General features: G+C 44.1%; 11 protein-coding genes, 1 non-coding gene and 1 pseudogene across 17 annotated transcripts; 8 read left to right on the plus strand and 5 right to left on the minus strand.

The window, feature by feature from the left end:
- Positions 1-11,387: 11,387 nt before the first annotated feature.
- Positions 11,388-16,574, minus strand: LOC100833347 (protein ALP1-like). 3 transcript variants are annotated; one of them, XR_002962455.1, is made up of 6 exons: positions 16,206-16,571; positions 15,932-16,081; positions 15,489-15,519; positions 14,842-15,366; positions 14,513-14,752; positions 14,153-14,390 (listed from the first exon to the last, which is right to left on the minus strand). XR_002962455.1 is itself a non-coding variant. In XM_024457831.1 (5 exons), the coding sequence occupies exons 4-5, from the start codon at positions 12,332-12,334 to the stop codon at positions 11,451-11,453; spliced, it is 804 nt and encodes a 267-aa protein (XP_024313599.1). In that variant the 5' UTR covers positions 12,335-12,775; positions 15,177-15,557; positions 15,932-16,081; positions 16,206-16,574; the 3' UTR covers positions 11,388-11,450. The 3 variants fall into 3 exon arrangements, 2 of the variants coding, with proteins under 2 accessions (XP_024313599.1, XP_003561351.1); XM_024457831.1 differs by lacking the exons at positions 14,153-14,390; positions 14,513-14,752 and adding exons at positions 11,388-11,929; positions 12,010-12,775 and having other exon boundaries at positions 15,177-15,557; positions 16,206-16,574; XM_003561303.2 differs by lacking the exons at positions 14,153-14,390; positions 14,513-14,752 and adding exons at positions 11,388-11,929; positions 12,010-12,775 and having other exon boundaries at positions 15,177-15,519; positions 16,206-16,573.
- Positions 12,967-13,892, minus strand: LOC100833651 (zinc finger CCCH domain-containing protein 43; the record flags this gene model as incomplete). Its single annotated transcript, XM_014896294.2, has 2 exons — positions 12,967-13,662; positions 13,749-13,892. Coding segments are annotated over 2 exons (693 nt in total), but the record flags the coding sequence as incomplete, so codon positions are not given.
- An 878-nt stretch (positions 16,575-17,452) lies between the features above and the next one.
- On the plus strand, positions 17,453-19,764 carry LOC100835756 (phosphopantetheine adenylyltransferase 1). Its single transcript, XM_003557439.4, has 6 exons — positions 17,453-17,663; positions 17,780-17,851; positions 17,957-18,016; positions 18,804-18,898; positions 19,182-19,251; positions 19,334-19,764. Exons 1-6 carry the CDS (start codon positions 17,517-17,519, stop codon positions 19,460-19,462), a joined length of 573 nt encoding a protein of 190 aa, XP_003557487.1. The 5' UTR covers positions 17,453-17,516; the 3' UTR covers positions 19,463-19,764.
- Positions 19,765-21,276: 1,512 nt separating this feature from the next.
- LOC100836372 (peptidyl-prolyl cis-trans isomerase CYP63) lies at positions 21,277-26,710 on the minus strand. 2 transcript variants are annotated; one of them, XM_003557441.4, is made up of 14 exons: positions 26,491-26,710; positions 26,211-26,322; positions 26,061-26,115; positions 24,829-24,917; positions 24,674-24,698; positions 24,547-24,585; positions 24,325-24,442; positions 23,827-23,987; positions 23,407-23,743; positions 23,216-23,319; positions 22,927-23,065; positions 22,482-22,793; positions 22,335-22,415; positions 21,277-21,935 (listed from the first exon to the last, which is right to left on the minus strand). In XM_003557441.4, the coding sequence occupies exons 2-14, from the start codon at positions 26,298-26,300 to the stop codon at positions 21,572-21,574; spliced, it is 1,914 nt and encodes a 637-aa protein (XP_003557489.1). In that variant the 5' UTR covers positions 26,301-26,322; positions 26,491-26,710; the 3' UTR covers positions 21,277-21,571. The 2 variants fall into 2 exon arrangements, with proteins under 2 accessions (XP_003557489.1, XP_010228289.1); XM_010229987.3 differs by having other exon boundaries at positions 21,336-21,935; positions 22,885-23,065.
- Positions 26,711-31,203: 4,493 nt separating this feature from the next.
- On the plus strand, positions 31,204-31,362 carry MIR167C (microRNA MIR167c). Its single transcript, NR_126871.1, has one exon. It is a non-coding gene; the product is annotated as a microRNA MIR167c (primary transcript).
- A 1,875-nt stretch (positions 31,363-33,237) lies between these two features.
- Positions 33,238-40,614, minus strand: LOC100833963 (pentatricopeptide repeat-containing protein At4g20740). 3 transcript variants are annotated; one of them, XM_010229988.3, is made up of 3 exons: positions 38,307-40,613; positions 35,489-35,710; positions 33,238-33,659 (listed from the first exon to the last, which is right to left on the minus strand). In XM_010229988.3, the coding sequence occupies exon 1, from the start codon at positions 40,525-40,527 to the stop codon at positions 38,329-38,331; it is 2,199 nt and encodes a 732-aa protein (XP_010228290.1). In that variant the 5' UTR covers positions 40,528-40,613; the 3' UTR covers positions 33,238-33,659; positions 35,489-35,710; positions 38,307-38,328. The 3 variants fall into 3 exon arrangements, with proteins under 3 accessions (XP_010228290.1, XP_003561352.1, XP_024313353.1); XM_003561304.4 differs by having other exon boundaries at positions 33,238-33,747; XM_024457585.1 differs by having other exon boundaries at positions 33,240-33,747; positions 37,830-40,614.
- A 1,244-nt stretch (positions 40,615-41,858) lies between these two features.
- LOC100836061 (AT-rich interactive domain-containing protein 6) lies at positions 41,859-47,649 on the plus strand. The gene is made up of 13 exons (XM_003557440.4): positions 41,859-42,842; positions 42,939-42,978; positions 44,639-44,691; positions 44,857-44,902; positions 45,200-45,292; positions 45,544-45,663; positions 45,736-45,790; positions 45,862-45,934; positions 46,158-46,224; positions 46,504-46,554; positions 46,732-46,824; positions 46,907-47,041; positions 47,269-47,649. The coding sequence occupies exons 1-12, from the start codon at positions 42,007-42,009 to the stop codon at positions 47,009-47,011; spliced, it is 1,632 nt and encodes a 543-aa protein (XP_003557488.2). The 5' UTR covers positions 41,859-42,006; the 3' UTR covers positions 47,012-47,041; positions 47,269-47,649.
- A 652-nt stretch (positions 47,650-48,301) lies between these two features.
- LOC100838118 (high molecular mass early light-inducible protein HV58, chloroplastic) lies at positions 48,302-49,367 on the plus strand. The gene is made up of 2 exons (XM_003557447.4): positions 48,302-48,591; positions 48,678-49,367. The coding sequence occupies exons 1-2, from the start codon at positions 48,475-48,477 to the stop codon at positions 49,125-49,127; spliced, it is 567 nt and encodes a 188-aa protein (XP_003557495.1). The 5' UTR covers positions 48,302-48,474; the 3' UTR covers positions 49,128-49,367.
- Positions 49,368-54,176: 4,809 nt separating this feature from the next.
- On the plus strand, positions 54,177-54,972 carry LOC100839329 (low molecular mass early light-inducible protein HV90, chloroplastic). The gene has a single exon (XM_003557451.2). It carries the CDS (start codon positions 54,323-54,325, stop codon positions 54,836-54,838), a length of 516 nt encoding a protein of 171 aa, XP_003557499.1. The 5' UTR covers positions 54,177-54,322; the 3' UTR covers positions 54,839-54,972.
- Positions 54,973-55,564: 592 nt separating this feature from the next.
- On the plus strand, positions 55,565-58,401 carry LOC100834275 (annotated as a pseudogene).
- Positions 58,402-58,962: 561 nt separating this feature from the next.
- On the plus strand, positions 58,963-59,788 carry LOC100838722 (low molecular mass early light-inducible protein HV90, chloroplastic). The gene has a single exon (XM_003557449.4). The coding sequence runs from the start codon at positions 59,072-59,074 to the stop codon at positions 59,588-59,590; it is 519 nt and encodes a 172-aa protein (XP_003557497.1). The 5' UTR covers positions 58,963-59,071; the 3' UTR covers positions 59,591-59,788.
- Positions 59,789-61,543: 1,755 nt separating this feature from the next.
- Positions 61,544-63,198, plus strand: LOC100834572 (DNA translocase FtsK). Its single transcript, XM_003561305.4, has 3 exons — positions 61,544-62,277; positions 62,367-62,453; positions 62,814-63,198. The coding sequence occupies exons 1-3, from the start codon at positions 61,618-61,620 to the stop codon at positions 62,958-62,960; spliced, it is 894 nt and encodes a 297-aa protein (XP_003561353.1). The 5' UTR covers positions 61,544-61,617; the 3' UTR covers positions 62,961-63,198.
- A 2,525-nt stretch (positions 63,199-65,723) lies between these two features.
- On the minus strand, positions 65,724-66,467 carry LOC100839629 (low molecular mass early light-inducible protein HV90, chloroplastic). The gene has a single exon (XM_003557452.4). The coding sequence runs from the start codon at positions 66,355-66,357 to the stop codon at positions 65,854-65,856; it is 504 nt and encodes a 167-aa protein (XP_003557500.1). The 5' UTR covers positions 66,358-66,467; the 3' UTR covers positions 65,724-65,853.
- Between the last annotated feature and the right edge of the window lie 1,245 nt (positions 66,468-67,712).

Genomic DNA, 67,712 nt, shown 5'->3' on the forward strand with positions numbered 1-67,712 from the left:
TATACATGGTTTTGTGTGGACAGAAGACAGAAGCGAGACATCGTGTAGATGAACTTTTTGAACCATGAAATACAGGGAAAATCCAGACCATGGTTGTATGCAACCACAATTATCACTTTGAATGTGTTCAAGAAATTTGAGTGGTTTTGCTAGTATTTTGAGATATGAAGGTCCCAAAGTTAGCTTTCATGTAGCACAAATAGTGCACTTGGAATCTGAATATTGAGGAAGTTTAGCAGTATTTAAACCATGACCATTGGATTGGAATTGCTAGTAATTTTCCACATCATCCCTAATCCAGGGTGACAATGGCGACTATGCCACATTTGGAATGTAGTGACATTCTGAAAAATTACCTTATACGCAACATTTGCTACGGGTGTGGTGTATGTGTAGTACAATCCGGACGATAAAGAAAAGATTTTTTTTCAAGAATTTGTTTGCCATATCAGTTATTTTTGTTAGAATGAGAAATTCCAATTGTTGTCATCGTGGGTTTCTATATGAATCCCATTTGGACAGATATCTCTATAACTTATTAAAGTATAGAGTTCATGGAGCCGCTGTCCACTAGGCAAAATTCTTCATCCATTTTGGATTGACTCCGGTAGAAAACTATATATTGAAATGAAGAACTTTAATAGAAATTCTTAATAGATATATAGAATACATACAAACTTTATGTAAGTATCAATGTGATGATACAATATCATAATTTACAATACATATGTCAAATATGTAGGTACCAATATGTTGATACAATAATGTAATATTACAATCTTAACTCCTATAAAAGAGCCTTGTGGTGGTGGTCGTATGCACCTGCCCATATCTTACATGTGGGGCCGGCTTTTCCATCTCTTCCGCCTCCCACAACGCATCTAGCTTCTCACGTCTCTCCTGCAAAGGAAAACACCGTCGGCTAGGACTCAAGCGTTGGCGGCGAACCAGCGAGGCGAGGCAGAGGAGGGTAGCTGCGGCACTCCGATAAGCGGGTAGCGGTGTGGCTCGGGACAGCAGGCTTTGGCGGCACGATAGGGGAAGGTCGTGGGACGACGGCGCTCGCGGTGGCACGACAGGGGATGGTCGCGCGACGGCTGTGGCAGGCATTGGCGGCGCGGCAGCCGAAGGTCATGGCTCCGGAGCCGCCATCCATGGGGGATGTGGGCTCCATGGGATCTGGTTTGGGGACTGCAGGGAGGAGAGAAGGATGGAGTATAGCCGTACAGGAGAGGGAGAGGGAGGGGTGCGGTGAAGGGACGCGCCACCAACGCCGGCGGGCGGCGGCACATGGGAGAAACCGAGAAATGGATTGGTGGGGGTAAGGGGCGCCTGGCCCTGGCGGCATGCACGGGAGGAAACAGAGGGGGAGGAAGACTTTGAGAGGGAGGAGCTGACGGGAGAGAACGGGAGATAGAGAGATTGGATTGCGGATTGGGCACATCGGTAGCCAAAGCTCAAAAAAAAATCAGTAGCCAATATGGGCTCTTGCCAACGGGAGACGGGATTGCTTCATTGCTTGTCACTTGCTGATCTGTGAAAGAGTTGCCTATGTATATGCTAATCAATGATGATTGGTAAATTTTTGTGAGGACTATTTGTATGGCTCCAAGAGAATTCTTCTTACTGTCTTTTTTAGAGTATATGGCAGTGAAAGAATTGTTTGCGAATTGGCTTTTTTAGGAAAGTTTGCCAAAAAAAAATTAAGGCAGTTTGCAAATTGTTTGTATCAAAGACTTTGTTGCTTGTTACAGTTTACTTGTGAGTGGTAAACTCACCGTCCCGTACCAAAACGTGACCAGGACCAGTCATCCGCTCCAACAAAAAAGAAAGAAAGGGATATCCAAATTGTGTTTGTGCATGGAAACAAACATAAAATAATTAGAATATTCAATTAACAGAAACAAACACTAGGATGAAAGTGTCCATGGATGGTCATCTCTCCTCCTCCTTGATCCTAGGAAACAAACACCCCCGAATCAGAAAATTAGATCTCGTTCTTCCTGCCTTCGGAGTCGCCGCAATGTACATAGTGCCTCCTTCCCATCACCACTCCGCCCCCTCTCTCACCTTTAGAGAGCGACGTCATTAGAAATCACACCCTAGCCTTGGCACTTCTCTACGCTCACCCATGAGGAAGTTGGAGCGTTGTGGTTGAGGTGGATATGGTTGTCGTGGATCGTGCATCACTCCAGTAGTCAGGGTCGCCAGGAAGGTGTAGTGGGCAAGGGGAGAAAGAGAAGTCCGGCGAGTCGTTGGGCAACGGGCGCGATGGATCAGGCTCAGACGACATCGATGAGCTGCCAGGTACTGGGCACGATCAGATCTGTCTCGGCCCCTGCCCTTCACCCCCTCTATATTGGTAAAGTAAAAAAAATGGCATTATATTCAATACTTTCCGTTTTCTGTTTTATTTGAGAGTTACTTTCTATAAAGTAAAAAAGGCAATAAAAAAGTGATGTAGTCGAAGGTAACAGACCGCTGCCACCAATCCTTCACTAAAGCAAAAATGGTTGTGGTAAAAATCAAACAAGAGAGACTGCTATAATTCTGTAGCGACGTAAGATGGTTCCGTAGCATCGCACGGGCATCATACTAGTATAGATGACAACATTTACTATAATTATTTACAACAACATTTGGACATAAATATAGATAATATCTATTTTGCAGGTAGGTAAACTAGCTTAGGTCTCCATACATGTCATTTGAAGTAAATTCAACGATCATGTTCTCCGTGCTCATTAGGTCCTTGGACGTTTGGAGTGGCAGGTTGTTACTTGGTTCCTCCATAATGTCATGCGAACAACCAGCTTCCTTGGAATTGTCAGATTGGAGATTGAAGTGTGATTCAAATCTTAATCCTTGTTGAGCATGTCGCTTGCGTCCCACGGATTGGAGGTACAGATCTAACAAACATTAGATTTATGATATGCTTGTAGCACCCACATTTCTGACAAACATTAGATTTATCATATTGTGGCTTGAAAGTACCTTTTCCCTTTTCTGATACACGTGGTTGAAAGTTCTTGTTGCTCTTTTGCTTGCCTTTGAAGTTTGTGGGTCGTCGAGATGACTCATCAAACTTGTTACTTTTCTGAAAATTGGCATGCACTTCAGGCAAAGGTGCAGTGCCGACAGGGCGCTGATGATGATTCCTCATGAGGAGTTCATCATGCTTTTCAGCTTGAAGTAGAACATGGATAAGATCAGAATATGTTGTAAATTGGCGTGCACGATATTGTTGTTGGAGGATCCTATCGGCCAGAAGCATGGTGGATAAGTTTTTTCAATCTTGTCCGCTTCAGAGGGTTCCTTCTCGCAAAATTGCAACTTCGAACAATTTTATGAACGGCATGATTGAACTCTCCAATGGATTTTCAAATCTTTTAGACGGAGTTGAGTCCATTCATGTGTGGCTTCTGGAAAAATCACAGCCTTGTGCCGTTCATATCTAGTTTGAAGGGCGAGCCATAATGTGTACGGGTCTTCTTCCATAAGATACTCTAATTTGAGATCAGAATGGATGTGGTTCCTTATAATGTATAAGGCATTATATTTGTATAGATCTGCAATGGGCGCTTGTCCCTCTGGAGGGGGTTGGATGGCTGCTGAAAGATTGCGGGTCGCAAGGCTTACTATTACGTCCATTGCCTAGGTTGGATAGTTTTGGCCGTCGAGGGCGAGTTCATCGAACTCTTTTCCGGTCATTTTGTTCTACATGGGGTTGAAAAACCATGGATTTTGTCAATTACTAGTGGGTAAAGCAAAACCGTTGTGGTAATTGTTGTAAATAAAATTGCAAAAATATACGAAATTTAATCGACGTTAAATTCCTATGGTGTAGACCTCAAATAACACTTTGAAGATAATCACCAATTAGTGGTGTAGATCTTTCAGCTTTACGCGAAAAATTTGCCGCTTTCAATAAGGTGTATTTTCCCACGGAACATCCAACGCCATTTAGCATTTTACCGTTATTGAAAGGTTGTAGCACCTTGTGTTATTTTTAATTAAATATTGGAAGAGCACGTTGAAGGTAGTTATTGTGTACATCCGACACAATGTAGACCTCTCAGCACTACGCGAAAAATTTGCTACTTTCAATAATGTGTATGTTCCTACGGAACATTCAACGCCATTTAGCATTTTACCGTTATTGAAAGACTATAGTACCTTGTGTTTCACTTATATTAAATTGAGGTAGTCACATAGTGATAATTTTTTTTGCTTATCACGAATGGAGATTTTTCTTGAATCAAGTCTAAATTGGGCACTTTGATGCCATTTGGGACTTAATCGATGAAACAAAACTCTCAGATATGCAAGAAATAAGGATCTCAATTGCAAAGGCATAAATATCACATGTAATAGGGATGCATATTATACAAACTCATTGAACATGGCAATATTTATGTAGACATATGTCGTTGAATAGGAATCCAACAGAAAACTACTGGAAACTAAATAAATATAAGTCCAGGGATCTATACATATAAATTATGCTAATATTAAACAGAAGTATGGACCGAATCGCGAATAGCCGTAAGATTCGGGCTTTTTTCCTGCAAAAATGGCTTTGTGCCAGTGAAGGGGGCGCGTTGAGGCTGGAGGCGGCGTCTTGGGCCGGGGCCTCGGGGGCCTTTCGGCCGGCCCAGGTCGGGGGGAGGAGGCAGGATGGGGTTAAAGGGGTGGGGCGGTTAGGGTTTCCCCTGTCGATCCCCATGCCCGACGACGTAGCCTACTCTCGAAGTCCCGACTTTTTTTCCGTTCGTTCTTCCTCTCCCCGATCCCTTCTGCTGCTATTGCTCGCCATCACGCGCCGTCGCCCACCACCATGCGCCACCGCTCGTAGAGAGAGGATGGGAGGCCGAGGGCGGAGGTCTCCCGTGCGCAGGGGCGGCTCCCGTTGGGGCCGAAGGCAGCGGCGTGGTCCAAGACTGCGCGCTGACTAGAGTTGGAGGAGGTGCCGCGCCCTCGGGCGCGTTTGCCGGCTCCCCCATGCGGATCCAGTGGCGACGAGGCTACTATGGCCGTGTGGTCCAGCGGCGACGAGGTTCCATCGGCGTCACGGGATCCAACGGAGTCAAGGGTTCCAGCAGCGTCTCGGGATCCAACGGCGTCGGCCAAGGTGAGTGCGCCGGCGGCGAAGTGCTTCGTGGCGTAGGAACTCGAAGAGATCAGTGAAGATCCGAGGCAGATCGTAGATCGCCATTCTTACCTTTGTTTCTTCTTTGTTTTTGTTCTTGCTCTGTGATTCTTCTCGCTCTATTCTTGCTCTGTAATGGCAGAGTCTAGGGTGCGTGATAACGTGTTGTGAATGAAATGAATGTGTATGTTTTCCATTGATTGAGTTCATATATATACAAGGAGAAGAGACACCAATACATGCATTGGTGTCCGAAGATTTGGCATTCGCGTCCCAGTTTTGGGAAAATTGGGACGCGAGCAGTTACAAGCTTAACTGCCCTATTAACTATTAATTAACTAATAATTAATCCTAATTGATCATAACTAATTATTCTTAACAATTTTCTAAAGGTTACTCTCTTATATGTACAGAGTGGACTAAAAATAAAAATAATAATGAAATAGACAAATTGAGAGAAGAAATTAGCACTCACATTGGATACCATGAAACTGTCCCTATTTGTGCGATGAGCCGTGGATAGCGTATCCACATAAAGTAATTTCATCCATATCCTACATAATTTCTACGAGGACGAAACCTGATCCAACCACAAAACTGATCCAACCTGCTTTCCACGAGGAACACCACGCTGCTGCCCTACCACACAAGCCGCACACCACGCCGACTCCTACGAGAACAAGCCGCACGCCACGCCGTGTATAGGCTCCATCGAAGAATCTGCATCGGACTGCCATCAAAATAATGTGTTCGATTTGAAGACCTGCGGCACAAACCTCGATGATCCGTATAGGACAATCTAATCAGAAGACGTGGCCAACGTTGTGTTAGCGTGCGGCGCGCTGTAAGATTCGCGCCTGGGCGATCGTGCGGCACCACAGCGCGCGGGGACGTTTTTGCTTATCGGGTTTGGATCTGAGCGAGAGATTGGGGAGCGGAGAAGATGCCGACGATGAGCACAGGAGGAAGCAGAGGCGGGGAGCAAGGTCCCGAGCGAGACGCGGCCGTCGGCGAGCGTGGTGGCGGTGAAGAAATTTCATGGCGAGGAGACCCCGTGCATGAGCGGGCGCGACTACGTGCGCCGGCGGCACGCGAGATGGCGATGGAGAAAACCTGTGCGCCGGCGGCACAATTGATGCGCGCGTGGTACTGGACTGCGTCGGCGGAGAGAGACGCACATGCACATCAGCGCCGCCGTGGTGTTTGGGTGAGAACTGAGAAGGATCAGGCTGGACCTTTCTGCTCCACTGTCCTATTACCTTTCTGCTCCTCCCCGTCACTTCGTATCAGGCTGAGCAAAGCCTCGAGCTAGGGGCCCATTCCACTCAGTTGGCTGCCATGGTAAAGAAGCATGGTGGTCATCGTAGCGGTGCAGGTGACTGCAATGGTAAACGAGAAGCGTGATGCTCATTGTAGCAGCGGCGCTGCCATCCAACGAGGCATGATTGGACATTGGAGTGAATGTGTTGCTTGCGCTTTTTGTGGTGGACATGCAAGAGCAAGGCCAACGTGGGTTGTGCTAAGAACTTCCAAGCAAAGAGGTGCTAAGAAAAAAAAACTCCTCCAACGTGCTAGACTCACTTATGGGACCCACAGACCAAATAAAAAACAAAATCCTGGGATCTTTCCAACCTTCTCAGTCTCACTGGTTCCTGGGCCCCACCAAAGTCAATAGAAGTTAGAACCAGATCAAGTTCAGGAATCGATTCCTAAAAAAATTTCTTAGCTAGCACCCGTGCAATGGTTAGAAGCGATACTAGTACTACTTTTTCATCTCTTAGCTATACTTGTTGACCAACACTGCACTTGCTCTAATGGGCCTTCACCTGATGGAATGCACATATTTTCTCTCAATTATTGCTCTTGCCGACCAGATTAAAATAGAGATTTAGTGGGCTCGACTTGATTGGTTGATCATTGTCGGTGTGATCTATCATAATTATTGTGGTAAATAGGTGCGGATAATCGGGTAAGTAGGCATAAATAATCTGATAGTAGATGCAAATAACTTGATAAGTGCGAACAATTAACCCGATAAATACGAACAATTAACCTGGTAAGAGGGAACAATTAACTCGGTAAATACGAACAATTAATCTGGTAAGCGGGAGCAATTAATCTGGTAAGTGAACACATTTTAACCGGGTAACCTGATTACTGGGAACATTTAACCTGGTAAGTAGGAACAATTAACATGGGAGCCAACAGGTCTCGAGTTCAAGACCTGGTTGCCGCAATAAAATTGTGATGCACTTTCAATCCACGTTTAGGCCTACGGGAGTCACACGTGAGGGAGAGTGTTGAATTATAAGTGAATTGCCTAGCCCTTTCGATTAGATCGGTTTTTTGGTTGCATTGGCTAGCGCATGGAGCTCTTCAGGAACAATTAACATGGTAAGTACAAACAATTAACCTGGTAATTAAGTATACTGAACCTGGTAAGTACTAACAATTAACCAGATAAGTAGGAACATTTAACCTGATAAATAGTAATAATTAATCCGATAAATAGGAATAATTAATTTGGTTTTTCTACAATCATAGGTGTACTAAGAAGGTGATCCCATGTGAGGACATGATGCGTAACGAGGGTTGTAAAAAATTGTTCTCAAATATCTGTATCTTGTTGCCCAACAATTTTCATGATGGAGATAGATCTTTAGTTTTTTTTGCTCCTGTCGATATGTGTGAGGAAGGTCCGCAGCTACGTGTTTTCTGGGGATTTTCTCGGTCTGCTGGCCCATTTTCGTAGCCTGGCCCAGCTCGCTCACGCTCGGCCGCTCCCGACTCCGAGCCTGGTCGCTCGCGCGCCTGCTTCCGTGCGCTCGCGCCCGCGGGCCTTAACGGGTGGCGCGTCCCTTATCGGGCGCCGCATGGAAGTTCTCTGGGGCACGGTCGCCGCGTAGTCCATTCCATTATTATTTTGATACAGATCAGGCAGTTCTTTTGCTTACACAACATTATTTTGTTCGTGTTAGGCTACATCATCAAAGATAGAGGCAAAACATCTTAAGAATGTGCCGAAGACAATTTACGAGTCCCCGGTAAAACAAGCATCTGCCCAGGTTACTTTCAGTGCTAATTCATTGATTACATCCCCTCGTATGGATTTATTGGATGGGGGGAATGTTATCGATGAACTGGTTAAAAAACTAACCTGGGTTGATGCCTTTTTTACCGGTGGCTCGTAAATTGTTCTCTACACATTCTTGTAAAATGTCTTGTGTCTATGTTTGGTGATGTAGCCTAACAGAACAAAATAATAATAATGTTGTGCAAGCAAATATATGTATCTGATCTGCATCAAAACAATAATATACTGATCGTCGAGGATTTTGCTGCAGATTTCGAAGCTGAGCTCATTATTTTGATGGAGCAACCCGATACAGATTCTGCGATTGAATCCATAGACGGCGTGGTGTGCGGCTTGTGCTCGTAGGGCGCCGGCGTGCTGCGAATCCTTCCTCATCATGTCTGAACATCTTACTAACCGAGACGTCATAATCTCCAAGTTCCTCCCAGCTGACAGCCTGACTCCTTCATCAATCATCATCAATGTAAACATCATATTACTACTGAAAATAAATACAGTAATAAATTAGGAACTGTATGTGTAAACTAGAAACATAATTGGTTACATGTTGATCCCCTTGTAAAGCCCACAAATCAATTCATCAGGGAAACAACACACGTGACATTATTCATTTACTCTTTTGATGGATGATCACGAGCTTTCACCAGGGCATACGCATAATTTCGCAAGAAAGAAAATCAATCAAACACTACACAGCTACACTACGGCCAAGGGGCACTTACATGAATAGACGGAGGTGGCGGCGACGGTGACAGCGTCCATAGAGGATGGAGTTGGACGAGCAAAGCGAGCTGCGACGAACCAGCGGGTGAAGGCGTGGGCGGCGGCTGAAGGTGGCAGAAGGACATGGATTTGGAGAAGCAGGGCGCGGGAGGCGCCGGTGGCATCTGCTGAAGGGGGCGGCGACGGCGACGGCACGGGACGGAGCGCCGCCCGTGGCACTGGCTGAAGAGGGCAATAACGGCGAAAGGGCGGCGCCGGTGGCACCGACTGCAGGGGGCAGCGACGGCGACGGGATCACGGGAGAGGGCGGCGCTGCGTTTTATCTCACGATGGGGTTAGATGCGATCCATCTATCTTTTCCTGCCGATCGGCAATTTTGGGCCTGATGGGCCTCCTAAGGTCAGGGCCACGGTGTTTTGCAGGAAAAAAAGTTGCACCAAAAAAGTCTAAATTGCCCCTGGTAATTAACTTCTACTACTCCTTTCTAACTCTAGTATAATATCAACTAGCCAAGTGCCCGTGCGTTGCAACGGAGAGAAAAAAACAACAATAATGTATACATGATTAGAAATTTGCGGCTGATGAATACAAAGAGAATCGTTTTCAACAAAAAAAATTATGCATCAATAGCGAGAAATAAAACATTCGTTAATTTGTGCACTTTTCTATGTACATTTTGCATTTGTTCCGGGCATCTTTCAATTTCCTACAATGGAAGGTTGAAAAGATGAACTCATCAAGTCTTGATAGCATAAAACTAATTTTCCTACCTCTAAAACATGTGGCTCAACTCTACATCCCCTTCAGTCAAGAGCTTCCTATCATGACCAATATAATGAACCACTAACTTGATAGCATGCAGAAAAAGATCGCTGCTGTGTACAAGAATATTGTACAGATAAAGAGATAAATTACCTTGGAGTATTTGATTTTAATCAGAATATGAAGATTGTTCTATTGAGTAACAAAGAAGTGAATGAATTCTTCAGTGACAATAACTCATATACTTTTCTGCAGCCATCAAGTAGATATTGTGGCTCCAATTTGTTCACTAAAAATGACCTGGCATTCGTGCAAAACAAAATCGGCGTTACAGAATGCAAGTTAACCGAAGAACATGAACAAACTAACCTCGAGAATTTACCTGAGACCTGTGCCCACTTCAGAAGAAAAAAAACTTCTACTACTGACAAGGCAAGGTAGTACTTATGTTGTTCTATTTGGTAAATTAGTGGCAAAAGTATTCCTTTGACTACACGAATAAATAACTGAAAGTACCACTTTCTCATAACTTTCTTTTGAACAACTCATTTGTTAAAGGTTGTAATGGACTGGTAATCTGGTACCTACAGGGATTAGTAATATAACCACTCTTGTGTATTTTAAATGACAATATCTAGATACATATAGAAACTTTAATAAGACTTTAGAAACCACAACATTGGCGAAGATTGAAGAAGGACCAGCATAACTTTAAACATAAGCTCATCATTTGAGCATGTAGAGATATGTAAACAGTATAGAAAAATGCCAAACAGTTTCAGTATATGCTTTATTCTTTTATTCCCGACGATAAATATTCAAACCAGCAAAAATATTTGCATGAACAACATTATAATAGGACACAATTTTTAGACAAGTTATCATTTGGAACAAAATTTAGTCAGGTAAAATATAAAGATGTGCCCCTGCTGTAGCAAGCAAAAGAAACTTCCCACCATACCTACGAAAACCGGACGAACATAAGGCAATCAAACTGACAATAAAATGTATGCCCACAAATGAAACGACCACTTATTACTTCAGATGATCACTGTCATATTTTACTATTTTGCATTACATACACAAGAATACAAGCGACTAATACTACACAATTATCAAAGTACTTGTGTTCTCATGTACTTCGTAATTGCATGGCTAAATGTATGAACCTGTTTGGGAGGGCTCCACTCCACCTAAACTTCACTCCAACTCTAAACTCCACTTCACCCTAGCTCCACTTCACCTGAAAAAATCGTTTGGCACACGTACCAGCTCCACACTGTCATTTCCCTTGTTTGCTGTCTTTTTTTTTGTTTCTTTCCATTATGGATCATCGATGGACTAGATTACTTCACCTGTGAACTGTGGTACAATCGATCACCGCAAGTGTGTAAGAATTGATGAACGTGGCAGAACACAGCTGCCGATCGGTTGATTGTTTGCATATATTTTTTTTTTCGTGTTTCACGTGTTGTATACATACATCAAACACACATCTTGTTTGCTTTAGAAAATGAACCCGCATGAATTAATCATTTTGATAACCCAGCTTTGAATAGAATAGCAGATTAAACACAATTTAAAAACCAATACAATCAGCCGGCAAAATCAATAAAACAGTCACATCAAAACAAGTGTTCATACACCAGGTTCATCACGACATAGTCCAATAACCACACTACAGAAATATTCATCTTTTATCACGTCAAATTTCATGATGTATTACCAACCTAGAGAAATATCGGTCGCGAGCTTGTTGAAGTTGCGGAAAGAATCCATAGATGTATCATTCAACTCCGGTGTTGACCCATCGGATGCACTTTGAGAAATTGCATACTTTTGATACCTTTCTGGAATTGTTGGCTCATAATTTGGGTCTCGATCACACCTACTGAAATGCCGATCCCCACTTTGGTGCTCGCGCACATAGTTGTGAAGCACCATGGAAGCCGCCACAATCAACTTTTGCTTATCCATGGAATAATTAGGCATCTTTAACAATATGCGCCACTTCATTTTCAGCACGCCGAAAGACCTCTCGATGACATTACGAACAGCTGAATGCACCCTATTGAACTTTTCCTTTGGAGTAGATGGCTCCGCACCTCTATGAAAATCAGGGACATGATATCTCTCACCCTTGTATGGAGCAAGGTACCCTGGCCGATTAGGGTAACCGGCGTCAACTAGATAGTACTTACCTAAAAGAGAAGATAATTTTTTAGGGTGAACACATTCAAGATGAGACGAATGAAATCAGCCATATGTTGAACAAGCTTACCTTTCGGAGGATGCGGGAAGATGTCGTGGTCCACTCTTTTGGCATGGTATAGCACACTTGTATCATGCATAGCACCCGGCTGTCCAATAGATGCGTAAATGAAGCGCATATCAAAATCACAAATAGCCAACACGTTCTGAGATGCGGTGCCCGACCTTCCAATGTATCTCACTTGTTGATCAGCAGGAAGTGATGCACGAATATGAGTACCATCTAGTGCATCGATACAATCCTTAAGGTGCGGATAAGCCCTTTTGTCACCTCTAATCCTCTTATGGCCAACACGGAAATTTGGGTCCTTTGGTCTCAAATAGTGAGTCGCCATCTTTACGACACAATGAAGAACCTCATCAAACTTCCTGCTAATGGTCTCACCTGAGTGCTTGAACCTATTTTGTGTTTTCCGGTTTGATTCACATCCACCAAGAACCAAAGGAAAATCGCGAGCGACTCGTGACTACTCACATGTATGGATGCGGTTAGACCATATTTTCTCACCAGCAAGTCATGCAGGCCAAAGAAGGCGTGATTGTTCAAACGCAACATCCTATAGGTCTCTCCAGGTGTTGATAGTGTCTCCTTCAACCAACCCATCCCGCTGAAATATAGAGGTCTTTGGATCCGCCTTATCGAGATAGGTTCTAGAATAATTCACAGCAATGTTTGCCGCAACATGGTAAATAGCAGTCAGAGCTTGAACATGATTATAAAAAATCATCTCTTCCTCATCGTCATTGCTTCCATCGCTCTCGCTATCCGATGACATCTGTACGTAACAAGAAATATATAGATGAACAACATAGACAAAAAAAATATGAAATGAAAAAAAAAATATGTACAACAATCTGGACAATGAGATGAAAGAAATGAACAACCTGGACATGGAAAACAGATAGTCAAATAGATAGATGCCAGAAGTTTGCTTACCTGGTTCAACACACACACAGTCTAACAATATGGAAAACAGATAGTCAAACAGATAGTCAAATAAAACATTCGGTTCATAGAGGACAAAGTGCTAGTCACACACAGTCTGGGAGGAGAACATAAATAGGTTCATAGGCTGTCAAAATAACTTCATAATTATTACATTCAAATAGCTATCTAACGAGCATATTTTGCCTCGTACTTCCTCTTAAGCCATTCAAAACAAATATCTGGAGTTGGCATGTGGAGGAACATTTCTCTTTGCTCTCTTTTCACAAACAGCTCGGTGGCAATAAAATGCTCATTATTACCATAAGCTCCACCACATTCGATCACCAAGTCCATCACAGTAGCAACAGAACATGCATCATTTTTTGTTGTAAAAGATTCCAACAATGATTGTGTCTTTTCAGCCAAGGCACCAATCTTTTTCATCTCATCTTGCATGACTTGAGATGTCTTCGACTTCTTGGACTTGTCACCCACAACCTTTGCACCTCTCTTTTTCCCTTTCACATTGCTCGGAGACTCATCTAGCTCATCAATGTCAATACCGTCCTCGCCATCAAGATTAATGACATCTTCCACAATATTTGGTTGGGGCAAGTCTCCCGAAGTAGGACACCAATGATCATGTCCATCATTAGTGATATCTTCAAAGATAGGTTCCAGATTGTCCTCATTACGAATACCTTGGTTTTGAAACCTTCCACAACCAGAAATGTCCTATTGAAACAAGTCCATCTATAATTATCACAAATGAAATAGATTAAATGCAGCAAGTACATGTAAATGATAAAGAAAACACTTACCACTTTGGCCTTCCTCCACCATTCGGCGTCCTGATTGATGGTTCCTCTTTCCCAGCCAGCACCTGTTTGTTTCAACAACAACTTTTTCCATATACCATACTCATTCTTCAATTTATCCCATTTGTTCTTGATTTGCTTCTTCTTTTAACTCGATGCCTGTCTTATCTTTAAACCTCTGGGCAATCTCCTCATATGCAACATTATTCAGGTGGCTATTTGGACGATTTCCACGGTGAACTTGGTCGGCAAACAACTCAGTAATAATTCTAGTATTATCATCATTCCAATTGACGGCGGCCATTCTTCAAATAAATTATCCAATAGAGTTATTCAGTGCACCATCTTATGGGTAGAAGAAATGAACATATATATATGTGTGTGTATTACCAATCTGGGCATACAACAATTTGATAACATATTTCTATTTCTGATATATGAACATAAATCTGGGCATACAACAATTTGGTAACATATTTCAATTTGTGATATATGAACAATTTGGTACGGAGTAAGATAAATGAGAGGATGAGAGAAACAAATAAGAGGAAACAAAAGAAGAAGACCTGCTACCTTCTAGTTCCAGGCTCAATCGATGGAGAAGAGGAATCAGAGAGAAGAACTTGGTTTAGAGGCGGCAATGTCCTGCAGAATTAGCACATTCGGTTTCTGTTAATTGAAATCGGAGAGGACGCAGCCTCTCTTTGTCACAAAAAAAGGGAGTAGCTCCGGTCAGAGGGAATAGAGGGGGACGGCGAAGTTGGTACCTTCTTAGCGGCGGCGAATCCCCTTGGCGGCAGGCTTGAGGGCGCGGGAGAACGAGGCGAACGAGATCGAGGGCGCGGGAGAACGGGCAGGCTCGCCGGAGAAGGATCCCGGCGGGAGCACCGGAGATGGATGGCGGCCAGCTCTACTAGGGCTGAAGATGAGCCGCCATGGCCTCCGCCCGTCTCGATCTGTTTCCCTGTCAATGGCGATTGGAGGGAGACGAGGAGTCGGGCCTGGGGCTTGGGATAGAAAGATAACGGTTTGGTTCAGTAATGGCATTGGTGGGTAAATTATTTCAAGTTTAGGTGAAATGGAGCAGGTGAAACACCTCTTTCTTGGCTCCAGTAAAATGAACTAGAGAGGTATATGACTTCATTTCAGCTATGTGGTGAAGTTTAGAGCGTTTGGGACGACTTCACCTGATCCACTGCTGAAGCTGTGAAGTGGAGCCCTCCCAAACAGGCTCTATATATGGTCTAAGCATGTCACATATAACTGAACAATCATTTCACATGTTTACAATGAGAGAAATGATGATCTCCATGATTAAACCAGACGTATATGACAACAATGACACACCTACAGCAATTCATATGAAAAAGAACTCTTGAAACTGATTATAACCTATACGGCTACTCACTATGATAAGCTCCCATGTCCAACCTGAAGGATATGAAGGATACTGATCCATGTAGGCCATGCTTGTTTTTTTTTTTGCGAGGAATGTAGGCCATGCTTGTTGCCAACCTCCTCACAATAGCCAATAATCCTGCGCAGCTCTTACCACTAAATATATTGTAGCCCTTCTCTATGTATAGAGGTTATCCAGCGGCACAAACAGGATCACGCTCAACTGCAGGAATATGAACATGGAAATAATCATATAACATCTGAAAAAACTGACTACTGAAAACCGATAGGCTAGCATGTACCCTCTTCATATATCCTAGGGAACATCTGAAAATTCTGAAGTACCTTCTGTAGCTTCTCCCTATGCCTTCCTGCACTGAAAACGGAAATAGTGTGCTTTGAACAAACAGTCATCTGAAGAATCAGTTGGATCCGAGGCAAGTTTTCAAAGTAAACATGAAATCAAGAAATCCAGATCAGGTCAGCCACAATTAAGTTCATTCTCCCTCAATTCAATGGCTCAAAATAAAAGCCACAATCTTTGTGTGCATACATACATTGATTAGAATAGTTTGTTATCAGGTTAGCACGGCCATTACAGAAGATATAAATCTTCGTCAAGGTGCAAAGCATTGGCATAGCATCTTAAGCACATTAGTACATAACTACCTACCTCCAAGTTCATAGATTCAGTTTAAGGACCCCATAATTAATTAATATACACATGGCAATAACCTTGATACCACCACAACAGCACAATTGCGAGGAGGTCAGAATCAGCAGCTTACCTGACGAGATGCTAATCCTGATCCTCGACAAGCTAGACGCACGCACAACAACAACCACCACCATCCTTCCCAAGCGATGGCTGGATCTTCCTCGGCGATCGCACACGCGACCTCTCCGTCCATGAACTCCTTCCTCCACGCTACCACATGCTGAAACAGACCGGAGCTCAAGGCATGGTACGAAGCAGAGAAGAACTCACAGCACCTAACTGATTTCTCGGTCGTTTGTACAAACTACAAAGAGAGAGTTAAGAGGGAGATAGCGGGCAAGCACCTTCGCTTCATGGGAAGAGTGGTGGAGATGGAGGCCAAGGTTCGGCGGGGTAGGAGCAGCGGCGCCGGCGGGGCAGGCGAAGGGCTTCAGCGGCGCCAGGAGAATAGCGAGGAGAAGATGGGGCGGCGCCGATCTGGAGGGCTGCGGTTCGCCGGGAGGAGGCGGCGACGGGGAAAGGAGGCGGCACTGGGGGCGGAGTGGTAGGAGAGGGACAGGCGACGGCGGCAAATCGGGACAACGTCGGAGAGAGGAAGCCAGCAAGTGGTGGCGGCGCAAGAGAAGGAGGGTCGAGGGAGAGGGAGGCGTTTCTTTTCCTGTCTACGGGTGTTTTTTTCGTTCGTGGCGAGGAAATCACGAGGGATCTCGGTGTCGCCGGTGGCATCAGCCTAATATCGGTGAAAACGACCGACGGTCGGACGGACCAACATAAGCACACGTACGAAACTGCAAATTAAGTAACAGTAAAGAAAGATATAATGAAAATCTTCGAGAAAGATTTCCTTTGAAGTTATGGATCACCAAATAGCTATGGTTAAATAAATAGTAATTAGAAATTGTGAAATCATTCTTTGGTCAAATCAATTCTCGACAAGTGACCGGTGTGGGCTTCTTTCTCTCCCGACAAGCGGAGAGGGCGGGACGATGAACAAAACGAACAGGAAGCGATGCGGTGAGCGACAACGCCGGATATTGAGTCAAAGCGACAAAGGCGATGACAGAGAGCGAGAAGGTAATGAGCGTCGATGAGGTAAATCTACTGACCGAACTTAGGGTTAAGGGGTTGATTGGACGTTAGGAAGATGGGCTGACCCTGGACTTTAGAAGGATGGACAAGAGCAGCGGCAGACCGACAGTGGTAGCGGTTGGGGCACGACAGGGCGATGAGGCGTTGCGGTAGTGCGCAAACTGTGGCCGGCGAGTAGCGCGGCGGTGGCCCCATCTCCTTGTTACGCCCCATTCTGGTTGAAATCCAATGAGGCGAAACTCTTCCCCTTTAACTTGTTTTCTGAAAAAGAAAAATGTGCTTTCTTTATTGCTGGTACTTCAATTGGTTTATGTGTAGCTATTTCAACCTTTCTCATTTTCCATAATTATTAGAAGATACTACCGCTTCATAATAGGTGGCATGTCGCATAACGCCATAGGAAAGGTCAAAGTAAAGGGATAAAGAGACAGCAGAGATCTAAAAAGCAGCTGTGTGTCAGTTAATCTGGGCCCTCAATCTACAAGCAAAGACGAGGAGGAGCCGTACGTCTTCCCAAGAGGAAAATAGGCCAAAGAGTAGAAAGGGGGAGAAAAACAAGAAAAGAAATGATCGCTGCCCCCGTGACCGGCGACATCCCGACCGGAGCGCCGCCGCCTGCTCCGGAGGAGGAGGCTGGGCCTCCGCCGTATGGATCGGTAGTCCTCGGCGGCACCTTCGACCGCCTACACGACGGCCACCGCCGCCTCCTCAAGGTATCTGCTGCAGCACAGAACGCGCAACTGTCAAACTTTAGCCTTCCCTCTCGATTACCTAGAACCGCCGCTAATTAGACCTTTCTTCTTTGGGGGTTGTGGTTCGTGGATGGCAGGCCTCGGCGGATTTGGCCAGGGATCGGATTGTGGTGGGCGTATGCACGGGCCCCATGCTCGCTAAGAAGGAGGTGAAATATCTCACCTTTATATACCCAAAAAAGAGTTTCTTCTTGCCTACGATTGGCCATCCATTCTTTCAGTTATGAAGCTTGTGCTTTCGATGCCATATGTAGTACTCTGAGCTGATCGAGCCGGTCGAGAAGCGCATCAAAGCCGTGGGGGATTACATCAAGGTTTGTGATTATCGTGTCCCCTTTAGTTCCTGTGATTTTTTTTTCCGAGAAAATGCAAGAGCATGCGTCTCGCTGCATTGACAAAGTCCCCTTAGTTCTAGTGAATCCTGGTAGCAGAGACTTGAAAAATGTTGAGTAATGAAAAGTAATAAGGTCGATTTGCTTGGATAACTAGATGGTCATTGTTTGCTGTTTGTGCGGTCTGGTTATGTATGTATCCAAGCTGTGAATATGGTTTGGTTGCATATTGGTTGTTTTAGTCTTTAGAGTGGAGATTCTGCAGTCATGGAGAGAATTTATTTTATGGACAGGATTGTTTGTTATTAAGCGGCTTGATGCTTTTGATGCACATTTAGAAGTTCCATACTGAGTGCTTTGAAATGAAGTTTGTGATATTTGAGGACTGAGCTGGGATCTCTGAATGTTGTTCTACTCGTGAATTCTCTTTTGTTTTATGATTGATAGAGTATCTCATTGTACTGAAGAGCTCTTCCTACTTATCTAAACTTTTTCTTTGCTTCTGTACGGTTAATTTGTTGCAGAATTTCTGAAAACAAATTATTTTGCATTCCATTTTGGAGACAAGTGTTTATGGACTCTGAACTTGTAGGGTTATCACTTATCAGTTTCACATCGAATGTGCAATTTGACATAATGATATAGCTCTGTGTGGGGTACCAGGTGGAGCAACCAAAAAGTGAAAATGTTCATGTGTTCATGTTTTGTCATCCAGTGATTGTTTATGATGCTCCACCAAAGCTCATGATTGGTCTGTCGTAAAATGCAGTCTATTAAACCAGAACTGATAGTACAAGTGGAGCCTATTGGGGATCCCTATGGCCCATCCATTATTGATGAAAAGTTGGATGCCATTATTGTCAGGTATACATACATTTGCATTATCGCTTTTCTGGCTTTTAGCTATCGCTAATTGTCATTTTTGTTCTGTCATGCATGTGACCTGATTGAAAGGCTAAAATCATCCTTCCACTAACTTCAAAACTGCATTGAAAACATCTAAAATATCTCAATACTGAATACATATTTGCAGTTCAATATTGGACCTGGAAATATGATGTGTCCTAATCAAGTAAAAGTCCTTGTTTACTTTAAACTTGTTTTCTTATTGTGCCTCATTTGATGTGGCAATGTCTCTTATGTTCAGCAAGGAGACACTAAATGGTGGACTTGCTGTAAATCAGAAAAGAGAAGACAAAGGACTGCCATTGTTAAAGGTGTAATCATGGGTTATATATTTCCTTAGTTTGATATGATAGAGAATGGAGCATATAACTGAACTGATGACCTTGATTGCAGGTTGAGGTTGTTGATCTTTTATCTGGAGGTGCAGAGGGGGAAAAGTTGAGTTCATCTGCTTTACGGAAGCTCGAGGCAGAGCAAACTCAACAACAAAAGGAAACAATAGCTAATCAAGAAGGTGTTTAGAGATGAAAATTACTTGAACCTTGTTAGCTGCATATGCAAATCTTAAGTGATCCGCCCAGAGCTTGTTAGAAAAAAAACAGAAATAGCATTTTGGTTACCTTTCTGAAGAAATGGTCTTGAAACATCAGCCCGTGCCCCTGTAATAGTATATTACTCTACTGCGAAGGGTATAAACTTATAAACTCGATGTTGGCAAGCTTGACTAACCAAAATGTACACATGTTTTGTACTGGCATGGCCATCAGAATGTAAAAGACACCTTGAGGTCCTTTGGAATAATGGCAAAATATTTGACGAATGAATTTGGCACACTGGTGGCAGTCGAGCCTCTCCTGCTGTTCTCAAAAAAAAAAGGCACACTTCTTTGACATACTCATGTGATGTATCCTTCATAAGAACTCATCCAATATAACTGACCATTTGCTTCCGTATTCCTTGACTGTTGTTCCCAGGGCCCTCCCTTCAGTTATCTATATGCAAAATAAATAATAATAATTCTAGTGACTAAAGAAATGTGGAACTAGTTATCTTCCTTGTCCATGAGCCTTCCGTGGTTATATAGAATTATAAAATAGTACTCCCTCCGATTCATAATTAGTGTCTCAGATTTAATACAAAGTTAGTGCAAAGTTGTATCAAGTCTGAAACACTTATTGTGGATCGGAGGGAGTACTAAAATTCCCAATACTGATATACCCTGTTTGGATGTTAGAATTGGGCTTGGGATTCATGAATTGGAATTGTGTCTTACCAATACCTATTATTTGGATGGTCGGAGAACTGGAATTGGAGTTGGAATTGTGTCTTCCCAATACCAAAACAATCAGAATCCTGAATGAATAGAAACGTCAAAGCCTTTTTTTTTGTTGCAGCACGCGAACACAAACATGTTGCAGCGGTTTTCGCCTGATTTTTAGCTAATTAGCTCGATACTTCTTCTTAATTAATGGGATGTGGCAAAAAAAAATTACCTCTGGTTTTGGCATAAAAAAAAAAGGTCTCGCAGAGTCATAGTAGACCCACACAAAACATGCTTGCTTGTCTTTTGGTATGGTATGTGATCTCTATTATTCTTTTGGACAGCGTATGTGATCTCTATTTATTTTCCTTGCGAGTCATTGAGGAACCTCACAAAGATTTGTATATAGGAGTAAACTAATTCAATTTCTATCTGTCAAGCATTTTCTTGCCCCTAGGAGCTAATTAACCCATGTATGATTTGATCCTCAAGAAATGGTTTGTTCATCCACGTTTAGAGTTCCCAGTGAGCAAGGGCTGATGGGGCCATCCAAGATTGGTCTGAATCCTTTGAGAAAGAAAGGCGCCTCTTTCATTAACCATGCTCACAAATGGTGTTACTATTCTCCAGCATCGAGTTAAAGGCCTGAGGTGAAGCCTGGGGGGTGAGTATCTGATCGGCCCCAACATTTTGGCTATCTGGCTTCTTCGCCGACATGCGGATGCTCCTCCCCAAGGAATTGCCGTGTGCATCCCTACTTTTCAACTTTTGTACTCAGAAATTGCAGACTTCTAACATCACTGTTATCAAAACAATCCATAGGAGTTCAGCATACCAGCAGATTGTATCTTCCGAGTCCTCCGAAATGGAATTCAGTGTCGGGAAAATGAATAGCAGTTATATCTGGTAAAATACGTAGTATATAGAAGTTGTGCAGCCAGATTTTGAAGAATTCAGATTTGATAACAGACAAAACATATAAATAAGGAAAAGGAAACTTAATTAGAAAACTTTCTTGAACTTTCAATGAGAGATCCCAAGGGAGCATCACCAAGACAAATCTCAAGAGATGAACTTCAATGAGCTCTCGCAGCTGTTAAAATAGATTTTATGGAGAAAATACACCCATCATCATGAAAAGGAGGGAAACCAAGAGTGCTGTCTTATCCATAAAATTCACAGGGGATAGTATCTAATCATCTCATGCAGAAAGCGATGGGGCTACCATACGGTGAAAATTCAACAGCAGAACAAAATAAGTACAGTAGCTACATAATTCAGCATCCCATGATACAGGCGCACTTCAGAGTTATACAGAGTTCAACCAAGCATGAAAACCTGACTAGCTTTCCAGGTCCTGAGATCACATCTCAGTACGAAACCAAGCCGCCTTTACTCCCAGAGGAGCTACTGGATCTTGAGCTGCTGCTGCGCCTGCGGTTATACTTCGAGCTGACCCTTTTGGCTGGGGCAGCATCAGGAGATCTGGACCTTGAGGGATCACGGCTCTTGGACCTGGATCTCGACCTTCTCCTATTGGCAGGGGGGCTGCTACCGCGGTGACCGGAGCCACCACCACCACCGCGACCTGATCGAGGCCTGTATGTCACATCTCGTTTCTGTTGTTCTGTCGGACTACGGCTGCGTCTCGGACTGGGGCGGCGATATGGTCCACGGTCACGGTGCCTCACTGGACTGCGTGACCTGCTCCTGCTTCGGTCTCTCCTTGGGTACCTGAGATCATGTTTATGATCAGTTATCAGTCATTGAACATTAGACATCTATCAAAAATGTCAAAATGAAATCTCAGCAAATTGTAAGGTAACAGAAGCAACCATCACTTGAAGTACGGAACTAGCAGAAACAAAAATTATAACCAATCGTTCAATTGTGTAACAGCTTCAATCACATCTTCGCATCTCACAAACTGAACTACAAAAAAGTGCCAGATTCATCTAGATTGGATATGATAATATTCAACTGCAACATTAAACTTAGTTATTGATTTGCACTCTTGTTAGTTGTTAAACAAGCACAAACATAGAACAACAGCAGGCAGGCAGAAAATGCTGTTCATGAAGTTAGTTAAGTTCTTCAATGGGCCCACATTTCCAACGAATAAGTAATACAGACCTTGGTGGGCTATTGGCTCTTGGAGAGCCACGGTATCTCCTTACTGGCGAGCGTGCACTGTGAGGACCATTTCTTCCATACCTGGATGATGGGAATCAAATATTAATATCAAATATGTCAAGTTGTGATATAACCTAATATCAGTACCTATTGAAGTTATTCCATCTATCAGTTCTTCCTCCAATGTAGCGAGACCGAACAGGGGAACGCTCTGGAGACGGTGTCCGGTACCGGCGTGCAAATGAATATTGCTGAGTAAAACCACGTCCTTTCCTGATACGTTGTCCATTCTCTGTAGAACCCACAGCTATATCTTTACCATTTGTGGGCACAGTTTCCTTGCTTGACGGTTTCCTTTCTGTAACAGCTTGAGATATGCCTGTCCCTGCAGCATCAGCACTGCTGTTGTCATCTGCCCTTTTCAGAATTGCATCAGCCCTGACGGGGTTGCTATCATCCCTGCAAAAATATAAATAGGATGTGTTTGCACTCTAGTTGTATGGTAGTGAAAAGATCCATACATGAAGTAATTTATTTTAAAGAATTAAACCTGAATTTACTAGATCTATCTTCTGAATTTTGATTCCCAGACCTGTCAGCAGCCCCATTTTCATCGTTCTTTGAGGGTTTGTTTCCTTCACGTGACATATTGTCCATGGGAACCGTTTGTTTGCCTTTATCTGCATCTTCCAAGGTTTTGCCTTTCTCCATCATTTTCGTATTCCCTTGGTCTATTATTAACAAAACTGATTATTAGTCCAAAATTGCAGACAAGAAATTTGAAGCATGACCATCTCAGTACTTGGTATACTACAGTTATGTTGATAGTAACGGATGAACACAAATAGAATACTGAGATGTATGGGAATTAGCTGTCTTACCTTTCTTCAATGAATGTTTGGTACGAAGGCTTGCACTTTCACTGTCCGAGCTGCTGCTGCTTGTCTTTGAGCTTTTTGAATCATCACTTGAGCTTCCATAGCTCCTAAAAACAGCATCGGCAGGAAATCATTCATCTAATATTAATTCTGCATGAAGATAACTATACAGGATATAAAGGTCAACATTGTACCGCTTTGATTTCCGTTTTGTTCCTCTACTTTTGCTCTTACTTTTCTTATGGCTGCTCTTCCTCTTTGTAGACTTGCGTTTATCCTTCTTAGAACCTTTTCTTCTCTTGTGCCTATGATCACTAGATGAGCTAGTATCCAGTGATCCTGAAGAGTATGATTCTGAATCTGAACCACTATCTGAGGAATAGGACCTTGAGTCAGAAGACTCTGAGCTATATGAATCAGAAGAATAGTGCTTTCTCTTTTTTCTTTGTCTACTGTCACTAGGTGCCTTTTTGGTTTTGACCCTTCCTTCAGCATCAGAGTTTTCTTCCACTGCTTTTTTAAGCTTCTTTTCTGCAAAACCAAGTACTTAGACAGAGCTGACCAGAGATAAAACATGTACTGCTTTGGAGATGTCCATATTAATTGATTCTTACCTTTCTCCCCCGTTAGCTGATTCTCAGTATCCATGTCAAGGACTTCACCACAGTCTACGATTTTCACTGGACTTGTAGGCTTTCCAGACTCGGAACCCAGTGCTTCAAGCTTCTTAAGCAAATCTTTTCCATTTAGCACCTTCCCAAAGACGACATGTTTGCTACAAAAATTGTAACTCGAACTCATTGAAAATTGATAAACCTTGGTGCCGATGATTAAAAAGGTGGTATCTTCTCCACAGAGAAACATCATAGGAAATAAACACACTAATACTGTTCTTGATAATATACCACTGGTATTGGTGCCATCACATATCTCAAACAGTACTTGTCACAATTTCATCAATAGATTTAAAAAACTATTGAATTTTGGTTGTGTATATGCAAACTGGGAAAGTGATAAAAAGTACCCCTATAACATTAGCATATCATGAACTAAAAGGAAGAAAGAAACTCCAAACAGTTGGTGCAAAATGGTATTAAGGAAATAAGCAATACCCATCAAGGTGTGGTGTAGCCTTGAATGTTATAAAAAATTGGGATCCATTGCTGTTTGCTCCCGAATTAGCCATGGAGAGAACACCAGGCTGATCATGCTTTAACTTGAAGTTTTCATCTGTAGAACACAAAACAGACGAATTTCAGCAAAAGGCATAATAGACCACTGTGTCTAACAAACAAACTCTTTAACAACAAAGAAATTTCAATATAGCCTTTGACCTGGAAATTTTGCACCATATATGCTCTCTCCACCACGTCCTGGAAATAGCACGCAACGTTGAGCTTATAAAGTACAGTACATCAAGAAGTCAGTTGAAAGAAGAAGCCTGGGCTAATGAAGCAATACCATCTCCTCTCGAAAAATCACCACCCTGCAGTTAAGAAATTTGATCGCTTGAGCTTAGTTTGAACAAAATGAATGTTAAAATATAAGATCTATATATAGTGCAGATTCGATCATTCAAATATGCAGCAATCAGGTCGGTTGCAATATTTTGGTACCTGAGCCATAAATCCTTTGATAATTCGATGAATGTTTGTTCCCTTAAAATAAAGTGGTGTCTTTGTAGTTTGTCCAAGGCCTTTTTCACCTACATGTTGACCAGAGTAAAGCCTTAAACTACAAAAGGTAATAGAGCAATAACTGCATGCTAACATATCATTAAATTACAATTTTCATACCAATGGAAATGATTGACCCTAGGTTCTTACGAGAAACATGATAAAATGAAACGCCAATTAGCCATGAAGAAAAAAAAATCATATCTTTATACTGGGTCATATAACATGTAAAAGAAACACTTCCACTATGTTCTACTGTTACAGATAATCTGCCATGATGAAAGGGTCAAAGGAGTAGGGTAAAAAATATTACATTGTGATAAGATCTCGTTAAACAAACAATTGTACAAAACAAATAGCCAAAAGAGTGGAAGGCCAGCTGGGACCCAGAAAAAAAGAGTCAGACATACAGATAATATGCTTTTCCACTATATAGAATAAGAAATAGAAAATGACTACTAGGAAACACTAAGACTGAAGTTCACATCCGCCTGTTCCACCATTCCACTATAAATTACTCCCTCCTTCCCAATTTAAACGCCGTACTAGATTTTTATTTTGTTCCCAAATTAACCGTCGTATTAGCACTTGACTGCGGTTGCCTAAAATTTCTCATCGGTTTTCTCTCCTATGCATTAATCGCTTGGACGCGCTGGCCAACCGCATGCAGCGTGATTAGTGAAGGCAGGGATGCATGCAGCCACCATTGGCACAAAAACTGCATGCAGCAGTAAAGCCGCAGTCTGCATTAATGGCATGCAGCTAATTGCGTCCACGCGTGCGCAGAGAAGCCGCTGTCAAGCGTGTGCCTTGGTATCTAGGATTGATCTAAAACGACGTTTAAAATGGGAAGAAGGGAGTACTTTATATCATTACCAGGAAGTACCACCACAATATAAATGTACAACTAAATCCATGCCAAGCATTGTGGTCTGTATCCAAGACCGGTGTGTGAGTACGCCCTAGGTTCACCAAACCTAGCTCTTGTGCACATAGACCACGCCCACACCGGAGGACCGCCCACACCCTCCAGGCATTTAGGTGAACTCTTGGGCATCCTCAACATCAGAGATGCTAAACTTAAGAACTTGCATATTGCAAAACATATGTTTTTTATGAGTAACACCACCATTAGACGCATGCAATTTCACAGGAAGGAATCTGAAAATTACCAGTACAAAGAGCTCGGAAGTTCTCTGCAGTCTTTGGAACTACATCAGAGAAGAGCTGCAAACAAAAGTCCAAAGTTAATAATCAGTTGCATACCACCTACGTTCTCCAAGGAGAAACAGCAAGTTGCTTCGAACAAGCAAGCCTGGTACCTCGATTGTGATTCTCTCGGCAGCTTGTCCATCGATCGATATGTCCATAAAAACACGAGGGTTCGCTACATGCTTCTTGACCCTCGGCATGATTCCCCCACTTCCAGTTTACCTGCAGGTGTGTGGCAACCATCAGAACATCTTCGGCGACAACACAACAAGACGCTACTAGCTAGCCGCAGGGGGCGGATCGATCTAGATGGTGCGCAGCGCGTGCGCCCAGAATTTGTGGAGAACAGTGGGGTTTATCGAATCAGCGGGTAACAAAAAGGGCACATACCTCCAAAACCCAATGTATGTCCGAGGTTCCGGACGGAGGGGGGAGACGGCAGGGACGCCGTCAGGTAGAACCGGAAGGGCGATGGCGGCGGCGATGCGCGTGAGAGGCTTTTAAAGGGGAGGAGGAGGGGTTTGGAGGCGTCGGCGATGACGCGAAGCTACGGCACGGCGGTAGGTCTAGGTCAGGGGGACTCGTGAGTCTGGAGAAGAAGAGGAAAGAAACGTACGGGACGGCGAGCCGCAAGCCCAATCACGACCTCACGGAGGATGGAGGCCCAGACCAGACCACTGGCTCGTTTGGAACCTATTATTTGGGCCCAAAAGAATTGCAGGAACCAACTTTTTTGGATGGCACGAAATTGGGCAGAGAAATTTAACCTGAAATTCCATGGATCTCGTGTATACCTGATCTCAATTCCTCACTAGAAGGCATCAGTTCTATGGATTTGTCTCATTCTACAAGTGGCAGAAAACATGATTGTTTATTCCAAAATTCAGATTCCACCGAATAAAATCCTATAAAAAATTGATCTCATTTCATTTGTTTCATTTCTACCAAACGAAATGAAACCGTTTGGTAGAAATGAAACTAATGTAATGATATCAACTTTTTATAGGATTTCATTTGGTGGAATTTGAATACCGAGATCAAAATCATATATGTATGTCATGTGGATTTGTAAAATGAAAGAAATCCAGAAAAAATGATCCTTTTTAGAGGAAAAATGGGGTTAGATATAAATGTGATTCAATGGAATTTCAGATTGAATTCTCACACACAATTCCTCATCAGCCAAACAAGTTGGTTCCTGGAATACAAAATGAATTCCAGGATTTTTAGACCCAAATAATAGGAGCACAATAGGGTGTAAATGGCCAATGCTCCCTAAGTGAAATTTCTGAACATACAGATCCATAGCGGTCTTCTCCTCTCAGAAGGAAAATCTGTAGTGATCGATTCTCAAAAAGGAAAAAGGAAACAATAGCGATCATTTCAATCTAAAATAAAAAATGTATCATTTCATTATGTATTTCAGGAAATCTATGAACGAAGACTGGCAACTAGTTTTTGGAGATCCATGCGGGAGCTAACGCGTGGTCGATTCCGACCAACCTTTGTTGGGGTTGTCGAAACCGGTTTTCTATTTCCTTTCTCTTTAGTTTTCACTTACTTTTTTCATTCATTCTCCCCGGTTTTACTTTTCTCAACTTTTGATCTATGAACTAAATTTTGAAAGGGATGGGAGCTTACTAGAGACGAGATCTGTGCGCGCCATCCTAGCGGCGCACGGCGGAAGCGGCAGCGTGCGGTGAGGTCCGCGGAGCCTTCCCGATGACGTGCGGTGGTACCAACGCCTTCCGATGGTGCCCAACAGCAGAGGCCCTCCTAGCTGCGCTCGATGGCAGCGACGCGTCTGGGCAACGCACGGCATGATCCACGGTAGTGGCGGCGACGCGCGGCAAGATCCACGATAGCGGCAACTAGATCTGCGACGACGTGCGGATCCGCAGTAGGAGCGACCAGATCTGCGGCGACACGCGGATCCGCGGGAGCAGACACAAGATCTGCGGTGGTTCGCGAATTCGCGGTAGCAGCGACAAGATCAGTGCCGGCGTGCGGCGAGATCCTTGGTAGCGGCGACGAGATCTATGGTGACGTGGCAACGGCAATAATGACAACACATAGAGCAAGAGAGAAAGAGAGAACGACGCGAGCGACAAAGAGATAGGAGCAAAAGAGATAAAAGAGGCAGTGGGCCCCATGAGGACGCCCATTGGATCGACTGCTCCACCTGGTGCCTCGCCAAACAGTAATTTCTGAATGAAGGCCCTAAACCATGTATGTTGGTTGTGTTCATTTGAGGAAGGAAGATGGTGGAAGGAGAAGGCCTTTCCTCTTTCATTGGGACAAAATAAAAGGCTTTATGTATTATAATTAATGTGATGATGTTGTTGATCTGACTTGAGATGCTTTTTCTCGTGCACTCTTCTACACATTTTGCTATGCAAACAAATTATATACCTGCCCGGAATAAAAAATAAGATGACGTAGTCTAGCATGTTTAAGTGCAACAAGAAAGGGGAACTAATTATAAACCGTCGCGGCATCATTGTTGCCATGTCGCCTCGCGTCACTACAACTGAGATCACCACCGCTGGCAGAAGCGTGCGCGGCACATACGTCGCACAGACGAACCTAGGAGAAGCTAGTCTCGTGATTAACGACATGGGGCATGCTGCGTCGGCAAATTGTTGTATCACGATGTCAGTGTTTGCACTTTGCAGCATAAAGAATGCCATTACCCCTGCCAATGATGCTTAATCCGGAATTCTAAAGTTTGAGAAGTGTTTTAATTTGGTTAGAAAATGGAGTGTTTTGTTGGAAAAACTAGAGATAATTCCCTCCAAAACCTTCATACCAAACAATCATTTGGGGTTTGTAGTGTTTTCAATTGAAATGGATAATATCCTAAAAAACACCCAAAAACTCTGATACCAAACAGAACCTTAAGTGTTCGTCAAAATCTCTGGATGACATGCTACCTGCTTGGTTTAATGTTATTGACCGGAAAGGAAAACTATAAACAACGATGTAGTGTATCTGAATCTCTCTGTTGCATCGTCGAACAGTAACGAAGTGTTAACGTGTGTATGAAAGCGTGTCCGTACTCCCCAGCGCAGGCTTGATCCACACGACTACTGGCTGCAAGTGCTAATTACCTTGCCCTTATCTAAAGTGCGAGTTTGTTTTCTGCGGGGATTCTAAAGTGTGATTTTGATCAGAGATACTAAGAACAAACTCCCCACCATTCAGAGCTCTACGTAGTACTGCACAGCTGGCGTTAATTAGGGATGCAGGTGGTTAATTAGCCGGATTCAGAAGATATGTTGCCAACAGCTGGCGTTTGCCGTTAGAGATGGACACCATAGCCGCCGCCCCACGACAGCATCCGAAATTAGCTATAGCCTTAGCCTATCTATCTATCGTTGCTGTCTAGGTGGTCATCTAGAGTCCTTCGCTGCTGCTGCTCCTATCGCTAGATAGACTCGTCTTCTTGGCCGCTGCTTCAGACTGCTCTTGATTTAGTGAAAACCATCTTTATGGCAAAAACTCTGTAACACACATGTGCAAAATTTGAAGTCCAATCTCAATTGTTTTAAGTGACAAGAAAAAAACAAATTCACCATGAACATTGGTTCTTCACTATGTGGCACTATTCATTCTATATATATTACTCCCTCACATGTATTTAGGAACGGAGAGAGTATTTGAGAGTGGCACACATGTTTCTCAATACATAAGCGCATGCTTTGATCTTTAGTTGGTATGAGCACACGTTTTTTTAAACAACACAATAATAATAAGACATGAAAAAACACACAAAGTAGTCTTTCTTGCGGTCCAATTTCGCTAATACAACACTATATGAAATCCTAGTTGTAGAGCATTAATTCCGAAGGACTATTTTCTTCGGCGAAAAAGAAGAAGAAAAAAAGAAGTTCCTGGACTTGTTGCGCGCCATGTACGTGTGCTCTCTTAAATCTCTTTCTCCAGTAAGCTAACTAGTACTGCCAGCTATGATATAGATGAAGTTGCCTTCATCAATTTTTGCAACAATATTGTGTACAACATGATCAGATCAAGACGATATATACACAATGCCAGCTACCACGCGGTGGATGCATGATAGACTTCATTCATTCCAATGGTATGGTCTCGCTTCGTCCCTTGGTGGCTCTCAATCTTTTTTTTAAATCGTACTGGCTGGTCGATCGTGACACTAAAAAGGTGGGGCAGGTTCCCATGTTTGACCGGCCCACATGTCCTGCGCTGGCATTTAGGAAGAGTGCAAGCATACATTGAGGGTGGTATATTATACATCTATCTAATTTTATCTTATCTTCTCCATATATACAAGATCATAAGCAAGATGTAACCTCTAAAAGAGCCAAATACAATTAATTGGCCTGCTGAAATTTGGTGAAAATTAAATTATATAATTTTGCTTATCAGATGAGTCACAAAGTCATATCACTACTGTGTTGCATGCACCAAACAGTTCGCACAAAAGGGTAGACTATTAGGGCAAGGTTGGTTGCATTTTTGCGCTCTTGCTCTTCTATGCTGCAATGACGATGTGGACATGACCTAGGTCACACATATGTTTTGTTTGTATTATCTTAACTGCATCTCAAACTGATCATGCATGACCTCTTAGCTCGGATACCATATATATAGTGTTTTATGCACCAACCAAATCACTTAAAAGCCTTGGAAGAAAAGATGGACAATATAGTCCAACGCAAGATCTAATAATTCAGCAACAGAATAGGTAAATATAAATATGATGTTGCAGGGGTGACTAAAATAGTGGACATGGGTGATTTAGTTAAAATATAGAGCTAATTATTAGTATGGCCACTACTATGCACATCAGCACATGTACAGCAAATACAATTCAGAAGCTCTAACTGAAAGGTGGTGGTTAGGGTGTTTGACAGTGACAACAACGTATTGCAGCAGGGGACCACCACATTAGTTAGTTGTCACATCAATCTAGCTAGGGCTAGCCAATCACATGATTTGCAGCCACTTCTATATAAGCACCCTCTCCCAGCCTTCCTTCTTGCCCCACCTGTGATCTCTCTCTAAAACTCTCTCTCTCTTACTCAAACTCCCTCACATTCTCTCTCTCTCTTCTCTCTGGGGGTGTTCACTTGCTGTGGTGCATCTTCTAGGAGCTGAAGCTGCCAGCATGATCTGACGAGAGTTCCTCGTCTGATAGCAATGTTTAATTCTCTTGTCATGACTAATGATCAGATCATGCTGTGCAGTTTCATCTGCTTGTGGATGCACAAGATACTGTTCATATCCCGTTGGTGCCTGCCGGACTGCGTAAGCCACCTGCCAATTTTTATTTTCTTTGCAGTAAATCTAACATGAGTTTTCTCTGCAAAGTTCTACTCCCTCCGTCCTAAAATAAGTGACGTGGAATTGTATAAATTCTTATACAACTCCGCATCACTTATTTTGGGACGGAGGGAGTGGCTCAGATCTTGAGTTCTTGGAGTTTTCGTTCGGAAAAAGGCATCGATCATCAGAACACCAAGTTAACAAGAAGTACGAAGAACTGAAAGGTAATCGATTAGGACGTAAGAGACATCAGTGATTGACTAGCTCTAATTTCCTAGCCATATATTTCTTCAGCTGTATAACCTATATGATGATGTGCATGCAGATGCAGGTGTTGAACTGGTCCAGATGTGTTAATTTTACCATGTTCTGGAGAAGCTATATATGTAGAGTTAGCAAGCTAATGGTATATGAGAAGTGGGTTGATTAAGCATGAAGAAATGGCATCTATACATCTTGTGACTTATCTGAACATTGGAGTTTTGTGATGCCTAATGAATCACTATGTAAGATGTATATGTATACTTATATACATGTGTTGCCCCTGTTGCTGCTGGCTAGCTTGTGCATGCATGCATGCTTTTCTTTGTGATCATATCCATGGCTACCTGAGCAGCTAGTTGTTCTCTTACTTTCTTTTATTTTTTTTCTCTCTCTGTTTCAGAGCACCATGCAATTAGTGTATCAGGTGTCAGCAAATTGTGTTTCTGAACCGAATTAAAAGATGTGTTAGCTAGTTAATTATGAGCTGATTGATGGGTTAGTCTTTTGATTGGCTGGTGTGTCCACCATTAGATTCTCTGTCCTTGTCTACTACAGCCGAAAGTTGGGTGTGCTCTTAATTCCACGCCATGCCAGTCCAGCGGTCCTAATCGGTGGCATGTGGAGAAGATCCGTGTGAGATGCGTTGCATCAATAAACAAATACTTTCAAAAATAATCTAGAAAAACAGATGATAAATAAAAGAGGCCAGTTTCTCAGAAGAAATATAGAAAGACGATTATTGTCAATGGGTTTTGATGATCTCAAACTGCTTTAAGATATTTGAGTATTTGGCTTGTTATTTTTATCCTTCGGAATGAAATTGCACAATATGCACCTTTGTGTTCCAAACCATAGAAGACGAAATGTGAAAAGACCAATTGGAAAAGACAATCACTGGTACCAACAGGAAAATGCGCAAAGAAAATGCATTTTGTGTTTTACATCATATATAGAAGACGAAATGGACTATCAATGGTAAAATTTGCATAATTTATCTCACCCTCCAAGCAGAAAGAGCAATAGAATATGTTTTACAGCTTCTTCTGATAACGGTTTGGAAATAAACGAAGCACAGAACGTAGCAGTAGCAGTTATAAACTTGTGAGATTTTCGAGAAAAAAGCAACCACAAAATGGAACCTAAACTTCCAAGTAAAATATAGAAACGATGTATACAAACGTGCGTTCCCTTTTCAACCAGGAAGCAGGGTAAAAAAGGAACTTCTACACCGATTCAGTCAGCATCACACACCATTTGGACCACGAGAATCCAAAAAAGCAGGAAATGGAAAACGCGCCAACCATAGGGAATTCTGGAATCCTATGAACTGCATTGAGTTTGAAATTGGGAGCTTTGAGACACAATAATATCTCCGTTCTGTCTTCGCAAAATGCTTTAACTTATTTTAATCTCACTTCCACACTATGATCTTTACGAGCTGGCTGCTTTTGATGTTGCTTTTCATTTTGATACAAAAAAAGTCCAAAAGCTTAAAACGTTGCTTCTCATTGTTACTCTACTAACTACTAAGCTTACAACGAACCTTCAGTGAGTGAAGCCAACTAGTCAAGGAATAAAAGAAGATTCTTGATTACTTACTCAAAAGTTTCATCTTTGCGGCAATTAGGAGTGGTTTGGTCACAGTTTTCCCATATGACCCAGGCCAAGAATATAATGGGCGAAGCTAATCCAGTTGGTTAGTTGATACATGCCTGTCCCTACATCACAAGTCAGAGCCTTTGTACCTAATTTCCCTTTCAAGTGTGATGATTTCATTGACGCTGAGCATTCTCCAATGTGTTACATTAATTCAAGCTGAAATTACATACATAGATTGCGTGCGGAGATCGAAGATTACCCCAAGAAAAGAAGATATAAAGCCTTGATATATATAGTTTTGATTTGTGTTAGCTGTGTGATAGCTACCTTGCAGCGGCCTGCTCGGATCTTCTCGACCAATGTTCAAAAATAAATAAATCTTCTCAACCGATCTGCAGAAAAAATGATATGCATGGCCTCATCAACAGTGGTCATGCATATGCATGCTTCCAGAGATAAGTTGAGTGACTTGCTTGCATCCTGCCAAAGCAGTACCAGAATGTGAGTGCTGTAGGTACTCACATGCTGCAAGGGAAACTTACTATATCTCTACTTCATGACAATTGCATCCACACGAGGTCCAAAGAAACCAACCTAGTAACAACTGAATGTCAAGTTCCCTTGTCATTCTCTTTTTAAGTTCTCTTGTAGTTTCTCAACAATGCATCACCCCTAGCTATTGCTACTCCCTCCGTTTCATAATTCTTGTCTCAAATTTGCCCAACAATGGATGTATCTATTCCTAAAAAGTGTCTAGATACATGTAAGATTTCGACAAGAATTATGGAACGGAGGGAGTACTTCAAACCAGCATTGCCTCCATCTATAGGGACTGAGCCTAACTCAGTCGGAGGCATAGCGTACGCCACCGTCTGAGAATTCAACTTGAATTTGTGTGCCTGCCTTCTTTCAACAGAAAATACGTCTAGTTCTCATGGATATTCTTGTTTTTAAAATCTGTATCATCTACATTTGTCCAAGGCTACAAGGTCGCACAACAGCATGTACTAATACATGTCTACATGTACCAACCACTCTGCCCATGCCTGCGTAATTATTGGTGGCAATCAAGAGGAATGTACACAAACATACATCCACAGCAACCAATCGGCATCTATACGCGTCAACGGTTATACCTAACACTATATGCCAACAGCTACACCCACGTCAGGTTGCAGAACAGGTGGCCAGTTGGAGATCACACTGCAAAAGGAAGACTATGGATGTTTTTTCCGTGTCTAAATAAGTGTACCCAAGCATAAAAATTTCTGTAGCAATAGTGGCATGTGAATTGGTCCAACGACTTGTTGTACAGTTACAGGAACATGAGACATGTCCATGTACAGAATGACCATATCATTAATCGAAGGACCTGACTACACGTAATGCTGAGTTGCAGACTTCATATGATCAATCTCTCAGAGTAGAAAAGTAAAGAGCTAAGATTCTGGAGAGTAAATCAAGGTTTGTTTCAGTCTTATGAATGAAGTTTTTTACTAGGATGAGAGACATACAGCTTTGGGAGACATTTATTTGGATGAGAGGGAGGCAATTGCAGGAAGTTTATTTGGTTTGGGTTGCAGCCCTTTGCTGAACCCTCTAGAATATCAGAATAGAATGATGTTTGAGCAGAAGTTGTTGAATCACCCTATTCTCCCTTCATCCCGAGCTGCCGTAACTTGGGCTCATCATGCTATACTCGCCGGGAAGGAAAAACGAGCAGTTTACACTTTAGTAGCAACCGTTTCACTGGCTCTACTATCCACTGGCTTTCAAGGAATGGAATATTACTTCCAATGCTACTTTCAAATGAAAAAAATTCCATGTAGAAATGGAAAATTTCATGGAGTGAACAAGACCAATCTCAAGGAAGTGGGTAGGCTTAAGGCTCGGATTCAAAAACTGTTTTGTTTAGTTCTGTTTCTTCTTGCCTTTTGTTTTCTGTTGTGTGGATAGTAGTTTGGTTTCAGGAGGGAAAATGCAATTGTACTCCTAAACTTACTCGTTTAGTAGGTTGCTCTAATAAAATGGTATGACCAGTATTTTACTCGTTTTTATGTACTTCTGTTGAACTATCTGCTTTAATGAAAAAGAAGGACCAGTGGTCTTTTGTCTAAACAGTTGTGAATTTATTGAGAAAACCAGCAGAATAGCAACAGTGCTACAGAGACTAAATTGTGATACTATAAAGTATGAAGTCTAGGAATTAATGCTAGTTTACCTTTGCATCAACCTTGCAGGTAGCACACCATAGATCTCGTATACTTGACCAGCTGGCCGTATTGTTTTACTATTTGACTTCAATCAGAGGGTGCTCGAAGCTCTGGGTTCCCTAGAGCCCTGATGACCACCAGCCGCCTTGCCGTGATTTGGTGAATGCATCAGTAACAGTGTTTCCTGATCTGCGATACAACAAATGATATCTGCACCTGTAGCCCTGTGACTGTGAATACAAAAAAAATGCCAATATAAGATACAAGGACAAGGCCCATTAGCATACATGGATAAAATATGGAGACACAACGACACTAAAGGTTATTAGTATTGCTTAACTATTTCTGATATCAATATCAGGACTTTAATGGTTATTCAACATATTCCTAAAGTTGTCCATTTGAATTCCAATAATATGTTTATGGAGTTGCTACTCTTTAATGGCAGCAATAACAACAGGACATTGTCATTGTACAGTAGTGTTTCTAGCAATTGCATGAAAGAGATTAAATCTCAAAGTTAAAACTTAACCAACTGAAAAAATAATTTTGACTACACGCAGAGTGAGGGTGCATTGGTTTATGCAATCAAGGGGCCAGGGGGATAAGTGAGTTCTCATTTTTATTTTTTGTAAATACATAGATGATAAAATGAAGCTCCAGGCAATGGAGAGTTGTTCTTCCAAGCAAATCCAAAAAAACACATGCAGATGATGCATGTAATGGGACATATAAGTTACAGGAAGCTATGTTGGTTGAGCATTCGCTGGATGAACATATATTTTGACCTTTTACTATTTCCATTGACTAATAACATCAACTGGATGGATGGCGGATTGCTTCACTGCAGGTCAAGTGATAAGAACTAGAGATTGGATAATGAATAACTCAATTTGTATTGGGTCTGCCCTTATCTTATATCTGGTCCAACATAACCTACACCAATTCAGCCAGCTTAATACTTTCCCAGTGGGTTTGGTCGAAAAAACCCTGTTACAAGTTCAGAAGAACCAGCTGCGTACACTACAGCCTCTAAAAAGGATTTGTTACACCTACAAGCTAAGGCATTCACCTACTCTGTCTTCATTGCCTGTTAGAGAACTTGTATACTTCCACATTAAGTTACTTTGGTAATTTGGTATGGTTGATGCTCTTGTGCTAGGAAGGGACAATATGCAACAATAAGGTAATGTGATCAGACTCATTCACTACTGAGCCCAATGCAAGATCCTAGCTGGTCAATAACACGATATCTCCAGTAAGCTGCCCACACACCCTTGTCCAAATCTTACAAGTAACAGTCAATAGTCATACAGTGTGATGACCGAATTTGTGAAGTACCACGACCACCCATCGGTTTTGATAATTTGAATCAAGGGAAAATTATAAAGCACCAACGGAAATCATATCAATAATTTGTTGTTGATTCCATACTTGCTACTACAAAGGGGTGCCACCAAATATTGATATCATACATGAAAGGGGATAAATGAATTTTGCTACCAAGATGCAAGCTATAACATCATTAATGAAGCACAACCATCCCTGTAACAGGTAGATATTTTTGGCCCTGTTGAAACAGGTAGATGGCTAATTGGATCCTGCAAACTGTGAAGGTTGAAGATATGCATGCTTCTTTTAGTCATTTCTGGATCTTTGACTATGGAAAAGACTAGCTTAAGTAAGAAGTTTTGGTTATGTGCAAACACACAAGCGCTAGCAAATAACACTTGGAAAGCTGACATCACGAGGAATTATAACAGCCAAATATCAGCATTAGTAACTCATAAGACAATACATGACCAAGGTACTTGAGAAGAAAGCATACAAATGCAATGGTATGCGCACTTAGTAAGTGATTGATTCTTCATTCTATACACGGTAAATCAAATGAAAGTTAGTCGAAGGTTGCAAGGTGGTCACCTGGTACCACAGTACTACCAAACACTTTGCTTAAACTAGATGTGAAGTATTTAATCGAAGGTTGCAAGGTGATCTCACTTTGTCGTAACACATTGATGTAGGAGTGAGAACAAAAAATAGAGTCCGAAGAGAGTACAGACTCAGCTCAGCTAAAGCATGGGTTCACATCCCACTAAGTTTTGACACAAATTTTTGGCATTAGAAATGTACCCAACAAATCTCAAAAGATCCATGGATTCAGTGTATCATAGATAGTTCGAGAAAAAGAAGTGTATCATGGATACAAGAGTAGTTGGGTACACACAAAATTCCAGTATCAAACTCGATGGTATGCCATACATTCAAAAAGGCATTGTTTTACCCTTTGTTTTTTTATTCTCTTAAACGGTAACACGCATGGCTACGAAATTATGAAGATGCACATACCTTGACAGTGCATACACATGGTTTATTAAATATCTTTCAATGCAGTAGAGGTATCCAAACTGCTAGTACGTGTAGGTACACCCATGTTTATAAAAGCCACACTAGTTATGAAACCCATCCAGAATCGCCCCCAGTTGCTGCCTTCTTCTTTTCACATGCAATACATGAATGCCTTTTCTAGGAAGACCAGCTTGAGAAAAGGTCTGGTAGGGAATATGAATCACTCATAACTTGGTATAAGTATGTGATATGTCTATATATCAGCTCTGGCAAGCCTGATGTTATGATCCTTGCATGCCATACCGGAATAGGTAGGTTATCAGACTTCCCAGTAAGAGTTTAAATCAGCGGTGCTACTTATTAAATAATGGAACATTAAACTCACAGTGTGGCACATTGTGGTTAGAAATCCCAATCAATTGTTATAATCTCATATTTAAATGACACAATCCCGAAATGAAGATAAGCATACGGTACCTAGTAACTGTACAAACATATTTTAATCAATTCCGCTTCTCCATTTCAACTTTGATTCAAGGTTAAAAAACTTCAATCCAGATATCACCAAGTCTGCAGTGACCTTCTTCAAGTGCTCATTCAGCATATCCTCGTAAACAATAAAATTAGCTTCTGAAATGATATTTCGATCTCTCATGACAGAGAACACTTTTCTTGCTTCAGTTGAAGTTGCATACTTGCAGAAGCCATAAATAATAGCACAAAAGATAATCTCTTCTACTGAATAGCCTAATTCAATCATCTCATCCACCACTTTCATGACTTTCTCTGGACTTTTTGACCGGCAAGCTTCAAGGATAGTCAAGGTGTACTTGAATTCCATAGGCCCATTTTCTACATTTCCTAGACAATCTGTAACAAGTGAAACAGCTGCATTTATTTCCCCAATCTTGCATAGCCCTTTGACAAGAGAGCAATAGGCTGAAATGCTTGGTATCCATTCTGCCTTCATCATGGAGTTGTAGCATGAGCAAGCCTCTTCAATATTTCCTTCTTCCACAAAACATGGGATCATATGACTGTATGTACATGATTCTGGCTTACAGTCATCTGAACCTTGCATTTCCTCAAACAGTAATAATGCTTTCTTCCTCTCCTTGATCTTCAGCAGATTCTCAATAATAATGTTATAAGTGCTGACACTGTAGTACCCTCTTTGTCTCATAGTGTCAAACACTTCCACAGCTTTCAATTCCCTACCATCCTTGCATGCAAAGAGCTTCAAGAAGTCCACCAAATAATCTGTGGCAGGCAATCTCAGCTCCACCAGTTTGTCAACCAATCCAAAAATCTTAATCATCTCACCCTTATCGGCATAGCAAACTAGCAACTGTGAAACAGTCTCAGAGCTTGGCACCAGCTCCTCCTGAAGTATGATCTGAAACATCTTATATGCCTTATCCTCCCGACCTATACCACACAGCCCGCCAATGAGTGTGTTGTATGTTCCCAGGTCAGCACGGTAGCCAGCATCCACCATCTCCTTCAACACTCTACAGCCATCCCCAACCCTCCCATCAGCGACATACCCATCAACGAGCGACGCAAACACCGTCCGGTCAACCAACAACCCCTTTTTCCTCATCTCCTCAAACAGCTTTGCTGCCTGCTCTACCATCCCCGCGTTGCATAGCCCCCCAACCATTGTTGCATATGCCATTGCGTCGGGCTCCACACCATCTGTCCCCATCTCTTCCCACACCCTGATGCAACCCTCTATATGCCCTCTGCGCATCATCGTCTTGACCAGCGCAGTGTACACAAACACGTCCGGCCGACACACCTCATCCCGCATCCTCCCAATCATCTCAAGGATCCTCTCTGTCATCCCTGCATGACCCAACGCACGCACAATGATTGCAAATGTCACCGGCATAGGCCTCACACCACCCTCTGACATTTCATCGAACAGCTTTAGAGCATCCTCAACATGCCCGGCTGCAGCCAGTGCACCGAGGACGCGGTTGCATGCGTGGACCTGGGGCTGGACAGAGAACTCGTGCCGAAACCGGCGAAGCGTGTAGAGCGCACGGAGTGGGCGTCTCGCGGCTGTGTGGAGCCGGACAAGGAGTGTGAGCTGAGGGTGGGAGACGGGCTTGCCGTGGGCGCGAATGAGGTCAGGGAGCTGATCAGCGGCGGCGGGGAGGCCCGCGGCGGAGAGGAGCGAAGCGAGAGCGTGGAACGCAGGGAAGCAGTGCCGAAAACCCTTCTGGCGGCCGGCCCAGTGGAAGAAGGGGAGTGCGAGCGGGGGAGGTGGGGGCGGGTGCGCGCTGAGGACCTCGGCCACGAGCGTGGGCGGCACGCGGCGGAGCTTGGAGAGGTCTGCAACGACGGGAGGGCCCCAGCGCTGGTGCCGGCGGAGGGCGTCGAGGAGGAACCGCGCGAGCGGGGAGAGGCGGCGGGAGGCGGCGGAGGTGGAATGCGACGGCGTCGGCGGCGAGGGAGGGGAGGGCGATGGGGAGGAGGGGTCCCAGTCGGGGAGGCGGAAGGGAACAGTAGTAGTGGCGGCGGCGGAGGAGGAGGAGGAGGGGGAGGGGTGGGGTCTCGGGGAGGTGGTGCGGAGGTGCGTGAGGAGGCCGCCGCGGACGGTGGGGCGGTGCGGGGACGCGCGGCGGTGGCCATGGTAGATCGTGTGCTTGCGCCGGCGATCCGCCGGAGCGGGAGGTTGCGGGGAGGTCATGGCTCGATCGAGCTTGGAGGCACACCGCAGTGCAGCCGCGCATCGCACGGAGAACAGGACCGGGAGAGGCCGCTGCTCTGCTTTGCTCGTAGCCTAACGGACGCGTCAGAATGACGGCAGTACCCCTGGAGTTTTTGATGAATCACACTGTCTACACTTGGGGCTCCTTTGATTCAAATAAATTCATAAGATTTTTGAAGGATTTGAATTCTAAGGAAAAATATCCTTTGTTGGTCGTTTGATTTATAGAAATAGAATCCTTATAAATTTTCCCATTAAATTCCATCTGTTTAAGCTTCTTGCTAGAATTCATTTGTTTTTCTTATTGTGTATAGTTCACTCTTCCATGCTAGTTCCTCTAGTTTTTCGATCATGTACTCCATCCGTCCCATAAAGGACTTGTTTATAGTTATGATTTGGATCACATAACTCACACGACGATGGAGTAATCTTTGGTCAAACGTTCAGTCAAAGAAAACAATATACGTCCTAATTTAAGGAATGGAGGGAGTATGTACTAAATGAATGATACTTAATATGGAACGAAGGGAGTAAGAGACAACACTACATGCCGTTCTAATCGTGTATGTTTTTATTCATCGCTAAGGGCCCTTAAAGTTTCTTTGATTTAAAGAAATAGAATCCTTATAAAGTTTCTTTGGTAAATACATGTATCTCGATGTCTATGATGCACCGAGTTGGATATGAGGTCCTTTAGTGATTCAATGAACGTTGTCAATCCAATCTATCTGTTTTTTAGACTTTCTCTTAGTATTAAATGTACCAATCCTCTCGAATGTCAACAAAAAATGGTTCATTCAGAACACATTTTGAAATCTAATATCGGTTTGGAGTTGTCAACAACTAATTTAACCGCACGAAGTTGGAACTCAATGGACCATGGACACCAAGAATTATGCTCTTTGACAAATTTATAATTAGTGGTACTCCTAGCCGATGAATACAAATCGAGCATGCTCATGTGTTATAATTCAGTTCAAGATCCTATCTTGATTTGAAAGTCAAAATTCAAGAAAATAATGTGTTTATTACTCACTATTTTTAGATTAGATGAAGATTAATACTTTCCAAAAGACGAAGGGACCAATAAAACAGGGAAGGTTGACTGATCAAATATATTCTCTCCAGCAACTTGCTATACCTTTTTTTTACAGCAGCAAATAGCACACTTTTTTTTTGACTGTACACTTGGTTTTTACGTCGAGATACGTGCACCACCGGTTTACACTTTACATATTGGTCGGATGGCTCAGATCGATTCAGAGCCCGACCTCGAAGTCCACCAGACACTCAAATCCATCGACCGCTTCTGATCTGTCTGTCACTCAAGCCCGTCCACCTTCTGTCCTTCTCCTCCGTCCCCTTCCTCTGCGCAAACCCTAGCTCACCCTACCGCGCGCTCGCCACCGCCGTGCTCGCCCGTCTAGGCGCGGACTCAGCGGCGCACGTCTCCGGGCCATGCGCAAGGTCGAGCCCGCCCCCGCTGAGGGTGGCCAGGCCGAGGCCGCCGATTCCGTGGCTTCCGTGAAGGATTCGGCGAATCCCGAGGGCGGGGAGGCGGAGGAACAGGGGGAGGAGGAGGACGATGCCATGGTTGATGCCGAATCCGAACTCGAAGCTGAAGCTGACGCCGGAGCCGTTGGTTCCATGGAGGATTCGGCAGTGCCCGAAGAAGGGGGTGCCGAGGAAGAGGCGGAGGAGCGCAAGGGCGAGGTCCTGCTAGATGCGGCCGCCGTCGCCGTTGGGTCTGTGGACGATTCAGTGAAGCCTGAAGGTGACAGTGCGGTGGAAGAGGCCGCTGAGGAGCACAGGGACGATGCCCTGGTGGATGATCATGTCAAGACTGAAGACCAGGGAACCGAGTCAGCGGAGACGAAGGATGAGATCCAGGGAAATGAGGGGGGCGAGATGAAGTATGACACCCAGGGAAACGAGGCGGCTGAGATGGAGGTTGATAAAGCAGGAAATGGAGATGGGCACACTGAGGCCAAGGTGGATAGCGACAACGGCAGCTCACCGAAAGGGGAAGGCAACAACGATGGAGATACCAAGAAGGATGTCAATGGAGAGAATCAGCTAGTGTCAGCACCAGCTGGGGTAGATGGGGAGGGCCAGAACTTGTCCAACAAGGTCTCAGACAACTCCTTCATGTTTGATTACACTCTTGGTGGTGATGACTCCGGGACAGAGGAGGAGCAGGCTGAGTTCCTCAAGGAGCTCGAGCGGTTCCACACGGAAAAGTTACTGGAATTCAAGGCCCCAAAGTTTTATGGAGAAGGATTGAATTGCCTCAAGTTAGTACCACATGGGCTTCTTCTTTATGTTTGTGTGATATATAAGTTATCTTGACCGCTGAATGACTTGACATTATCTTGATTTTTCTTTTGCAGGTTGTGGAGACAAGTAACTGGATTGGGTGGCTATGATCAGGTACTAATTTTCATGCCTTCGTGACAATATATATGGCATCTTATATTTTCTTTTAGATTTATTTTGGTGCTTTCTGCATAGCAATATGATCCAGGATCAGGAAGCTAAAAACAAAATCCGTATGGAATACCTTAAATTGTGAATCTAATTTCCAATATGCTTACCCAAAAGTCATATTTTGTTCTGCTAGGAATGCAAAAAATTGTGTTTTGAAATGTTTCCCGCATGTAGGTATACAGTTCCTAACATAGCACCCTTTTGGCTTCTTGGTTTGTCCCCTTTGTTATGCCATCATACTAATTTGATGTACATCTACGTAGTTTTTAATTTTTATCTGCCCAATTTGTTTGTGCCTATGTTTTTCTGAGCATCAGATTCTCTTAATTTGATGCAGCATACACAAAGTATCAACAATCATTTTAATCTGATTTTTCCTTTTATCTCTTTCATACACTGGTCGGTCTGTTATTTTTGTTGGTCTAGTGTTTAATTTGGCTGTTACCTCTGTTGCTGCTTATGTATGTTCAACTATTTAATTGAATATCTAAAATTGTTTTCCCTGTCAACAATGCCACACTTTATATCACCAATATAAAATTAGGTTCTCGTGTTCATTTTACAAGATGACTACCTTATGCTCCATCGTTGATAAAAAGTAAATTGTAATGCCACCCAAGACCTCCCTTCTGCCTGGTTCTGCAACCAGGCGACACATTCCTCCCGTGTTCCTGCCTGGCATTGTTTATCCTATTTTATGTATCCCCTAAGATTTTAAAGTATATGTGCTGTGGACATTAGCACGTTGCATGAAAGTAACATCAGATGCATTGTGGGCTTGTGGCTGGCTGGCCAGCAAGATGTACCAGACAAGGATGCTGTGGTATGTGATATCTGTCCAGGGAAAAGACACTTTAAGGAGAGTCGAGGTGGAGTTGGCCAGGGAAGAGTCCAGAAAGTAGACATCTTGAATTAGAAAGATGAGTTAGACATATAATTAGTAAAGCTTACTTTGGAATATGAGAGATTAGGAAAGTATGGTGTCAGTATGCTTGTATTAGGAGGTTTGCTAGTTGGAATACAATAGGACAAGTTAGGACGCTGGAGTATAAGATTCAGCTATGTAAATTTTGAGAGAATGAAGCAAGAAAGAACTAATCGGTTGTGTCCCAAATATTATCTCATACAGCCTATGTATGCATGGCTATATTTAGCGTGCAGTTATTCCATTGCCGATCTAGGTCCACAACAATATGGTATAACAGAAGGCAATGGTATGAATCACGTCAGAGGGAAAAAGTTAATCTTATTGTGTAAGTCATCAATAATAAAGAGTTCAAATAAACCAACATTTTGTTTTTCAACAAGACAAAACACTGATCTGAATAATAGCTTGACCTGCAGAGGAGTAATACCACTATCCAAAAAATTTAATGGTGAAATTCACACGAGCATATATACACAACTAGCAAATACCAGCTTGTTTAAGAGAAAAGTAACGTGTTACTCATGACTCCTTGTTGCTTTCTCTCTCTAGAATAGCTGTAAAGTAGACTTAAGCTATTTGATAGTTCTTTGTGTGACTGTTGAAGTATGCATGTGTTTGTTGTATAACCTTTAGCACATGTGTGATTGCATTCTTGCTTATTATTTGCATCAACAGGTGACATCAAACAAGCTGTGGCGTCAAGTGGGAGAATCGTTTAAACCTCCAAAGTATGAATTGAATCAATTCTCGTCTTTAATCGCTCCATCCATGTTTTCTCATTGTTGAATCTCAATTAAAATTCTGCGAACACGGAACTGGACTTTAGTTGACATGCACAACCGTTTCATGGACCTTTCGTAACTTCTATAATGTGACCAACACACTTTATGCAGGACATGCACAACCGTTTCATGGACCTTTCGTAACTTCTATGAGAAGGTACTCTCTCTAGATTCTCAGCGATGATCATGTCAATGTTATCCTTTACACTCGCTAGTTGCAGTGTTCTTGTGGTTGAATCCTGTCAAAGACTCCCATGATAGTTAGTTGAATAAGATTTATTTTTTCATTTATTCGCATTCTACATAATTCTTGTATAATTTTAGTTGGTCTGAAGGATTTTCCTTCAGTGTCAAAATGAAAAGCAGTCTGTTCTCAGCAGGGAAGAAACCGACAGTACATATGAAGAACCTTTGAATATTCATACATGCCTCTTCATTGTTTTCTCTCCTGCAGGCACTTATTGAATATGAGAAACACAAAATTGAGACAGGCGAATTCCATGTGGCTGCATCTACTTTAACAGATCGAATTGTTTCTGATAGTCAGGTACAGATTTATGATTTATGAAGGAGCTATTTCATGTTGTTTGATCAAATAGGGGAGTCCTGTGTAACTAACTAATTTAACAAGACATAGTTACAAATGCATAGAAAGTTCATTTTGCATCAAAACCTGTGTTATTCCATGCAGAAACTGTTATAGTGCACGTTCGTATAGTTACGCTTAAATAGAAGGAATATGTTTTTTAGATGGTCAAGTAAGGATCTTGAGAACAAATGTTGGGATTTTTTGTACAGGTGGGTGGAAGCAATGCAGGATCTGGAAGAGCTAGAAGAGAATCTGCAACTCGTGCCATGCAAGGCTGGCATTCTCAACGCCTGCTGGGCAATGGTGAAATTGCTGACCCAGTAATTAAGGTATCTGTTGCTTTGAAGTCAAGGGTCATTAGTGATCTGTGTTGTATGAATAACTTCCAATTTTTCTTTCAGGATAAAGCGGCGGCTCTATCTGTTCCAAAGAAGGATAAAACTCCGAAAAGCAGTGGTACCTTATCTGGACTTCCTTTATTACAAATCCGTTTACGTGAATATTTACCGTTCACTGGATTCATATAGGTTCTGCAAAGAGGAAAAGGACACCAACCTTGGAAGATGAAAGGGTGATGCCATACAAATCTGAGAAGCTACAGTAATTCTCTTCTTTTAAACTCATATAAATCTTGAAACCCCTTTATTCTATTTCTGTGGAGAAGCATTAAGAAGTCCACAACATTGGTGCCAACCCATAGCTTTAATTCTGTTCTTTTGTACGGCATAATGGAACTGCTGCCTTGCAAGGCCTATCCAGTCCCTTGTTCTTGGTCCCCGACTTTCATGGGTTTGATTGGATGAAAATTATTGCTATTTGACAGAAATGACTCGTCGGTTATTGATATTGGCCCTCCTGCTGACTGGGTGAAGATAAATGTTCGGAGAACCGTGAGTATCTTGCTTTTAAAAGTATTCAAATTTATTGCTTAATATTCTTTTTGTACATGCGTACTGTTCCCCACAATCCTGAGATCCAATAGGTCTCAATAAATTTCTGAAGCTTCTGAAGTTGTTCCAGCAAACTGCTTATTCTATCTAAAATATGTAAAAATCTCAGTTAGATATCTGGCTACTGTGGAACTTTAGAAACATCATGGGTTAACCTGAAAATCAGTGACCACTATTTTTCTTTGGATTTTGTAAAAGAATTTTTCTGTTGCCTTGCAGAAAGATTGCTACGAAGTCTATGCACTGGTTCCTGGCCTTCTGCGCGAAGAGGTAAATAAAACAAATCTTTGAGTTAGCAAGGTGCACCATATATTTATGAATTAGTTTTTCAGTTATTAAGCGAAGAGGTAAACAACATAAATCTTATGTTGTTTTACCTCCATGCTGCAGAAGTTGGAATTGACGAGTTTGCTTATCGATATATCCTGATACATCGTTTTGGTGCAGGTACATGTTCAGTCAGATCCTGCTGGCCGTTTGATAGTTACGGGAGAGCCTGAGCAACTAGATAATCCTTGGGGTGTTACTCCATTCAAGAAGGTTTGTCAACGATCTAAATTGTATCTGATAATTTATTTTTACACCAGATTTCTTTATACTGAGAGTGGTCCACATTCTACAGGTAATTAGTTTGCCCTCCCGCATTGATCCTCACCAAACCTCAGCAGTTGTCACTCTCCATGGGCAGCTATTTGTTCGTGCACCGTTTGAGCAGTCAAAATCATGACGCCCTACTTGACGGAGCATAATAATACATGTAAGCCTTTGTTATTAGTCTATGGAAGAACACAAAATGAAATTTAGTGTTGAAGATGTCAGTAAAAATATGAAAATGTTCCACGAGTCATAAATAATTAAACAAAAAAACATTGCTCGACTACCAAGTTGTAATAGATTTATGTTCTTTGTTATTATTTGCATAATGGACACTTATTTTCCAACTACCACACAGGCACACCTCTTAATCAACTTCCTCTCCTGCAGGTTGCCTTGCTGGTGTGGTTACCTGTTGTTGCATGGGCCAAGAAGTTTGCCCATCCTGATTGTCGTTACACTCTAGTTCCTTGCTGCTCCTAGGCTCCTCAGCCATGTTGTATGTCCTGTGTATTGGTTAATTCTAATTAATTAGATGGCCTAGTCCTGTGCATTGCCTGTGACATGTTAGCTTAAGTTCCAACCTCCCGGAGCCATTAGCCTAGGATCCTGATGTTCAGATGTTCATGGTTTATTTGTTCCTTTCAACTGTTTAACCATAAAAGGGGATTGATGGTGATTTGTAGCGTTGTAGGCTTGTAGCTTGTTCCTATTACCTGAGTTTGTCATACTATTCAGAACAAATGCAGATAGATGTTCATGACAGTTGCTCGTGGTGTGCATTATTTTTTTTCCCCCGCCACGGCCTGTGGTGTGCATTGCTGGTTACATATACAAATTCTAGCGACATCTTGAAATGTGTTGCTTTCCACTGTTACCCAGCTATTACAAGTGGCTAAAAAATGTACTGGAGGAACATTTGGGGCCAGTGGTGGAGCTGTCCAATTCCTAAGTTTTTAAGGCCGAAGGTCTAGCGAGCTCAGACTACTGGGCCGCTCCTCTTGCCATGGCAGGTGGCCGCATTGGCACGGGCTTCTGGGCCGGTCCTCACGCTAAGGTGCTTGGCCAGGTTCCTCGTGTCGTGTCTCAGACCACAGAAGCAGTGCCAGGAGGAGCACGCGCGTTCTCCGACAAAGAGCTCGTCGTCTTCGCCTGATAGACCGGACGATGGAGTCCGGACGCATCATGCACGTTGCACGATATCGTCCGTCCGCTTGCGTACTAGTACTAGTACTTTCTGGAGTCTTCTGCCGTCCTCTTGTGCCAATCTTTGGCGAGCTCTTCACGGTGTCCTGGACGTCCGCGTCGACACCCCCAAGCTCACTGCACGTACAATTCTTCCACGTTCGCGGCTGGGGAGCGCCCGCCGACGTGGCCACCGCCGCGGCCACCGGCGAGGTCCTCATGGGCGCTATAAAATGGGAACCCACTCTACCTCACAATAACACAGCAACATCAGCGATCAAAAGCCAAGTGCGATCCATCTAGTAGCTTCTCTTGCTGACTGCAAAAGCCTGCAAACTTTCTCTATCTAGCTTTGCTCCGTCGTGCACTAGCTTTTTGCTGCTGCGAGCCGAGCTGCCGAGGAATTCATTAATGGCGACCATGATGGCCTTGAGCTCCTTCGCCGGCGCCGCCGCCGTCGGCCGCTCCGCCAACCGTTCTGCGCTGGCGCCCCGCCGCCGCTCCCTCGTCGTCAGGGCCCAGACCGAGGTGAGCATTTTACGTTTACTGACTACACATAGCTTGTTGTTCTGCGATGGCCTTGTTTACTGTTGCTGACTGATGATACTCTGCAGCCGGAAATGGACCCGACCAAGGAGACGACGACAAGCGCATCGGCTTCCTCCCCGACCCCAAGCCCAAGCCCAGCGGCGCCCAAGCCCAAGGCGAAGGCGAGCCCGTCGGTGTGGGACGCGCTGGCGTTCAGCGGGCCGGCCCCGGAGCGGATCAACGGGCGGCTGGCCATGGTGGGCTTCGTGGCGGCGCTGTCCGTCGAGGCGGCCCGCGGCGGCGGGCTCCTGTCGCAGGCCGGCAGCGGCGCCGGGCTGGGCTGGTTCCTCACCACCACGGCGCTGCTCTCCGTGGCGTCGCTGGTGCCGCTGCTCCAAGGGCAGAGCGTGGAGAGCAAGTCCAGCGGCTTCTGGACCGCCGACGCCGAGCTCTGGAACGGCCGCTTCGCCATGCTCGGCCTCGTCGCGCTCGCCGCCACCGAGGTCATCACCGGCGCGCCCTTCGTCAACGTCTAGATTAGTTAAGCTAGTCCGGCCCTTCGGTGCATGTATATATTGTGAGCGTTCGTGGGATCGATGTTTTGTTTTGGCATACCCACGAATGAATCAAGTTTTCTCGTGTCTGCCCTGTGTGCGCATGCAGCCCCGGATGCAAGATTTTTCAGGGTGTGTGTTGAGTAACTAAAATGGATTTTTGGTCTGAACATAAGAGTTTATACACTTGGAATCAAAACATACAAATTGTTTTGTAATCGAGAACAACATCTCAATTCTCAAAGGTGGCTCGGGACTAGGGGACTAGTAGAAAAGTTTCATTGTTCGGACTTTTATGCAAATGGTGGTCGAAGCCAGAGGCAGAGAACAGGGTACATTTATCAGCTGAATGACTGAAACACAGACGGACAGACCCATCGACTCTGGATGTGGACATGTTTTGCTTTGGGATGTACTCCGTAACAAACTTAATTGCTTTATATATGTCACCAGTACAGGTGAGTGCGTTGTCACGGTCTTTTTTATTTTCGTTTTCACATGTAAATATAATGCACATGAAAATTCATGTTTATACAAAAAAAAACAACATAACTTGAATTCAATCAAAATGAAGGGGGCAATGGGTATTAATCAAATGTCTTTTAATTTACTCCTAATTGCCATGCCGCATAGACGGTGTTCATTTCTCACTTGCATTTAATCAAAGGTTCTTACGGATCCTTCAAAATTGGTTCTATTAATTGTGTGCAGTAATTCATCAACCTGGAATTAGTTTAAAAAAACACTGCTTGTAGTTTGAGTGATCTTATTCATCAGGTTAAAAACCTATGAAACAACTGAACCTATTTATTCACGTTGCTTATAATTTGAGTAGATCTTTTCAACAGGTTAACTCAACGTAAAGACTCTACAATCTGCACTATCCATTGAACGAAGAAATTACCACTCCGCGACGGCCATGCTGCATTCCTATCTCACACAAAACGTAGCTTGGAAGTTCTGTATTATTTCAGTTAGAAGTGCTTGCAACTCACGATCGCCTGATCTAATAATGCACTTGTATAGTGTACTTAATTTTGTTGGTTCTATCGATGGGAATTGTCAAAAGTACACTCTATATCCATGTGATCTTTGGTTTCAATCCTGTAACTCCTTTGTCCCTCCCTTAATTTGCTCCCATCATCCCTTCCTTAGCAGCAGATTTGTTTAAAAGTGCTCATGTGTTTCTCACCGTCTAATTCAGCGTCAGTTTGGAAATTATCAGAGCTTATAGCTCTTCTCTCGGGTTCAAAACAAATCGGAAGCACGAGACCATCAATAGGAACTTCTCCTTCTGATTATATTTTTCCACAAAGTAAATGTTTTTCTGTTATCTTGCATGCATCTGATTGTATTTATCCCCAGTTAACTTGTTTCTAGCCACTCAGTGGTAGTATCTTCCTGCAGCAGTACTTCTTTCAACAACGGTGCCTCAACAGCTGCGCGCTGAAGCTAGGAGGCATGGCGAGCAAGTCAGACTTTCATAGGCGACGCTGGACTACGTGCTGGTGCCGCTGGGGATGGTGCTGCTAATGGTGGGGAACCACCTGTGGCTCCTCCGCTCCTCCTCCGCATCCGGTGCCGCCCATCCACCACCGTCATCGGCATCAACCGTCGCATCTGGGTCCGCCGTCCCGCCCCTCCCTCCCGGGACGCCGCCGCCATGGAGATCGCCGCTTGTGGTGGTCGTGGTGGAGGGATCAGGGAGGGAGATGAGCTGCTGCGGCAGAGGAGAAGGGGAAGAGCAGCTGCGGTTTTTTTTTTCACGGACCGGTTGGTTTTCTTTACATGTGTGTGGGAGCTTGTGGTGGTCGCGGTTCGAGTTGGGTCTTTTACCGTGCGTGCGTGACCGACGACGACGAAGGAAGCTTTCCTCCCTTTATTATTTGGGTAGATTATGACTATTATGCATTGCACAAGAAGACAAATTAATAGGTATTCCCCGGTCCCATAATTCTTGTCTCAAATTTGTCCAAATATGAATATATCTATTTTCTAAAAGACGTCTAGATACCTGTAATATTTCGACAAGAATTATGGTACTAAGGAGTACAGCCTAAATAGTGAATACAGTATACCGCAGAGGCTAGGTGCAAACTCTGTGATTGCATCGTCTTGATCTATGAATCATAAGGTTGTCTTTTTTTAGTTCGAATAAATGTGGAAACAATATTCTTACGGTTTTGCTATATTTAAGTTGTCTAATTTTTAGTTAGAGATAAGTTGATTTCTCAACCGTTGGATATGATTTGTGCTTATTCAAAACGGATGATGAAAAAAATGGTAAAATGAGAACTAGATAATAATTCAATGGGTCTGATTGGTCAACTTAGATTTAATTTTTTATTAACAATCAGGGAACTTAGATATAGCGCACCCATATTTTTACCCATATTCACAAGAGAGCATGTTATATACCTTGATATGCACATATACAAAATTCAAACTACATTGTTTCACAAAATTGCAAATTGAAATAAATCATTCCGAATATCTTCAATTGACATCCGGTTAGAAATGATGAGGATGTACCTTAATGAAAGTCATCTAAATCTAGGCTATTCATGGTTGGATCTTTGTGCACGAAAAAACTAAATTTGCAATTACTCCCTCCGTGCCGAAAAGATTGGCGCGGTGGCTATTTTGCAAAAATACCCACAGCTTTTGTTTGTGTCAAACCGTACTCCACCTCTTCAAATACCAGCAACTGCCTTAAAAAAAACAGAAACCCCTTCGTCTCCTCAACCTCCCTCTCGTATCCTCAACCTCCCTCTCATCGGCCTAAAAAAAGCCTCCCTCTCGTCTCCCGGGAGCTTCCTCGATTCCTCCCCTCCCCTTTGTGCAGTGCTCCGCCGCGGTTTCCTCCATCTCCAAGAAAGCGACGGATCCAAGGGCGGCGACGCGGGATCGGGTCGCGGAGAGGCCAGATCCTGGGGCGGCGATGTGGGATCCGGCGGCGACAACGCGGGATCCGGACTGCCCCACCGCGCCATGGCCTTGGTGACGCCGCTCCGCCACCTCCTCGCCGCCGCGGCGCAGCCCCCCATCGACGCCACCACCGGAACAGCCCTAACGCCACGCGCCTTCGCGCCCCACCGCGGTGGCCTCTAGTCCGTGGTTTTTGTGCCCCTTTCGCAGGATGATCCGGTCAAGGGTTTGGGATTTGATCCGGAATTTGGGATTGTTGGTGCTTGTAATTTGAGATTGCTGGGTGTAATTCTAATATTCTGAGAACTGGAGGACTTAATTGTAAAGTTGTCTTGTGAATGAGGCCGCGCCAATCTTTTCGGCACGGAGGGAGCAATTCAAATCAGTGGTCACAGTCACAGGCAACAAATGGGGTTCATCAAAAAAAAAGGGTAACTGATGGAGTTAAGACAAAATTAATCACCAAATCAATCCGTTTGAACTCACTCAAATAGAATTACTTTTTTTATGGTTTAACACAATTTAGATGGATTTTATTTACTCATTGTTTCTGCATGCATGCATGGTGTGTGTGGGCGGGCGGTGTGTGTGTGTTTACACACCTCCATACCTTAGCAGTATGGGACTAAACCATGCAAGTTTTGGAATTTTCAGAATTTTAGAATCAATAAGCCTCATGCATATACAGGCGAACCTAAGGGCTGCCCTTGGTGATGCTCTAAGTAGACAGTCTTTAATTTTTTGAAGGATTCTTAGTTGACAAGTTTAATTCGTTAATTTGGAGTATATTTTACTTATTTCAGATGGAAACAGAATGGTGCTGCTAAATTATTTCCACCAGGTGCAGACGCTATATGATGCCAAAAAGACGAGCAGGTTTGAAGAGTTTCATGCATCGAATCAGTTAACCCACTCTTTTTCACGTGTAGTTTCCTTGGGCCTAAATGTGCCAGCCGGGTCTTGAACTCAAGACCTCTTGGTTCTAGTACCATTAAGAATTTCATATACCGAACCAATTCACCCAAAATTTAAAACTGATTGAGAAAGGATGGTAATTCATTTATACGCCAACAATTATAAATCTTCAGCAAATTTTAGTTCAATGCATGTGTGATCGTACAACCAACATCTAGAGAAAAAAGATTGTGCAACCAACATTAAAAATGTCATCCCAGTTAACGTTTATAACTTCAGAGCATCATGTGAACTTGGGAAGTTACACCTCTCTGATCCATCGGTGGGTGACCATTGGTGTATCCTCGCGCCTTCGACTTTCTATTATTATAGCATAACAAATCTAATCATTTTGACACATTGACTTGAATCAAATACTCCCTCAGTCCCACAGAGTGTCGAAATATTACATGTATTCAGACATGTATCCAGGCATAGTTTAGTATATAGATACATCCATGTTAGACAAATTTGAATCACTTAATATGGTACGGAAGGAGTATATATGATTTAGGTTCCAACACATGGACGACCAATCAGATTTGGAAGAACGGAAAATATATATATATATATACTCTGCTACAGTTCACTAGAGAAATTAGTCTATCAATGTTGCGATGTCGGCCGTTTGGCACGGAAGGAGGCTAGCACATATATTGGACAAGCTCGTAATGTCTTCGTGAGCCTTTTCTAGTCTTTACCAGAAACCGCAGGAATCAACTAGAAGGATGCGAAGAGAGGTCGAAACATGCAACTGGCTTATGCGATCACGGTCCGTCGCTCATTCGCTGCATACCTTTACCTACGGACGTGTCTCTCCGTGTGCTTCTCTTTCGCTCCCCGCTTAAGAACAAATCCCGAAGAACCAAAGAGACGAATCGTGCACATACGCACAATAGCACTAGAAACAAACCACCCGAGATGACTCAGACAACCCAAAAACACACAGATGTTAAACCACTGGCTGGGTTCTTCTCCATAGATTGGGATCCCTCTGCTCTGCCTGGCTGCACGCGCGCAACGGTTCCCGGGACGCCCACGTCCCACGGCCGAGTCGTGACCTGCCTCGCTCCACGTACCGATCGGGTCACGGGCTAGCTCTAATTACATGGCTGGCTCAGCTCACCCCAGCGGGCAAGCAAAGCAGCCTATAAATTCCAGCCGCTCCATCACTCACTCAACTCACAGCAATACAGCTTCTCGATCCTCCACAGCAGAACCAAGTGATCATCTAACTGTTTCTTGCGACCTCAGTTCTAGCACTTCCAGTTTCGCGGCTAGCTGCAGATTAATCCATGGCGACCATTATGTCCACCACGAGCTCCTTCGCCGGCGCCACCGCCTTGCCCCGTGCCGCCGCCGGTAGCTTCGCCGCGGCACGATCACCTCTCCGCCCACGCACAACATCCTTCGTCGTCAGGGCCCAGAACGACAAGGAGCCCACGCCCAACAGGCCCGCGGCCTCGATCTGGGACATCCTGTCGTTCAGCGGGCCGGCGCCGGAGCGGATCAACGGCCGCCTCGCCATGGTGGGCTTCGTGACGGCGCTGGGCGTCGAGGCGGGCCGCGGCGACGGGCTGCTCTCGCAGCTGGGCAGCGGGACGGGCCAGGCCTGGTTCGCCTACACGGTGGTCGTGCTCTCCGTGGCGTCGCTGGTGCCGCTGCTGCAGGGCGAGAGCGCCGAGGCCAGGGGCGCCGGCAAGGTCATGAGCGCCAACGCCGAGCTCTGGAACGGCCGCTTCGCCATGCTCGGCCTCGTCGCGCTCGCCGCCACCGAGGTCCTCACCGGCGCGCCATTCGTCAACCTCTGAAGAGACTCTTAGCGTTAGCGTTAGCGGTAGTATGGCTGTCGTACTTGTTTGAGTGGCAGCGTCGAAATTTGTGAACTAGCTCATGTTGTATGTATGCTGATCAATAATAGATGACACCTTCTTTCTCCAATGAATTGCAGAGCTCTTTGTCTTTGGTTCGAAAAAAAACATAAAATGGACAAATCCATACATGAATATGTCGGAAATGACAAAAAACAGAGACAAATTTCTAGAAGACAACATTTTTGACATTATGCATGTTTGGATTTGTCTTTTTTTTTTCTCTCCACATATAATGAAAATTGGACTGACATATTGTGCTGTAATCCTCACGAGAGCTTTCACGGTGAGAGTTTATACTCCATTCGATGTCAAGATCTCTTGCCAACATGACAGTGAAGGGCAATGGAGAAAAAAAATGTTCCAGAGTTTCTTCCACATTGGTGTCACACAAAACACAATGCAGCATTGACGGACTGGCTGAAGCTCAACACTGATGATGCTAGCTTCATTACCCAGACCAACGAAGCCTGGTGGGGCGCGGTTTCCTTAAAAAAAAAAGAATACGAAGATCCCCAAATAGGCTACCAAGAATCTGATCAATCTCAAGGAAGACATGTTTGCACTATTAAATTCTTGATCCAAAAGCTGCTCTTCTTCAAAAGCTTCAGGGAAAAGGGAAAGATGGAAGGATGCACCCAGCTCCCCTGATTGGAATACTCTGAAGGAAGATGTCTTCATGTCTGGCATATGAAAATAAACAGAGAAAACAGTCTAACAAAAGCCCATCTGACGAAGAATCTTTTCATAAAAAAATGTTTTCTCTCATGCCAGACCTGCAGATGATGATGCAACGAAATATTAGAATTAGACGAAGAATGACTTTCCAAGAGAGAGAACCGATAGGAGGAGCGGCCTTAGGAATGTCCCGAGGATAATATGTCTCCCATAGAATCATTTATATGCCTGTATGGTTGAATTAGCATGTGATTCAAAGTTATCTTTTTGCAAGTTCGAATTTTGAACGTTCAGATTTTAGTTCCCTGTTCAAGTTTCCATACTAATCCAAACATATGGCCTTCATTTCAGATTCGTTTTCATTTTCAGGGAGAGAGAAGACCTGAACTCATCCCGAACCCTATCCCCCGATCCCCTTCCTCCCACCGCGGTGGCCATGGCGGCGCTGGCCACCATCCCCAAGGAGATCCTGGAGGAGATCTTCGTACGCCTGCCCATCCCGGCCTCCCTCGCCAGCGCCTCCTTCCGCGGCATCATCAAAGGCCGCGCCTTCCGCCGCCGCTTCCGGGCTCTGCACCGCCCTGCCCTCCTCGGCCTCATGGACGTCGTCGGCTTCCACCCCGCCCGGCCGCCACACCCATCCGCCCCGCTCGCCCAGGCGCTCGCCTCCAGCGCCGCCGACCCTTCCTACTTCTACTCCTTCGTCCCGTCCATCGCCGTCCAAGACCGCGGGCTCGACCTCGACGCCGACGTGCCCCGCTGGCGCCCCCGCGACGTCCGCGACGGTCGCGTCCTGCTCGATTGGGTCTCCGTCAAGCCCCGCATCATCCTAGAGAAGACCTACCCTGAAGACGGCTCCGATGTGAGCATCCTCATCGACAATAACTTCTCCCTTGACGACATCGACGACCACGGCGCCCGCCTCAAATGGGCCAAACGGGAGCGCTGCAACGCCGCCGACTTCCACCTCGCCGTCTGAGATCCCTTGTCGCGGAGATACCTGCTGCTTCCAACCATACCTGAGGACCTCGCCGCCTGGCCGCAAGAGCGCCTCTCCGAATTCCACCCGGTGCTTGCTCCCGCCACTGGCGGCGAGGGCGAGGATGAGTCCTTCAGGGTGATATGCTTAACAGGATACCAAACCAAGCTCGTTCTCTTTGTCTACCATTCCACAATTAGGCAATGGCACACATCCGCGTATCCCATGTTGATTCTTTCTGGTACCTTGTCCCGCTTCGACTGCGTGCGTGGCTGCTTCTACTGGACAGTGCCTTGGGCTTGGCAAGATGGCTTGGTCGTGCTGGACACGCACACTATGAGGTTTTCCACCGTCGATCTTCTCACCGGGTACCATCTGCAGCTCAGAGATCTGCCTGATACTTACCACAGTGTTGCCGGTTGTGCTATTGTTGTGGGCAGAGAAGGAGCCCTTGAGATGTTTTCTCTTGTCTGTCAACACGGCTCCTTTGATCTCCATCATACCGCTCTGCAGAATAACTCCCAGGAATGGCGTCTGGAGAAGATCATACCGCTACCTGGCCAGTATCGTGACTATTCCATTTCCACAGTGGGTGCGGCCGAGGGATTCTTGTTCTTTCGAGGCTCTCAAGGTTATATTTTTGCAGAGGATGTTGATTGTTTCTCGCTGGATGTCAAGACTTATCAAATTACCAAGGTCTGTAGCAGGATGGAGCAGTATTATAGCAAACATGCCCACCCCTACTTTGGCTTCCCGCCATTTTTATCAGACCCAACTGTATGATCAACCGGTAAGCTTGCTAGCTTTCACATTAATACAATAACTTAACTATTCTATTTATGCTACCAGTGGGTGCATGTTTTACTGGTCTTAATCACATCCCCATGTAGAAAGTTAATTATTGTTATATTGGGACTGACAATCTTATCAAACTAGCTGGGGAAGTTAGTCAACTCATGGTTCGTTTATGTACGCTGTTCAATAATTGTCATGTAATTGGGCCGGCTAATAAAATGGACTCATACTATTTGGAAAATTTAAATATATTTTCTATTGTTCCATATGTTTGGAAATAAAATGGCTTTCAGGCTGGCAACTTCATACAATACATTGTTTATTCATGCTTAATATTTAGTTATTGGTTTACAAAAAAAATAATTTAGTTATTACACATCATTCGCTCAATGGAACCGATGATGTTATGTTGCAACGAGCAATTTATTTTTTGAAGCCCTTGATCTTTTGTTTATTCTTCTCTTAATTTATCATGTTGTTTTTCCAAGCACATAGAGTTAACATGTTCTGATCTGTTAATTTTTGTGTATTGCTTTCAAACTGCAATAGGATGGCTCTGATATTCTTCAGAATCATTAATATGCAGCTTGTGCACCTTTATTCTTATGATACTATACTGTACTTTGCATTTTAAAGCATGTCTTCTCACCAGGGAAACAGCATATGGCATATATTCCTATTGGCTATTGCATCCACTGCAGTTGCTTCAAATATCTAGCAAAATATATGTATGCAGATCTGAGCTCGCTTGCTGCTTTTACAGTCTTGCTTCGGCCATACATCTGGATTTACATGGAGGATGTACAAGTTGCCACACCAAATCTGCTGGCCAGATGTATTGTTATCAGAAATTAGTCATGTAAGACTAACTAGTCATCTTGTAGGTTGATATGTCCGTATCCTAGTGCATATGTACGTATGTAAGCAGGACATGCTGTGAGCAAGTTGAACTTGTCGAACTAACGTGTAAGACTAGTATGTACGGAGTATGTATGTATCCAGCATTGAAAAAAGATTTTTAAAACTATTATGGCCTTAGTTTCTTGGCGAATCTAACTCTCCCTGCCCCATGACTGAAATGCTGCTTCCTTGTTGTTTCTTCCCGAGGCAGTACGTGGTTGTTTTCTTGAGAATATGAAGAGGATGTTTTTCCTGTCTGATTTGTGAATCTCACTTTGTTTTCTTCAGAATACGTACCTACACCTACATACGTGTCTCTCAGACTCTCATCCTCTCCGTGCGCTTCTCTCTTTCGCTTCCCGGCCCGCTTAAGAACAAAGCCCGAAGAATCAAGGAACGTCGTGCACGTACGCTAGAAACCAACACGAGAGATCACCTCAGATAAACCAAAACACATAGGTTGCTGGTCGTGGCCCCGGACATGCCGTGCGTTGCATCCTGTGGGACGTCCCAGTGTCCCAACCCTGCTCTGCGTGTCTGCACGCGTCCAAGTGCAACGGTGCCCTGGACGCCCACGTCCCGAAACCCAATCGTGACCTGCCTCGCTCCACGTACTCTCACCATACTCGGGCATGTCGATTCACTCACGGGCAAGCTAATTTAGCTGGCTGGCTCACCTCACCCCAGCGGGCAACCAAGCAGCCTATAAATTCCAGCCGCTCCATCAGACCATCACACACTCGAACACACAGTATCTCGACTCTCGACAGCACAACCAAGTGATCATCTAACTATACTTCCTGCAACTTTCTTCGGCCACCATGGCAACCATGATGTCCACCACGGCCACCTTCGCCGGCGCCGCCGTCCTGCCCCGTGCCGCCGCAGCCGCAGCACGATCACGGACATTGTCTCTCCGCCCACGCACGCGCACATCCTTCGTCGTCAGGGCCCAGAACGACAAGGAGCCCACGCCCAACAAGCCCGCCGCGGCCTCGGTCTGGGACATCCTGTCCTTCAGCGGGCCGGCGCCGGAGCGGATCAACGGGCGCCTCGCCATGGTGGGCTTCGTGGCGGCGCTGTCCGTGGAGGCGGCCCGCGGCGGCGGGCTCCTGTCGCAGGCCGGCAGCGGGGCCGGGATGGGCTGGTTCCTCACCACCACGGCGCTGCTCTCCGTGGCGTCGCTGGTGCCGCTGCTCCAGGGGCAGAGCGTGGAGAGCAAGTCCAGCGCCTTCTGGAGCTCCGACGCCGAGCTCTGGAACGGCCGCGCCGCCATGCTCGGCCTCGTCGCGCTCGCCGCCACCGAGGTCCTCACCGGCGCGCCCTTCGTCAACCTCTAAGCAGAGACTGAGCGTACTAGCGTAGTATACAATATAGCTGTTGCCGCACATGTTTGAGCGGCAGCGTGTTGTCATCTAAATTTGTGGAACTATCTCGGGATGTATGTATGTATGCTAATCAATAATAGATGGCAATTTTCTTTGTCTAATGAATGGCAGAGAACTCATGTCTTGGGTTCAAATACTATCTGCGACTAAGTATAAGATTGTTAAAATTTTGTTTTGAGTTAAATTTTTAAACTTGGCCTAAATTTGCCCAAAAATAATACTAATATCAAATATGTATACTAGTATGAAAATATATATCATGACAAATTTAGTAAAAGTAATTTGGAGTGGCAGGTGTTGGTAAACTAATTTGGAGAACTATATCAAGGAGTTAAGTCCATATAACCCCCTGAACTTTGAGGGTCGGACTACTTTACCCCCTGAACTTTAAAACCTGGTACTTACCACTCTGAACTTTGCAAAATCAGACAAATCACCTCCTGAGACCAACTTAAGCGGTTTTTGTAGCGGTTTTGCTGACGTGGCAACTAACAAATACTTTGCTGTCAGTTTTAGTGTGGGGATCGGTTGATTTAGGCGGGAAACCCCTTCAATTTTGCCTCCTCTTTAAAATCGGGTGCTTAAGTTCCTGATTTTTGCAAAACCAGATAAATCATCCCTAACAAAATGGCACAATTTTGGAGCGGTCATCGGTTAGAGCATTTTGTTTAAGTAGCAAAATATGATCATTTCAGTTGCGTCTTAAAACAAAAAAGATCATGCTTACCACAAAGTAACAAATACCATACACTTAACCAAAAGCTAAAATAGCATGAACTGAACATGCTTAACGTATCCAAACATCTAAGTAACCAGACAATATTGACATCCGCGAGGAGCTTAAGTTTCTGTCTAATTTCAATATTAAGGATGAACCCTTGTTTCTAGAACCCGGACGGGAGAAAAAAAAGGGGAATGGATAATGAGGAAGAGGAGGGAAAGTTGAGGTTTTGTTTTTGTCTAAAACAATTATTCCTTCCCTAAAACTGACAGCATAGCATTTTTCAGTCGCCACCTCAGCAAAACCACTTACAAAAACCATTTAGGTTGGTCTCATGGGGTGATTTATCCGGTTTTGCAAAGTTGAGAGGGTTAGGTACCCGGTTTTAAAGTTTAGGGGGTAAAGTAGTCCAATCCTCAAAATTTAGGGGGTTATATGGACTTAACTCCTGTATCAAGTATGAATACTATGAAAATATATATCATGATGAAATTAGTAAATCCAATTTGGAGTTGCTGCTGTTGGTAAATTAATAACTGATGCACAACAATTTTCGGTTCAGTATTAGAACCGATATGCACACGACGTTTATCATCTTATACTTTGTGTATTTGTCCTACACAGTACACACCACTTCCAGCCATCAATTTTTCTTTTATTACAACCATTTTGCGATCAATGCGGAGAAGTACGAGATAAATATGAGAGGCAAAAGGAACCTCATTTCAGTACGCTGCTATGCATATGACATATTTAGCGCATAGCCCTGTTGGGAGGCATTTTTGGCCGTTGAAGTCGAAATCCGCTTTGCATTTTTGGGAGACATATAAAATAAATTCAGCGCAGCGCAGTTCAGTAATTGCCAAACTGAGCTTAAATCGTAACTGATGACAACGATTTTGGCTTCACCAAATGTGGTTAATGGAATCCGGTATTCCTTCTAAACAAATCCGTAGCGGTTCTTTCTTAGGAGCAACGGACTAAAATTAAAAGTCAGGACAAGTTTAAATTCTGTAGCCCAAGCATTTTTCTTTTTAAAAAAATGCAATTACCCCGTGACAAGGGGGGCCCGCAGGTCAGAAACTCCTCCGTGCACACCGCGAGGGCTAGGCCCACGCGCCGGACACGTGCCACGAACCCGGCGTTCGAAACCTCCTCAGCTCCCTCCCGCATTTTCAAAAATCAAAATCAAAACCCTTTTCCGATCCCTCCCTCGGCGATTCCCCAATCCACCGGCTAGGGTTTCCCGATCTCGGGTATGGCCAGGGTCAGCAAGACGACGCCCTACGCCGCCGCCGCCGCGGCCTCGTCGACGACGAAGGGCACGACAACCGCCGCGGCTGCCAAGCCCAAGCCCTCTCGGGTGAAGAAGACGCCCCCTACCTCCGCCGCGCCCTCACCGCCGGCTTCGGAGCAGACTAACCCAGCTGCGGCCTCGTCGACGACGATTGAGACGGCGTCCGCCGCGGAGAAACCCAAGGCGCGGTCGAAGAAGAAGCCGCCTCCTGCCGCCGCCGCGCCCTCGCCGGCGCAGAATACCCCGGCTGCTGCCGCTGCCGCGCCCTCGTCGGCGACCGATAATACGGCGCCCGCGGCGGACAAGCCCAAGCCGCGGTCGAAGACGAAGACGTCCCCTGCTGCCGCGTCGCCGAAGCGAATGCCCCCTCCCGCCGCCGCCGCCGTGATCGAGATACCCGATTCCCCCACCCCGTCGGCGAGCGCCAGGAAGAATGGGGGGCGGAGGCCTCTCATCCTCGAAGTCGACGGGGTCGAAATGTGGACGCCGCGGCAGAAGCGCCGCATCGATGAGGACTGCTGCATCCTCACCGCCGACCCCCTGGTCGCCGACGAAGCTCCCCCGGTCGTCGTCACCCCCGCCGCTGACGACGACATAGCGGTTGTTGCGGAGCGCGGCAAGGTACGGACCCCATTTCCCATGACTCGTTGCTTGCCCAAACGGGCCACGATTGATCATCCATTGGCGCAATTTCGACGGGGTGTTTGCAGGTGGCGTGCAGAGATTACCCCCACCCGAGGTATGCCTGCGCCAAGTACCCCTTCGCCAGTACCCCTCATGAGAGCCACTGCAAGCAGGTATGCTCGCACCATTTCTGATCGCTTGTGGCATCATTTCTGTCGGGGCAGACATGCCATTTATAAACAAGCAGCTGAGCCTATCTAGGTTCTGCTGGACCTAGGTTCAGCCAAACTTTCTGCTTTCAAGCCTCGAAACGGTCATATGACTTTCAACTGGACATACCTGCAATATCAGTATCAGTAGGGTTTTTTTAGAAAAAATCAGTATCAGTAGTATTTTATTTTCTGAGGAAATCAATATCAGTAGTATATCCGTTTCAAAAACAAAGTATCAGTAGTATTTATTAGTGTTACATTGCTGTGATAACACCTAACTGCCAAGATTATCACCTGCATCGTGTTCCTCTTGTGCTGCAGTGTTTCTGCTACGTATGCGACATTGCTGCTCCATGTGCAACCTGGAAGGGACATACAAATTATGGGCATTGCCATGCTTCAGACAGTGACAAGAGTTGGAGGATCATGAGGGGAGTGGCGAGGCAAAAGCAATGCAATAGGCAGTGAGGTCTCGTTGTCATTGAGGCGAGGTTTACCCTTGTTCTAGGCCAGAGAAAGCAGCGACCATTTTGTAATCATCGGTCGGTTTATCCTGACTGCAAGGCTACTCTTCAGCATAACTTGTACAGGGTTGGATTGGTAGAGAACCTGATATAGTCTTATTTCAAAAATCCAGGAGTGTTCTCTTCTGTCGATGCAGTCAAGTTTAATGTTCCATCCAATTTTAGCATTTCATCTTATATTCTGCAACCCGTTCTTGTCCTGCAATTCACTTCAGCTTTATTTAACCCATTGACGTCAGCAGATGCATTCGTTTGAAATAAGTTCCGTTTGTGACTGTCGCTGTGCTGTTTTGATTCCCACAAGGGCCTCCTTGTTCACAGACGTACCATTTGGATTCTGCAACTCGTTCACAGATGTTTTCTACAGTTCAGAAACAATGTTCCAGTATGCCAGATAAATTCTTCATGTAACATAGGAAAATAATGTTTTGTATGCTCTCACACGGATATTATTGATAATTCTGATGGTCCAAAGCTCAATTGAGACGCTAGTAAAATCTCATTTGATCAAGATTTATTAAATCCTGCGACACCTCATTTGGCTCACATGTATTCAGTTCAATTCAATCAGTTGGATTCCAAATCATATAAGCACTAGCAAGGTTTCAGTTTTATTCAAACCAATTCGATGCTCAAGTTTCCTGTTGGGCTATCCACCGGAATTACAAAACTCAACAATTCCTAAAGCTCCAGAACAGAGTTTATATCAGATTAGTCAGATCCAAGAGCAAATATTCCAATGCAAGAACTAAGAAGCAAAAGTTCGGAACTATCATCAAAGGATCAATATTCCAACCTAGTATCCAAACTCCAAGCACAGCGTAGTGCCCAGTCGGTGAAGCAGAGGCTATTTGGGATGGGAAGCAGAGAGATGCACAGGCAATGGGAAAGCAGAGGGGGCGATATTGTAGAACAGTAGAAGGGTCTGCAGACGCATGCTTCTTGGTTGCAAACGGCTCTACGACTACGTAGACACACGAGCACAAGTGCTTTTCGATCGACAGCGCTAGGAAGAAAGCCCAAATCGCACGCTCCTGTGGCTCCTGTCGTCTTCTTCCCACTGGCTCCTGCATCGTCGGACGTCGGTATCTGCTGGTCCGTGGAGTCTCGTCGTCCTCTTCTCCGAAACTTTTTCCGTCCCTTTTTGCCGAGCCGACCCGTGTGACGACGAACGATCCGGTTGGCGGCGACGGTGCCCACGTCTCCGGCGTCTCCCGGCCGTGAACTTTTTTTTGTTTTGACCAAGACTCCCGGCCGTGAACTTTGTTCTACGTGGAGCATAGCCCTTTCGAACAAGCGAGAAGCCTAGGCAGTGCTTCACATGACAATAAACCTAGTGACATCAACTCGATGGCAGGAACAGAGCAAGGGGGGACATAGGAGGATATAAATAATTAAGCTCCCCTCGACCATAGACGAAGTAGTGGAATGGCGGTAGGATTGGGGACGCCAGCAGAATCAGTGCCTCCCCTGCATGAATCATATACAATCATTTGATAAGTATCTAAGCACTAACATTTCACACACAATTGCATTACACAAGTCAATTGTCATCTTTGATTCGTATGATTTCAGAAAGTCGGGAATAGGAAAGATGTAGGAATTTGGATGTCAATCATACAAGAATCCAAAACACAAAACTATGCAATAAAAAATTGTTGATTGCACCACATGAAAATTGCATAAACTTGTTTGATGGATTGGGTGTTAGCCATAGTTGTCATAAAAAACAAGGAAATTTTATATTAAGTTGGACCTCATGAAAATTTTCCTTTGAAATGCATGCAAAGTCATCGGTAGGAATAAAGTCCTATGGTTTCATATTGTGTGAATCAAACTAACCGTATAATTCTTTAGGATCGTAATCCTCCAATTTTTTGTGTGAAATTTCTTTGAATCAAAGAGGTCCTAATCGTAACATAGACATAACCTGATGGAACAATGTTAAGTTGAATGTCGAGTAACGTGTTGGCTAAAACCATGAGAGAAGAGGCATGAGGTCAATACAAGCTTAGGTAACAAAAGATCAAGGAAAGAGTGGCATGTATTACCTCCATATAAGATGTTCTAGTTTTGTTCTAAGTTAAATCTGATCAAATTTATAGAAAATTCCACCAACAACTACGGATTAGTTTTATTATACCTTTCATGATATACATCTTCATAGTATACATATTTGAAATTCTATTAGTATTTTATAATTTTAATTAGAAAAAATAGAGCATTTATATTTAGGCTGAGGATCACTAAATCCCTCATAATTTTTTTTAACTTGTAACAATGCTAAAACATATTATATTATTTAGGCGGAGTATTTGCAAAAGCGTGGGATCACCAGCTCGTTTGGCATCCATCCTTTCATTTCATTTCATTTGGTAGAAGTGAAATGAAATCCAATTTTTGATAGGATTTCATTTGGTTGAATTTAAATTCCAAGTTCAAAAATCATGTTTGTCTACCACATGGATAAATAATAACTTTTATAGAGGAGTTGGTGTTAGTTATGATACGATTCCATACAATTTGAGATTTGATTCATGTGACCAATTCTGTGCCAATCAAACAAGTTGGTTTCTGAATTCAAAATGAATTCCAGAATTATGTGTCCATATGATGGATGCCAAAACAGGCCGTAAACATCTTCGACGTTTTTTACTTTATTTTTGAACCAAAGGCATGAGAATTGAGAGGACTGTCATTCATTAGAGAAAGAAATTGCCATCCATTTATTGAGCAGCAAATATATACATCCTGAGCTAGTTCACGAATTTAGACGCCAACGCTGCCACTCAAACACTTACGACAAGACCTATACTACCGCTACGCAGAAAGTGTGTTCAGAGGTTGACGAAGGGCGCGCCGGTGAGGACCTCGGTGGCGGCGAGCGCGACGAGACCGAGCATGGCGAAGCGGCCGTTCCAGAGCTCGGCGTTGGCGCTCATGATCTTGCCGGCGCCCCTGGCCTCGGCGCTCTCGCCCTGCAGCAGCGGCACCAGCGACGCCACGGACAGCACGACCACCGTGTAGGCGAACCAGGCCTGGCCCGTCCCGCTGCCCAGCTGCGAGAGCAGGCCGTCGCCGCGGCCTGCCTCCACGCCCAGCGCCGTCACAAAGCCCACCATGGCGAGACGGCCGTTGATCCGCTCCGGGGCCGGCCCGCTGAAGGACAGGATGTCCCAGATCGAGGCCGCGGGCTTGTTGGGCGTTTTGTCGTTCTGGGCCCTCACGACGACGGTGCGCGGGCGGAGAGGTGATCGGGCCGCGGCGAAGCTACCGGCGGCGACACGGGGCGAGACGGTGGCGCCGGAGAAGGAGGTCATGGTGGACATCATGGTCGCCATGGATTAATCTACAGCTAGCCGAGCGAGGAACTGAGCTAGAAAGAAAGTGGCTATGTTGTCAAGAGAATCGAGATGTTGTGTGTTGCTGCGAAATGAGTGACAGAGCGGCTGAAATTTATAGGCTGCTTGGTTGCCCGCGGGGGTGAGGTGAGCCAGCCAGCTAAGCTAGCCGTGAATCGAAATGCCCGATCGTGGATACGTGGAGCGAGGCAAGTCACGATTCGGCCCGGGGACGTGGATGTCCAGGGCACCGTTGCGCGCAGTGAGGCAGAGCAGCAGAGCAGAGGGACTTGATCCCTCTGTTCTGAGTGTTTTGGTTTGTCTGAGTGATCTCGGGTGGTTTGTTTCTAGTGATTTGTGCGTGTGTGCACGATTCTTCTCTTGATTCTTCCCGCTTTGTTCTTAAGCGGGGAGAGAAAGAGAAAGCACACGGAGAAGCATGTAGGTAGGAGTACATACATAGGTATGCAACGACTGTTCGTGTGATTGATTGCATTTGCGAGAGTTTGTATTTAGACTTCACTTCTCTTTGCATCCTTACATATATTATTTAGACTTCACTTCTCTTTGCATCCTTACATATATTCCTAGCTACGATTTCTCGCAAAGACTAGAAAAGGCTCACGAAGAAATTTATGTGTGCTCTTCTACTCTTCGTTACAAGCACGTCCAATTGGTGCTAGCCTCTTTCCGGCCGTGCCAACATTGACGTACTCATGACTTAGTGTATGCATATATTCAAATTTAGTCAAAATTGAGATATACTTTTTTGGACGGGGGAAGTAGTAATTTCTCTAGTGAATCGTTGTAGACCTTTTCCCAAGACCAAGGCCTCCTTCCCTCGTTCGGTTTAGAGGATTTTTATAGAAAATTCAGGGAATTGAGAATTCCATAGGGAAATTTATTGTAATTGCATTTATTTAGTAGGAAACAAGCAAAGTGATTCCTTAGTAATCCCATTGATTTTATGTGTTTTTGAAAGAAAATGAGCTTTAGATATAACCTCCTTTTTAAATAGGAATAAGGTTGGACAATTTCTTATGATGGCAAGTATTATCCTATAACAACTCCTTTGACTTCTTTTTCTTAAAACCGAATAAGCCCTGATTGGTCCTCTATGTGCGACTACCTAAGTCATATACATTAATTGATTACAGACAATGTTTAATCAACGATAAGCTTGAAAATGTTTTCTTTTAAAAGGAGGATGAACCCCCAACCTCAGCATCAAAATGATGCACACAACTTTTTTTATTATATTATTCAACAAATATGAAAAAAAAAATACATTGATCAACCCAAAGCCACCTTTCTGACGACAATTTTATCGGAAAACCTACAAACTTGATGAAGGG

Source organism: Brachypodium distachyon, chromosome 1 (genome assembly GCF_000005505.3).
Source record: "Brachypodium distachyon strain Bd21 chromosome 1, Brachypodium_distachyon_v3.0, whole genome shotgun sequence".
Classification (NCBI taxonomy): Eukaryota; Viridiplantae; Streptophyta; class Magnoliopsida; order Poales; family Poaceae; genus Brachypodium; species Brachypodium distachyon.

Excerpts from the sequence above, each read along its gene's own strand:
- LOC100833347 (XM_024457831.1), bottom strand. The coding sequence starts at position 12,334 with ATGGCGACTCACTATTTGAGACCAAAGGACCCAAATTTCCGTGTTGGC. Across the intron at positions 11,930-12,009 it reads CTTCCCGCATCCTCCGAAAG|GTAAGTACTATCTAGTTGAC; the intron begins GTAAGCTTGTTC and ends CTTCTCTTTTAG.
- LOC100835756 (XM_003557439.4), top strand. The coding sequence starts at position 17,517 with ATGATCGCTGCCCCCGTGACCGGCGACATCCCGACCGGAGCGCCGCCG. Across the intron at positions 17,852-17,956 it reads CCATGCTCGCTAAGAAGGAG|TACTCTGAGCTGATCGAGCC; the intron begins GTGAAATATCTC and ends TGCCATATGTAG. Across the intron at positions 18,017-18,803 it reads CCGTGGGGGATTACATCAAG|TCTATTAAACCAGAACTGAT; the intron begins GTTTGTGATTAT and ends CGTAAAATGCAG.
- LOC100836372 (XM_010229987.3), bottom strand. The coding sequence starts at position 26,300 with ATGCCGAGGGTCAAGAAGCATGTAGCGAACCCTCGTGTTTTTATGGAC. Across the intron at positions 26,116-26,210 it reads CCGAGAGAATCACAATCGAG|CTCTTCTCTGATGTAGTTCC; the intron begins GTACCAGGCTTG and ends TTTTGTTTGCAG. Across the intron at positions 21,936-22,334 it reads AGAGCCAATAGCCCACCAAG|GTACCCAAGGAGAGACCGAA; the intron begins GTCTGTATTACT and ends ACATGATCTCAG.
- LOC100833963 (XM_010229988.3), bottom strand. The coding sequence starts at position 40,527 with ATGACCTCCCCGCAACCTCCCGCTCCGGCGGATCGCCGGCGCAAGCAC.
- LOC100836061 (XM_003557440.4), top strand. The coding sequence starts at position 42,007 with ATGCGCAAGGTCGAGCCCGCCCCCGCTGAGGGTGGCCAGGCCGAGGCC. Across the intron at positions 45,293-45,543 it reads GAATTGTTTCTGATAGTCAG|GTGGGTGGAAGCAATGCAGG; the intron begins GTACAGATTTAT and ends TTTTTTGTACAG. Across the intron at positions 46,225-46,503 it reads AGATAAATGTTCGGAGAACC|AAAGATTGCTACGAAGTCTA; the intron begins GTGAGTATCTTG and ends GTTGCCTTGCAG.
- LOC100838118 (XM_003557447.4), top strand. The coding sequence starts at position 48,475 with ATGGCGACCATGATGGCCTTGAGCTCCTTCGCCGGCGCCGCCGCCGTC. Across the intron at positions 48,592-48,677 it reads TCGTCAGGGCCCAGACCGAG|CCGGAAATGGACCCGACCAA; the intron begins GTGAGCATTTTA and ends GATACTCTGCAG.
- LOC100839329 (XM_003557451.2), top strand. The coding sequence starts at position 54,323 with ATGGCGACCATTATGTCCACCACGAGCTCCTTCGCCGGCGCCACCGCC.
- LOC100838722 (XM_003557449.4), top strand. The coding sequence starts at position 59,072 with ATGGCAACCATGATGTCCACCACGGCCACCTTCGCCGGCGCCGCCGTC.
- LOC100834572 (XM_003561305.4), top strand. The coding sequence starts at position 61,618 with ATGGCCAGGGTCAGCAAGACGACGCCCTACGCCGCCGCCGCCGCGGCC. Across the intron at positions 62,278-62,366 it reads TTGTTGCGGAGCGCGGCAAG|GTGGCGTGCAGAGATTACCC; the intron begins GTACGGACCCCA and ends GGGTGTTTGCAG. Across the intron at positions 62,454-62,813 it reads ATGAGAGCCACTGCAAGCAG|TGTTTCTGCTACGTATGCGA; the intron begins GTATGCTCGCAC and ends CTTGTGCTGCAG.
- LOC100839629 (XM_003557452.4), bottom strand. The coding sequence starts at position 66,357 with ATGGCGACCATGATGTCCACCATGACCTCCTTCTCCGGCGCCACCGTC.